This window comes from Protopterus annectens, chromosome 10.part0 (genome assembly GCF_019279795.1).
Source record: "Protopterus annectens isolate FY-2018-M chromosome 10.part0, PAN1.0, whole genome shotgun sequence".
Classification (NCBI taxonomy): Eukaryota; Metazoa; Chordata; order Ceratodontiformes; family Protopteridae; genus Protopterus; species Protopterus annectens.
Window position 1 is genome coordinate 207,078,507 of NC_056744.1, and position 72,089 is coordinate 207,150,595.

The following is a 72,089-nucleotide window of genomic DNA, read 5'->3' on the forward strand; positions in this document are numbered from 1 at the left end:
GTGACCCGTGATGTTCCGGGTCCCCACCAGGAGTTGCACAGATATCAGGCTTCTGCACACAACATACACCTTGGGATAGGAGAGCTTGCTGTTGGCCACTTCATCCTGTCTTTCCAGCTGTCCCTCGCAGAGGTTCACGCCCATTTCTTAGCAGAGGTTACCAGTGGCACATACAGATGCCCTGCCTCTCTACCATCAGGCAGAAATTTTTCTCAGTGAATTCTGAATGTAAAAGCAACAGTATCTGACACATGGTCATGTTATATGTAAAAAGACATTTAATCCTGCCAATACATATATATATATATATATATATATATATATATATATATATATATATATATATAATATAAACACACACACACACACACACACACACACACACACACAAAAAAACAATGATTCTGATTATATATTTGTTTTAAACCAAAATAAAGCAGTATGATGCATCCCCTATTTGCTTGTTTTTTTCTTTTCCTTGTCTCTGTTTTTAGGTGACAAGTATTGATGAAACAGCCTTTTAATAGGTATTGTACTACAAGATCACCTCTGTGTTCAGGGGATCTCCAGATTCCTTGATTTGCTAGTTGTGTATCTGTGCCGGAGTCTCATGTTTTATAGTTTTTAATGGTAATTATTATGGCTGATCTTATTTTTTTCACTTAGTAGAACATAATTTCATATTTGTTAGATATTAGCTTCCTAAGATAGCTTTTTTACAAATGTAGTGTAGGATGGATCTGCAGTGTCTGCCTGTAACCAATCTTGCCAGGTGTTTTTGCAGAGCAGAAGTCAGTCTTGGAATTGTACCCAGTGATATAAAATGAAGTGTGAAAGAGACCTTATTCCATAAACTGCGGCCTTCTATAGGGAAGGCATTACTACCTTTCTTGGTTACTTAAAAGTGAGGGATCTGGTAAGTGTAAGATAGTTTTGTATATTAAGCTGACTAAAAATGAATGCTTATAAGCTTGGTTAATTGGAACTTCATAGTTAACCAGCTTACTTTGGTGTAGAGTTCCATCTTAGGAGACTAAAGCAAGAACCTACAGGCTCTGAGGGCTGTTTGCTGTTTGCCAGTTTTAGAAGCTGAATTGCTGGTATCAATGGGCAGGGTATATTCAAAGGATTGTTAAGAAAACCATTTTGTCAATAACAAAACAATCTTCTACTGCAAGAAAAAAAGACTTCTACCCCACACTGGTCAACAAATAATGTTTGCTCAATATCTTATAAATTAGAGGCTTATATGTCATTAACATACCAGTGAATTGTGTTTTTTACTGCATAAAATGCTGAGTTGTTTCTCAGGATACCTGTTCTTTAATCAACCTGTATCAGGCTGACTAAGGTCTGTTATGAGGGCTATTTTCCTTTTTTCACTGTTAAGTGAACATAGGATTAATATATAGAAGTAAGGGGGTGTGGTTTACTTTACATACTACATATTTTATTGGATACATAATTATTCCTTCAACAGGATTCCATGTCACTACTTTGGAAGTAACACTGTGGAAGTTAATTATTTACATGTTATTTATTTAGTGGTGGAGAGAGACAGAGATAATTTGTTTTCTTATTTTTGTATCAAGTCTTTTTAATGGGTCTATAGATCACGCCCAGTGTAGATATTTTATTAGTAGCTGTGACACACCACCACTGGCCCAGTAATCAAGGAGCCTCAATCCTCACCACTGGCAATAGTGGAGAACATACACACTGGGAGGATGACAGGTACACACACACAGTATTTCCAGATGCAGCTCTCTGCACATCAAGTGCAAGTTCCCTTAATTGCACACAGAGACCACATCAGTCTGAGACTGGGTTCTCTCTCCTTCTCCAGATCCCCAATAAGACTCCCCACTGCCACAGCTATAGAGTTAAGATCTCAGCTGAGTGACCAAGCCAAGGCCTCCAGCACTCTCTCTGTCCAACTAGTGCTTTGTGTCCCTGTCCAAGTAGCTGACACACACACTCTTTGAAGTTTGATTTACACACACACACACACCCACACACACACACACACACACACACACACACACACACACACACACACACGCACACACGCACACACACACACACACACACACACACACACACACCTACCTTTGAAAGGCTGGCACAGGTTTACTAGTTATTCCCCCTTCTGCCCATACTATAAGGTAGTTACTGCTGCCACCAGTCACTCCTTATCAGCTACTTTAAAGCCCTTAAGAAAGGGTGTCCAATCTTACTGTGTAATGTTACTATCAATAAAAATGGTAGTTTGACCAAGAGCAGAGCTATTAGGAGTGGCCAAAGTGCCACCAAATAAATAAGCAAGTACTCGCAGAACTTAAATATGTCTCACAAATATCAACAACAATGAAAGGTTTAAACATATTTAATAATAAATAATAAATGAACAAGAAAATACTCAGTAAATAATCACAGTTACATCAGAGTTCGAAATAATTAAGAAATACTTAAAACAACATTGCAAGACATTGTCTCAGATAAATACAGAAAACATCTAAGCTATACTTCACTATATTCCTGACTGAATCTAAAATAATTACTATACCATAGTTAACTTACTTACAGAGCAAGTCAAGTGTGGTGAATGGGTCTTTTTTTCAGGTCAAAGGCAAAATACAGAATGTTCTGTCTTTCTCAGAGACTTCTTAAATTAATATCTCAAATATTACTGCTGGGTTAGCTTGCAGGGTAACATCACATCTTGTTATCTGACTTTAGTTCCCAAGCTAAACCCCATTGCTAGAAACAGCTAGCATTTCGTATCTCCCTGTGAAAATACATAGCCCTCAGATCTTTGCAGCTGCTGGAAGACATAAAACAATAAAACACTTACAAGACAATGCAGAAGGTTCCCTAGTTTTAGATATCCTGTCTCCTTGCTGCATTGAAACCATCTTTTATGGTGCAGTTATAAAATAATTTCATTTCAACTATTTTTCTGAAGTTTTGCAAGTTAACCATCTATGTTCCAGTTTGCACTGTTAAAATATATACATTTACACAGTTACAATAGTGCATATACATTTCTGTTCTTTTCCAATAGGGTACACTGTGGATACATCTTTAAGCTCAATACTTTGTAAACCCTTTCAACACACACTTCTGTATTAGCAGTTTGATATACAGACAGCATACAGTTCTAATGCATTTGTAACACAAGCATATGAATCATGTTGACATTCACAAATGACATATGATTATTTACAAAATTCCAGCTAGCTGGGCTGGCAGTACCTCCTTTTGTCACAGTAGCAAAAGTGTTTGCGTTTTCAAGAGTATGATGAGTCTGTCAGAGACTGGTGTTCATGTTTTAACAGTTTTTAATATAGTTTGCAAGGTGAATGTATATATTTTAGTGTATTTGGGCAAATGTTGTGATTTGCTGGAGTTTTGACAGTGCATTATGAATGTTGTGGTGTGGTTTTAGTAGATTTTAGGTTCTATTTATTTTTTTATTATGTGTGTGTGTGTATCTATATCTATATATCTATCTATATATCTAGCTGTCTCTCTCTCTCTCTCTCTTGTTCTCTCTCTACATATATATATATATATATATATATATATATATATATATATATATATATATATATATAGGTGTGTTTGTGTGTGTAGAATTTCAGGATTAGAGGAAAAACCCCTGATTCAAGAAATGCAGTCTTCATATTTTACAATACATGATGTTTCACGTATCTTTCCAAAATAGATCTCCACATATTTCATTTATTAATACTAAGATCCAGTTGAGACCCAGTGATTTTATTCCTTTCCCCTATGGCTCCTATCTGTGCATGATTTTTTGCAACTCAAAGGGTCAGCATGCAATGAGCATCTAAGAAAATGCATCTCCCACTTCCACAAGTGATGTCACAACAGTCAGTTGTGCCTCCCCAAAATGTATGCATATCTATTGATTTCTGATTCTAGCAATGATTTTAAGCAGTGTCTCATTTAGGTCATGCCTCAAACTCTCACCTTTTTGAGATACAGGTAAACAGGCTCTGTCTCATTATTCCCCTCTCACTACATTTAGCTCCCAACCCACTAATCAAACCTGGTGCATCCCAGTCATAGCCAAGACTTTGTCACTTTAACAAGGATTTCACATGCCTTAATAAAATGTTAGGACAAAACATATAATGCTTTGAAAACATTACTTATTTTTAGTCATTTGTTTTATTATCCAGGAAAACCTACTCGACACAAGTGCTTGTTTCAAAGGAGAACTGGTAACATTGTCCGGTAAATAGAACTGTTTGGTTTTGCAACAGTAAGCAAATGAAAACTGACAGGATCAAACACATGTCTATAGCATGAAGCCCATTAACAAGGCATCATTTTAATCTATTACACTACACTGACAGACTTTCACATAGAAGTAAACCAGAAATTAGAAAGACCTGTGTAATAGACATGCAAACTGCATAAATTCATTACCAGTCCAAAGTAATATAAAAGTACACAATATGCTGAATGATATGTATATTTTCTAGTGATGTTGGCTTCAGAGCAGTGACCACAACATCTCTCATTAATCATTATATAGGGTAGCTCAGACAACCTGATTTGTCAGACTTCATTTTTTTCTTTTCATATTATACAAACTAGCAGGTAGAAGATTATTAATAATACCAGGTCTGACAGTGTTTATTAGCCTCTGTCACATATTCTGATATGTACTTTTTCATATCAACTGCCCTGTATGTAAAAAATACTTTCTTTTACTAAAATTAAATTGTGTTTCATATACATGCTGGTCAGACTCATGCTTTCTTACTCTGTCCATCCTTTCCAGTATAAAGTAATCTTATCACATTTTCTCCTTAGAGTTTTTACATGCATCATATTGTTCCTGTAGAGCTAGCTTCTTTTCCAGTGGAAAAAGATAAAGCCTTCTGATCATTTTTTTCATGTCTTACCCTGAATCATACACCCTGTCCAACAATGTGACCTTGTGACCTCCCTTTCCCTAAAATCATCCAAAACAGCCCAGAGGGCTCCAGTTTCAGCCTACCACTGTGAAAAAAATGGGGCATTATCATCACCTCTGCAGCCGTGGTGGTGCAGCGGTAGCATTGTCGCCTCACAGCAAGAGGTTCTCCTGTTTGATTCTCAGCTGAAGCGCCTTCTGTGTGGAGTCTGCATGTCCTCCCCGCAGTTGAGTGGAGTTCAAAAGACATGCGTGAATGGGTGTGCCTTTGTTGAAGGTTGGGCATTGGGCTGGCACCTCGGCACTGTAAAAACCTACTGCCAATCATTAGTGGACCGGAGTTCTGCTGTGGTGACCCCTAACCGGGAAAAGCCGAAAGAAAACAACAACATTATCATCACTTTTGCATCTGCGTAATCAACATATTTATGGATATATATATATATATATATATATATATATATATATATATATATATATATATAGATATAGATATAGATATATATATATAGATATAGATACATATGGGTCCCTATCAAATGATAGAAAGCTCATTTGATAGAAACTCATTTCACTGACACCATAAGATAGAAAGCTCAAAACAACTAAAACTCATTTGACTGAAACCCAAAACACTGAAAATGCTATATGCCCTTTTTCCCATGGTAGTGCGATCCTGGAGTTAGTATATATAGCTGGGGGGGGGCACAGCCCCCCACATAGTTTATATAAATATTGTTTTCTCCAAACAGTTATTCATTGTAGTTATAAGTATCCATGTGTAGGGTTTAAAATGTATGAAGTATGTGGAGGGCTACACCCCCACACTCCCATTGTGGGGGGCTGTGCCCCCCACACACCCCCTAACTATATATCCAGGATCGCACTACCGTGGGGAAAAGGGCAAATAGCATTTTCACTGTTTTGAGTTTCAGTCAAATGAGTTTTCAGTGTTTTGATCTTTCTATGTTTTGGTTTCAGCCAAATGATTTTCCATCAAATGAGTTTTCTATCATTTGATAGGGACCCATCTATATATATATATATATATATATATATATATATGCCAGGTTTATATATATAAAAATCAGACCACAATAAATAATTTCAAAACTTTTTCCACCTTTAATATGACCTACAACCTGTAGAATTCAATTGAAAAACGAACAAATCTGTTAGGGGAAAAATATAAAACATAAAAAATGTACAATAAGCTGGTTGCATAACTGTGCACACCCTTAAACTGATACTTTGTTGTAGCACCTTTTAATTTAATTACAGCATTCAGTCTTTTTGAGTAGGAGTCTATCAGCATGGCACATGTTAACTTGGCAATATTTACCCACTCTTCCTTACACAAGTGCTCCAAGTCAGATTGCAAGGGTATCTCTTGTGCACAGGCCTCTTCAGGTCACCCCACAGATTTTCTATTGGATTTAGGTCTGGGCTCTGACTGGGCCATTCCAAAACTTTAATTTTCTTCTGGTGAAGCCATTCTTTTGTTGATTTGGATGTCTGCTTGGGGACATTGTCATGTTGAAAGGTGAAATTCCACTTCATCTTCAGCTTTCTAGCAGATGCCTGAAGGTTTTGGGCCAAAAGTGACTGATATTTGGAACTGTTCATAATTCCCTCCATCTTGACTAAAGCCCCAGTTCCAGCTGAAGAAAAGCAACCCAAAGCATGAGACTGCCACCACCATGCTTCACTGTGGGGATGGTGTTCTTTTGGTGATTCAAAGTGTTGCTTTTGTGCCAAACATACCTTTTGGAATTGTAGCCAGAAAGTTCAACCTTGGTCTCATCAAACCATAACACATTTTCCCACGTGCTTTTGGGAGACTTGATGTATTGTTTTGCAAATTTTAGCTGAGGCTGGATATTTTTCTGTGTAAGAAAAAGCTTCCATCTTGCAACCCTACCCCATAGGCCAAACATATGGAGAATATGGGAGACTGGTGTCACATGTAGTACACAACCAGTACTTGGCAGAAATTCCTGCAGCTCCTTCAGTGTTGCTGTAGGTCTCCTGGCAGCCACACTGACCAGTTTTCGTCTTGTCTTTTCATCAATTTTGGAGGGACGTCCAATTCTTTGCAACGTCACTGTTATCCCATATTTTCTCCACTTTTTGATGACTGTCTTCACTGTATTCCATGGTATATCCAATGCTGTGGAAATTTTTTTGTACCCTTCCCCTGATTAATACCTTTCAATAATGCAATCCCTTTGATGCTTTGTAAGCTCTCTGCGAACCATGGCTTTTGCTGTAGCAGGCAACTGAGTAAATGTCAGGAAAATCCTACTAGGACAGCTGATCTTTATTTTGGGTTAATCAGAGTCTTCTTAATTGATGGCAGGTATATATCCAAGAAGACTGAATGTTGTAATTAAAGCAAAAGGTGCTTCAACAAAGTATTAGTTTATGGGTGTGCACATTTGTGCAACCAGCTTATTGTATGTTTTTTATTTTTTATATTTTTTCCCCTAACAGATTTGTTTGTTTTTCAATTGAATTATACAGGTTATAGGTCAAATTAAAGGTGAGAAAAGTTTTGAAATTATTTATTGTTTTCTCATTAATATATATATATATATATATATATATATATATATATATATATATATATATATATATTTTTTTTTTTTTTTTTTTAACTAGACCATTTTTATTTTTGCCTTGGTAATTCTTTTTAACCTTTTTCTGTTCCTTTCCAGATTGCTATTTGATGTTTTCCAGTGCCCTTCTATTTCATTCTTCTTCCTCTTCTGTACCACTGTAAATGCCTGTTTCTGAATCCATCCTCATTCTGTCATAGTTGCCCCACCCCCAATCCCAAACCTTGGCCTTTGTGACCCTTTGTGTACCTTCTAAGTTACTGTTGCAATCATTGCTGTTTATTAGTCAGATATAGGTGGCCATTAGCCAGTGAAACCATGACTGGTTGATCCTGTACCTCCTTGTCCTACAGTGTGTGAAAATGAAGTTTCTTCCTTTCCTAGTTCCAATAAATATCTTTACTTGAACCATTACAAGTTAAATACTGAAAGCATCAGCAATGCTGATGATGGGTAAGATAATTCAATAAAAGCTCTGCAGCTGTCTACGGCAGTTTACTCAAGTATGATATACACACACACCTCTGGTGTATTAGCATTCAGTTCAGATTTAACATTAGTAAATGTGACGTTATAAGCAAAAAAAACCATAAATGATGGTGCTCTTTATGATGTTGTTGTTTATCTTTTGGCTTTTCCCGGTTAGGGGTCGCCACAGCGGAACTCCGGTCCGCTAATGATTGGCAGTTGGTTATTATAGTGTTGAGTTGCCAGCCCGATGCCCAACCTTCATCGAAGGCACACCCATTCAACGCATGTCTTTCGAACGCCCACTCAACCACAGGGAGGACATGCAGACTCCACACAGAAGGCACTCCCAACCCAAGCCGAGAATCGAACGGGAGAACCTCTTGCTGTGAGGCAACAACGCTACCGCTGCACCACTGCAGAAGTATATAATGGTGCTCTTTATGATATGACTATTTATTTTGTATTTATAATTTGAGTTTTAGTGACAGTGGTTTGTAACAAATTAAACTTTGATAAGTGGATCTTTACTAAATTTAGAAAATAATCTGCATCCCATCTAATGCTAAAGGACATGTGTAGTCACACAAGGGAGATCATTGCATCATGTTATGTCTCAGTGATCTGACCTGTTATTGAATTGTACTGTGTTCTTTAGCCTTTGAAGAAGCCCTCCAAAACAACTTGAAAATGTATGATTCTTTAGTAAAATACAAAATCATAGGGTTGGAGAACGTCACCTGTTCAGAAAGTTGTCGTCTTCTCTATCTTAAAGTTTTCTTACAGGGCACCTCTGGTCTGTGAGACAGTTATATTGAAAAATGTCTGCCAGGAACACACCAATGGAGAAGCTAATATCAGATGGGGAAAATTATATGAAAAATTAATTTTAATAACAGGAAAACATGACTGGCAAGTTGATTTCTTGTGACTTTAAGAGGAAACGTATTCCACAATCTTGAAAGCTGTTGTTCAGTCATTAATTTCCTTCATAAATAAAGCTGATCTGTCTGTAGTAAGTAGAAACTTTCAATACAAGGTTATAGCAGCCAAGCTTATAGAGTGCCCTTGGGTTGTAAACTTGGGAATTGAACCTGTCAGACTGTAATGCTTTAGTCAGTTTGTTTTCTGGCACTTCCTCTTGCTTGAGTTCCATTGGGTCTGCCTCCATTTCCTCACTTGTAACCTCCGTCTGCCCCTGTCTCTCACCTGTGATTCCTATTCTCCTGGTTGTTTCAGTCCTTCTCCTCCATACTTGTTTCATGGAAATTCCCAGTCTCCCTGTCTTCCTTCTTTGTCCTGTCTGCTTCCCCACTTGTCTGTACTACTCTTGCCATTTCTGCCTATATCCTACTTTGCATTGCCTGTTCATGTCCTGTTCTTCTTTACCTCACCCTGTCTAATGTTTCATTCTCATTCTGTTGTGTCTTCCAGGCTGGATTGACTGACCAACCATCTTCCCTTTCTAGCTTCCAGATATCGTGGGAGATCATCGATGTCATGAAAAAACCCACAACTTCATCCAGACCATATATTCCTGAACCACACCCATGCAGACATCTCACTTACATCTCTCCTCCTGTCTGCCATTCTTCACCCTCATCCTGCTCTGCCTGGACTACTGTTTAGACAATCCCCTTTGTGGTCTTATTTCTTTGCATGCTAAATCTCATACTTACTTGCTTCTCCCTTCCTGTAATTTTTCCTCTTCCTATTGCTCCCTTATGCTCATCCAAGTTATCCTACCATAGTCTGGCTTCCTATGCTCTGGCATGCTAACATGTTTAGAAGGATGGTATCCCCTGCTGTTGTCTAGCACTCTCAAGATTTGTTAGTGTTGTTGGAAAAGCACTGCTTATATCTGCTGCTTGCTGTGCGTCCAGATGCTGTGTTCCTATCGCTTTCTCCTGCAGTCTTTACTGGTTCAGGTTTCATTTACTACCTCCATCTGATTGCTCTTTTAGAGCTATTAGTCTGTAGGGAGTTTTATCCTAAGGTAAAGGGTGGCAACCAAAATGATAAGTAGACAATTTTGTTTTAAATTTCTTCATTAGCAAAGCAGTAAAAGAGACGCCGTGAGCAAATAACAGAATAGTGATGCATATTGTTTTAATAACAAAAAGTACATTTAGTGATGTACATATTAAAATTTTAATAATACTGATATTTTTTAACAGTAATGCCTCTAAACTTATTCATCATTTTAAACTGCCACAGATCCACTAAGAACAGCCAAAGAAACACATGCTGCTTTAGAGCCACAGCACAGAGCTATGGCTAAGGAGTATCTCAAAAGTTGGCTGCTTGCCACGTCTTCCCAAGCAAAGATCCTTTGTATTTCTGAGTGCAGCTTGCCCACAGTAATAAAATAAATGCAGCAAAGAAGAGTTGCGTCAAATTAATTTTACCCACATTCATATCTCTCATCTGCCCCTGATTTTCAATAACAGCCATGATTTTGTCTCAAACTTTTGCTCTATTCCTCCTAAAATTTCTAATTCTGTGGCAAAACAAAGATTACAGTAATAAGCAAATAGATGCAAGCATTACATACAAATACTGCTATTGTTTCAGAAAATGGATGTTAATGCAAATTCTCTTAGACTGTCAACTTTCTAAATGAATAGTAACAACATTGAAAACATGTCTCTGATTTAGGGCCTTTCTTTGATTACTGTTTAGTTTCATTCCTTATTCCTGAGGTAGCTAGTTGAGAGCTATGAACCACATTATCAACATTTTTATCATTGCAAATCATGTGTGCTTTGTTTATGGCTTAATTTGTGTTGATCAGTTTGGTGAATTGGTCACTAAGTAGGACCATTTTAAACATAACCTGGGTTATGAAGGCAGAAGTAAAAGTTAGATATATGAAAAGTGTAGGAGAACCAGTCAACCAGCATCTGTAAATATATAAACAAATAAACCCATTTAATCAAAATACATTTCACAATCTGAGATCAATATTCTTTAGAAGAAATGATTGATTTACTGCAGTTTACTGCACCAAACCCACTAAATCATATTTTTTCCAGAAAGCAATATTTCAAGAAAATGTGCAAAAAAAATAAAAAAATCTACTCTGTGCAATATTTTTTACTGCATCTCTGAGGACGTTTAAAATTCCAGAGATAAATCAGAGCCAAAGGGCTGCAGTTTTCATATAAAAGCATTTTCAATAACTTAAAGTATATCAGGACTCAGTGAACCCCAAAATGAATGGCACCTCTGAAAACAGGCATAATGGTTTGGAGAAAACTGCAAGAAAAAATCTTCACTTAGACAATAGCATAACACGTCTGTTGGATTATGAGTAGAGATGGGAAACATGAATTTCAGTCCCTGGGTGTTGTGAAGTCATGCCTGGATTATTCAACAACAAAATGATTGAAAAGTGATTGTTCAGACACAACGTGTTGAATATTGAAAAGCATTGTGCCTGAGAAGCTTGCAGAATACACTTGTATACAAGCATAAATACCTTTGAATACAAGGATTTATTAAGTTTTTTAACTGCATCAGTCTCTAAGTCACACAACATCACAGCTATCAGCTGTTAACCTTAGACAATAAGATAATACAGTATGATATATAAGATTTTGATTCTTCACTTTGAAATCTGTGTATGGTATACTTTTATAATATTAGGGTCATGTTTGTGAATATAGAATGCAAGCAACAAAAATAAGGATAATAGGTTTGCTATTTTGTGTGTGTCTAATGTTCAGAAGTGGTTTCTGTGATACTACAGTTGAATATATTGTGCATGTTTTAAACTGTTAACATATAATGAATATAACTCTTAAATTAGTAACTAAAACCATCACCACAGCACTTAAGGCATTCAAACACTAACATATATAAAATTAATGCTAAAGGTCAATCACATTCATTCTGCTCACTGAATTAGCTCTCTTTTTGTCATTTTTTTAAACTGTTCTCCAATGGCCTTCACATCCACTCCTCTATCTTGTGTTAAATCCTGGCACAATATCTTATTAAGTATTCATACAATCTTATGACTTTTTATTGCAGTATAGCATTGCTCTTTTAGCATAACACCAATTACCTTAACTTTCCCTACATTTATTTCTATAAAACAACTTTGCAGACTTGTAGAGATGTTCAGTATCTATTCTTTTGGGCACCTTCTCTGTCTTGCAACTGCTCTTTATATGTTTTCATTGTCATGTAGATAGTGTGTTATTATTGATGTTCATCTGATCACTTCTGCAGTAGCCTAAGCTATAATGGGTTATGTCTTGCCAAGGACATAACAGCCAACCAGCTTCCAGAGCGTCATGATACCTTCCATGTGCCCAAACCATTAGTCATCTTCAGCTGAGCTGACAAAAAGTCAGGTCTGGATGCCAAGCCCATCAGAGCATTCCTACCACTGAAGAGAGCATTCCTGTGAGGACTTTTGATTAATTGTCAGCTAACACTGTTCCATTGATAGGCAGAGAAGTTCCCCTCAGGGGAAAAAAAACTTCCACTTTATTGCTTGTGACAGAAAACTTACTTTTTCTGCAAAATGTTTAGCTAGTAAAACGTGTTTTCACTCCCTTGTGACTTTTAACTTTTCACCACAGTGAAAATGTGACACTGCTGTTTAAAAGTGAGGAAAAGTTATTTAAAACTACATTTTCTCTAAAGAAAATGATGTTATTTTATTTTTGGGGGCTGGATAGAAAGACTGGTGTTAATTTTACTTTTGGTGGCTGGATATGTATATAAAGTGCTTTTTATAGTTTTTTGGGAAAATTTACTTTTTTTACAATGTATCTGTTTTACCTTTTTGGCTTAACTATGGAACATCTTACCAATTCCCCAATTGCACCTTCTCTAGGCACAAAAAGGAAAAGATTGTTAGGCAGCCTTTGCCACCACAACAGTCTGATATTTTGCCTCGGCTAAGGGGGTGACTATGCTGTGACCAAAGCTGATTCCTTGGACCACTCATCTTTTTCATTGGGTCCCACCTGTGTAGTCCCTACAGCCAATATAAACCAGGGATTAGACACCTAATCTCCGACTGTTGATGTGCCTTTGTTTGGGAGGGGCAGCCATTTTTGTTGATCCTGAGACAAGGGGCACGGAATTCCTTTTTACTTGGCTAGAATGAATCAATTGTTTCAGTGAGAAAAGGTGGTGTTTTTCAGTCCCTCAGAAAATATTATAATTTGTTACAATTAGAATTTCTTGAACCTACACCTACTCCTAATGATCTTCCTACTGTGAAACAACCTCATGTTGATCTGAATGAATTGCAGGAATGGTTAAAAAGAGGTGAATTTAAACCAACAGAAAAAAGGTTAATATTATTGGGGCAAGATAGTGGACTACGAACACATTGGTTTACAAACTCCATGCACGTAGGAGAAACAGACACATGTAGGTTTTGTAAAACAGAATTGGAAACAGTCACACATCTTGTTGCTGGTTGTGATATGCTAATGGCAGAAGGACTGTATACTGAAAGGCATAATAATGTGGCAAGACTGTTGCACTGGGGATTGTGCAAACCTTATAATACTGAAGTAGCTGAAAAACACTGGAAACATGAATCACAAAGCATCATAGAAAATTATGAAGTTTATATCACATGGGATCACCCATTACTGACAGTTCAAAAAATACATGCAAGAAAACCAGATATATTAGTCCATGAAAAGAAGACAAAAGCAGCATTGATCATTGAAAGTGCCACACCCAGTGACTACAGTGTGTGATGTGCAGAGAGAAACAAAGTCATAAAATACCAGGATTTGCAGGCAGAAATGAGGGCAATGTGGAAGGAGGATACCCAGACGGTTCCAGCAGTAGATGCAATGGGTCTTATAAAAAAGGATTTATAATTGTACTTAGAAATGTTCCTGATACACGTAACTCTGTATGAATTGCAAAAGGAGCCAATACTGAGCACATTGTGAGTGTTGTGAAGAGCACTTCTGGCTAACATCAAATATTAAAACAATACTAATTTCATGAACTTTAATCATTGATTATTAATGGGTCCATTCCTGTCATAGTATTAGAAACCCAAAAGACTTGGAGAAATTAAAAAAGGAGAAACAGTATAATATATCACTTTGCTCATTGTTAATCCCCATTATCAAGCTCTGCCTCTTTACCTGACACACCAACAGCTTTATTTCAGTTTCACCTTTTCTCAAAAATTATGCTGCCCTTATGCCATATTCCACCTGCAATTCTTATTGTTCATCTTTAAAGATAATGTTTCAGTTTTGGAGTTTGCCACCCCCACCCCCTTTTCAGCCCTAGCCTTTCTGTTGTTTGTCAGTGCATCTTCTGCCACTGTCCTTTTGAGCTGCATCTTTCCTCTGCCTATAATTTAGCCCTACTTCCACCATCAATCTTCCTCTACAGGCCACCTTAATACTACCCCTCACTGTAATCCCCACTGTTCTCTAATCATTCCTCTCTTCATCCTGTATCAATTGTATTATTTTTCAACCGAAGAAGGTTCCTCAGATCTATCCATTGTTAAGGTTCCATTACCACCCCCTCACCTGTCATTTCCTCCTATCACACTGTCACCAACATAGCATTGTTGGAGATGCTTCTTTCCAGATTGTTCATTTTACCAATCTATTGCCCCACCTTTGTGTATACCAAAAGTCTGCCTGGCTAGCTGACTTGCCCACAAACATCTCTCATTAAAAAAAAATGTCTTCCTATTTCCCCATTTTCCCTCCAACTATCCACTAGTTTCATCTCTGCAGTGCTCATTCAAAATGCCCGCTGGCTTTCCTATGTCTTCCCTATGAAATTCCATTAACACATATAATCAGCCTTCCTCTCTGTCCAAGATTAAATTGAAATTCCTCTTGTAATTATCATGCTATCCTCATGTTTCTGCTTCTTAATAAGTTTCATGTATTCTTCAGACATATTCTCCCTATCTTCACTTAGCTCATTGCTGGACATTAGAGTGATTCCCAACCCTTCTATAAGTATTTAACATCCCTTCAGTTTCCCATCTTTTTGCATATGCTATCTCCAACTAGCAGTAGCCCCTCCATTATAACTTCCCCGCCTCCATTATCCTCATTTTATAACTCTTACAGGAAGCCCATGTCCTTCTTTTGTTGCAATAATTTCAGCAGCTTTGTCTCATTTAGTAGAATGATTAAACCCCAGTGCAGTGCAAGTCACTTTTATAATCACTACCTTCCCCCACCTTCCTTATCTAAGGACTTCATTGCTCCCCTCTTAGAGCTAGACTAGAACCATTTTTGGGGTGCGTACAAAAGGTTGACTCACCCTAGAAATGAAAGTCCCTGGTCTCCACAGTTGATTCCTACAGCGATAGTTAGCCTAGTATACCTGCAAAACACCTCACCAATCCATCATCTTCCTTCCCCACTTCTTCCTGGACACCTTCTAACTGAAAAGCCTCTCAGTCCCTCACATTCTTAATGTCATAAGCCATCACTATTCTGAAGTCTACATCCTACCATGGTCTTGTTTTCCAAAAGTCTGCTTTACAGTCCAGGCAGCTAGCTCTGCAATTGATACTATTTTTGTAATATAATTAACTGAGTACACAATATTTTTCCACCGGTTCCCCCTAAGCAACAGTCCTGTCCGTCTTCATTACTCTCACTTTACACAAATCTAACACTCTACAAAATATAAATCAAAATGCTTTCCAGCCTCAGTACTGCTCTCCTTGCTTAACCACACTCTAAAAGGCAATGCAGTCTAGCAAAACACTGCCTTACAACTAAAATAAACAGCTTAAAATATGCAATATAATCATAAATTCTCATACTGTCAGCCTCTTTTCTTCTCAATCATCATCAGGACAAAACAAGATCCTGCTGTCCCTGAGTAATAACACTTCAGAATAACAACAATTATAAAATAAAAGCATTAAAGGAAGTATAACATAAGCATTAATACTACATTATGGCCTTTTTTCCACAATAATCAGATTTCCAGGAAAGAGCAGGGAACAAGCTTGATCAGTTCTGCTCGCAGTATGCAAACACAATATATGAGGTAGGAGTGGTTTTATGGTGATGGTGAGATTATCTGAAAAAGGAGAAAGTATTGAATCTGAGGAGACTTTACGGTAAGGGCAACTATACAGTCTATGAATTAGGAGGTTCATAGGCACGTACAAGGCTAATGGTGACTAGGGCCTTTATAAGCCTAACCATGCAGCCCACATTTGACCCACAGATTCAATTTATATAGGGCCTGATTTACTGACCGCCTTTGTTCATCAGAGACATAGGAGCCAGACCAGGGGTAAATTTCCATTTGCCCATCCAATGATCCATGCTGTACTTAAAGAGGGATAGGGAGGAACTCTGCTTCACATGGATGGGGAGCCTGTTCCAGAGAATGAGCATTCTCTGAGAAATATTCTGTCTCTCCAGCATGTCATATTTATGTTGTAAGCAAAATTTAGTTCTTTTAATCTAGCAGTTCTGATGCTGTTTGTTTTACAGATGTGCAAAAGGTTCATAAAAAATAGGGCCCAGGTATGCCTTGTATGCCAGGGAAAGATTTCCTCTCAGAAGTCTGTATGATATTAAGTAAAGAAACTGTTCTTTGAGGCAGTTGGAGTAGGACATTGTGTTTACTCCCTGTATTCTTTTTAGAAGAAACCTCTCTGGACCTTCCAGTTGTTGAATGCATCTGGTCAGGTAAATACCAAAGGAGGGATTATACTCTATGATAGGTATGATGAAGACCAAGTACAGTGGTATGATGACCTCTCTGGACCTAAATGCCATGCTCTTGCTTATAGTTTGAACAACACAGAATGACTTCTTACTAACTTGAACACCTGTTGGTCGAAGGCTGGGTTACTATCTTCATGAATTCCCAGGTCCCTGACTAGTCAATCAACTTTTTAGGGGTGTTATATTAATGACATAGTTACCCATGAGTGGTAGACTTCCCAAAAGGTACTATAGAGCATTTCCTGTTATTGAGTTTTAAGACGTGGCTTTGGCGGGTGTAAATTATCTAATCAAAAAGTGAATTCTGCGAACTGCATCTACATCGAAAATGCAGTTCAGCGAAATGATAATAGTAAGATCATGGTGCAGTGAAGATCAGAAAATGTGCCCATTCCTCACTGTAGTGCAATCTCGGAATTGGTATATATAATTAGTGGAAGGTGTGGGGGGGTGCAGCCCACTACAAGAGTGAATTCGCTGAACTGCATTTTCGATGTAGATGCAGTTCGCAGAATTCACTTTTCGATTAGATAATATAGACCCGGCTTTGGCACTAAGCATTTGTCAGTGTTAGACCATCCTGAAAGGTGTTCTCATCTTGGGGGGATTCACTGACTGCTCCCAGTTTGCAGTCATCTACGAACTTGATTAACCAAAGGCCTTTGACATTGGCTTTGACATCTGGAAAGTATAAGCCAAAGAGGACTGGACCTAGCACAGAACCCTGGAGGACTCCACTAGTGATTGGTCTCTTTTGTTGAGGTAGCCTCAGTGATTCTAACCTCCTGGGTCCTATCAGTGACCCAGCTAGTTATCCAGTATATTATAAATAGGTTTATATATAGTTCCATAAATTTATAAATTTGTTCACAATGCCCAAGTGGGATATTTTATCAAATACTTTAGCCATATATAGGTAGGCAGTATGCACCATTTTCCCCTCATCCATTGCCTTATTGACCTTTTCAAAGAAGTCCACTATTTTCAGTAAGCATGACCTTCCTTTGGCAAAGCCAGACTGGGAGGGATCCACTGTCTAAAGGTCTCTTATGTCCTTATTGATAATTTCCATGATAAATCTTTCCATGGCTTTGCATGTAACACTAGTCAGACTAATGGATATTTGGTTTGCAGGATTTGTTGAATGTCCTCCCTTATGAAGGGGGAATGACCATTGCAGTCCTCTCTGCAGGTAACAGAAAGCCTATTTTAAGACTATAGTTAGATAATGACTCCAGGAGTCCTGATATCTCATAATCTGGACTGTTCAGGAGGCATCCTGGGATGTTATCTGGGCGTATTGAGGCCATGTTCTCGGCTTTCGTGAGTGGTGCTCCCTAGTCATAGTTGTGTTTGAGGGTGTTTTTGGCGGGATGTGTGGGGCTGAGGGTAGGGTAAAGTTGGAACTGAATCCACTAACAGGTTCATTATATCACCAGGCAGAGTGAATGTGGCATCATTAGCCACCAGTTCAGCACATTGCATTGTGCTGCCCTTGAGTTTTTTTACATAGCTGTAGAAGGCATTATGGTTATCTTTTACGCAGGAGGCTATTTTAACCTCAAAGATAACTTTGTTTGACCTAATTAGCCCTTTTAGTTGCCTATTTACTTTGATGAGAGAGTTTTTATATTTGTGGGAATTATCCTTCCTGATTTTTGCCATATTTTGTTTTCAATTTGTTGTATATCCTATTTAATTTGGGATGCAGCAGAGCAGTTTGTTTTGGGGTATAGTCTTGGGCTTGTTTCTGTTAGGTACGGCAGCCCCTGTGCAGCCATTGACATGGCTGTACAGAGTTTCTGAGAGCAAGTCAGCATAGGTTGCTGTGTTCTTGGGATTTGGAGGGGCATTGAATTTTGTCAAATAATCATTTAATAAAAGGTAATTTGCCTTACAATAGTTCCTGTTACTGGTTTTAATGGGATCATGCAGCTCATTTTGATTTCAAAGGAGACAGCTTTTTTAGTTGGACCTTACCACAGGAGGGAGGGGGTACAGCATTCTTTCATATTTATGTGCATGAGGTCCAGTATACTAGAGCCTTTAGTGAACATATTCACTGTTTAATCCATGCCCTGACCTCTCCCATGTAGACGCTGCTACTAAACTTGAGACATTTGAATATACACAAAAGAAATGACTTGCTCAAAAAAATCCCACAGAATCACCAATAAGTGTCCGATCACATCTGTATAAAAATGATGATTATTCCACAAACGGAAAACGAACAATATATTTGTGTTAAAGATAATAAACGGTTAAGAGCTTTCACTCATCTAAAATGGGCTTCATCAGAACACTGTTGTCTGTGGTAAAACACTTTATATTTCAAAGTTGGCACCAAAAAACAGCTTAATTTGAACATTTCATTTTAACTTCTTAAAGCTGTATCACCCTACGATACCATTTGTCTGAGCTCGTTCTTTACTATCTAAAAATATACATGTAAATATATATACTAATTATACTACCTACGAACTGTAATATAGCCTGATCTGGATCTTCATATTCCGCCATTAAAAATTATATAAAAATGCAAATATAAATATAAATATGCAAAGTGTTAAAATACAAACTACTCGTCCTGCTTATTTCATACTACGTGTAGTGTATTGTGAATATAGCAACATCCTGCAATGTTCACTTGATCTTGAAAATAATTATGTGTATTGCTGCACACAATCAGAAAATTGTAAAATGTGTGAAAAGATGTATATCTGCATCGAGTGCATATACTGAGGACATGTGTCTGTCAAAATCCTTTGACAACTAACGCTATCCTTAAAAAAGGCATATGCAAAAATGTATCAGCAAAAAATTAATCTAACTAACCCGTACCAAAACTACTACATAATACAGATAACATTGTATAAAATATAAACCAATACCCATTGCTAAAAATGTTGTCTCTCGCTATAAAGACTAGTTTGATGCATACTATTAATAACTGAATGTATACACAAAGCTGATGATGTATATGTAAATATGCTTGTTCCTTCCTATGTATATCCATGAACAAAAACATTTGTAAAAACTAATGAACACTTTAAAAACACTTTAAAATAACATTATCCCAAGCATGTGTTTAATACTAATTCATTTCTAATATAGGCTTACTAGAAATGTAATCGTTAAGCCCGGGTGGGGTTGTCGCATCCAAATATAACTGCCACCAAATTTCCCTGTAGCTTAATGCTATCTTGTAATCTCCCTCCCCTGGGATCCTTCCTAATGGTGTCCAAAATGGCAAATTTAAATGTGTGCATATTTCCTTTCTTTTCAATGTGTCTATATAAAGCATTAGTGGGATCCTTCCTTCTGATGTTATACATATGTTCATATATCCGTTTCTTAAGACATCTCTCTGTCTTACCCACATAATAACTAGCACATTCATTGCACATATACCACCATTTTTGTATTACAATTTCCTTTAATAAATTTAACTGTTGGCTTAAATGTATTCTGTATGACCACTTGTTCTTTTTCAAATATATATCTACACTGATTACATGATCCACATTTTGTAGTATGGTGAACCATTCCATTGTTCCTTTCAGTCATACCTGCATTATGTTGCTCCAGGTAACCTTTAATATTTTTTCCCATCTTAAAAACTATTCCTGGTTTGGTGCCTATTATTTCTGATAGATGGGAATCTCCCGACATCAAATACCAATATTTATTTATTATATTAATCAATTCACTGGCTATTGGGCTGTATAAAATAATGAGAGATCTCTGATGTTGGACTGTCTCATTATAATTCCTATTCTGATTCTTGGTAAACTTTTGTACCTGATTGTTAACCATACCAGATCCTAATAATGGTTTGTATTTTCTCCCCCATTCTTGTATAGCATATTGTCCCACGTCATGCATCATATCTGATGGTTACCCCCTCTCCTGAAACATGCCAGTTATGAATTTAATTTCATCTACTAATGTGTTATAATCTGAAGTCATATGTACAGCTCTTATGCATTGCCCTTTGAAAATGTTGTATTTAAGCTTTTCTGGATAAAAACTACCATATTCAAGGTAGTCGTTGGAAAAAGTGTTTTTCCGATATATCTTGGATTTCAAACCACCTTCATGTTTGTAAATGTAAGTATCCAGATAAGCGATTCCTTCATGACTATGGGAATATGTGAATTTAAGAAAATTACTACTAGTATTTAAGAATTGGATGAATTCATCAAACTTATCCATACTATCCTTCCATAATATGTATATATCGTCCAAAAATCTGGAATAGTGTTTGATACTTGTGAAGTGTGCACTAGGGAATAAGATGTTGTCTTCCCAGTCTAGCATGACCAGGTTGGCAAATATGGGAGCACAAGCTGCTCCCATAGCTACCCCCCCCCAGTCTGCCTGAAGTGCTCACCCTCAAAGTATATAAACTTGTTATATAACACTATATTTATACATTCCATGACTAGACACATTTCCTCCCAATTTAAATCCGAATGTTTCACAATACTGTTACAGAAAACTTTGAGTCCTGCCTGTTTGGGGATACAAGAAAAAAGGTCTATAACGTCAATGGTGACAAATACCAGTCTGTCCTCCAAGTTTGAGTGGGATACTTACTTAGAAACTCCCACGAGTCTTTTACCATATGTGGTATTTTGTAATATATATGTTTTAACCTCTTATCAGTAAGTTTACCCATAGGAAATGTTTTCAACTTGCTGCCTGATATAATAGGTCGAAATGGTGGGTCTAGAGTATTCTTGTGTACTTTTGGTATGCCCAATAAGGTAGCTAGTCTAGGGTATTTTACCTTCAAAAATGTATATATATCATTGGTTATTCTACCATCAATGTAGAATTCCTCAATATATGAATCTATTCTTTGGTATGCAATATTAATCTCATTGATAGAGATTGTTTCATAATTGCCTGAACCATATAGAATATCATACATTCTCTTGGTATATTCTATGTCGTCATATATAACTACGCCACCACCTTTATCGGGTTTCATTACCCTGATACTAGTGTCAAGTTGGAGTTCATTTCATGTTTTCCTTTCTTCTTTAGTCAAATTACTAATAAATTTTGTTTTCTTACTTTCATTATATAAATTATATATCTCCCTAGTCAGTATTGTTTCATAAGTGTCTACCATAGGGTGACTGGGTGGAATATAGGTACTTTTTTAACTTATCCCTATATCAATAATAGATGATTCATTATTAGTGTTTCTTTGAATGTTTGTCCTGTCCTTATACATTATTGCTAGATTCATCTTTCTAGTAATTTTTTTGACTTCACATAGACAGTCCACTACATCAAAATGGGGGGTTGGTATATATTTCATCCCCTTTGCCAATAGATTGAAATGTGTATCATGTATTAATGTGTTAGAATAATTGTAGATATTAAAACTGTTGTATGTATACGTCCTATCTTTTACTTTGATGTTATTATCAAGGGTGGTGTTGTCATTGGTATTATTTTCTACCACCACTTGTTGTCCCCCCATTGCTTCTGTTTGTCCTTCACTCGTGTGTACTGTTGTTGCTGGAAATTGTTTCTGTAAGGTTGCCCTTGTGATACTTCGTCCCTCCAAAAATATGGTTTGTTGTGGTAGTACACCTTATCTTGAGTTTTACCCGCTCCTTGTTCTTTATAATGTGTCATGTTCCCTGATTTCCACTTCCCTTTGTCATTATGCCAGTTGTAAGCCATCCCCTTCGTATAGTGTTCCACATCTCTAAAAATCTTTTTTTGTTTATTTTCACAAATGTTAGAGATCCATCTCTCTGCTATTTTAAATTGTTTAAAATATAGTCTTTCCCATTCCGAAAATAATAAATCATTGGTAATTTTTGTATTTAAATTCTCTGTTTCTTGTACCAATTTGCACAGTTTCTCATTGTTGTATATTATGAGCTTTTTCATAAAATTAAAACCACAATCATCAAAAAATTGATTAAATTCCACAACTACATTATCTGTCAACACTATTCCCATAGGCATTTTGAAAAATCTCATACCTTTAGGAACTATTTTTATGTTAATACATTTCTGTAAATATGCATTGTCAGCTTTAAGGCCATTAACACTGTTTAACTTTTTCCCCATTAAATAGATCATATCCTTCAAACTTCCCATAGATTCAGAGTTGGTGTTATTTCTATCAGAGTCTTGTAATATTTTGTCAAAATTACAGTTTATGTTCAAAAATTTGTTGAATTGTATCTCTTTGTTATTACCAACTTTTCCTGATTGAATATCAGGATTAGTTTGGGAAGAAACAGTACCTTTGTGATGATGCACAGTGCTGCCAATGACCATAGAATATGTTTTTGTAGGAAATGCTCTCTTGGGCTTGGTGCCAGCATGTTTATCTTCATCGTCGACATCGTAAATGGAGAAGTCGAACGTGAAGTCAGAAATATTGATATTGCTGCTGTTTAATGGCTCAGTGTTGTCTAAAACCTGCTCGATGTCTATGGGACAGCATCTAGCCCCTGTACTCTGTCCATTTGGGATGGAGAAGCTATCATCTACCTGGTCAGTTCTCTTTAATTGATCATTAACATCCCTTCTATCCAAACAAGTTATACTGTTTGCTGGTATACTCCGCTCCACAGTTATTGTCTCCGCTGGATTTCCCACCACTTGAATGAACAGCATTGCAGTTAGTTTTAACCTTCTCATTAGTGTTGCGCTCCTTAGGTGTACAAGCAGAACCAGAAGATACATTTCTGAAAAGTTCAAACAACCTGCTGACTTCACCTTTGAGCACAACTATTTCCTCTCGAAGCTGCAATAAATTCTCCTTTTCCTCCACAGTTCGTTTGGGTGAAATTGCACCGGTGACTTCCATAGCTCCACAAAGACAGCTGAATATACACAAAAGAAACGGCTTGCTCCAAAAAATGCCACAGAATCACCAATAAGTGTCCGATCACCTCTGTATAAAAATGATGTTTATTCCACAAATGAAAACGAACAATATATTTGTGATAAAGATAATAAACGGTTAAACCAATAAGATGACGGAGGAAATGCCCTTCTCCAGTTTATAAATAAAGGACATTGTTCTGTATTAATGACACTACTATTCAGCATTTTTATTCTACTGAATGCAAACTTTGAACTAAGCAAGGTAGTTTCAGTCAATTCATGACAAAAAGAAAAATACTGAATTTTTGTATGCAAGGCAGTTTCAATCATTTAAAGGAAAAGGTTGCTTTTCCTTCCCACAATATGATTCCAGTACTGTGTAGGCATCAGAAATCTGCTTGTACTTTATAAAACTGTCATTTCCTCACTGTCACTTTGGTTTCGAAGGAAGGGAAAGACCCCCCATTTTTAAGCTTAACTTCTCACATAAGTTGCAGAGAAATTTGTATACACCTGTGTGACATACCACAGACACAGAAATTTGTAGTCAAGAGTTCAGGCTGCTGTAAACAAGACTGAGAGGTGTGAAACTGTTTTCCATTATTTTTATTGTAGAGAGGAAGAGAAACTAAACTGATTCACAGCTGCTTCCAATGTAGCCAGGCCATTTATAGCAAAACAGAACAATTAGATCAGTCAGTGGTTCAAAAATTGTCCCCACTTTTGAGAAATTTACATAAGCAGCATCATAGTAATGAAATGCTAAGCTTTAAAATTTTAAATGTTTGTTGTTTATACTACTTTGCATTTTAAGATGACTTGAATGTAGTATCAAAGACATCTGTGGCATTCAAACAAAAGTCAGAAAATGTTTTTTTTCTTGTAATTCTTGCAAAGTATCAGCACATTTACCAAAGTATAGGGGGGAGGGGCTGCCAATTCTTCTTGGACTATGAAAAGATACTTTGAACAAAGGTCTGCAATTTAGCAACTGTTTTATTTGCAGCTGTATAATTCTTTAGTATACTGTAAAACAAGCCCAGAGACACAAACAAATCAGGGCAATTCAATAAATGAAACAAGCTGTTACAGACAGTATACAAGATGACAGTGACTGACACTAATCCCATTATATGTTAATGGAATGGGAAATACACCACAACTGGACACAAGCTGATTTAAGTATATTTTTTCTGCACTTATTTAAGATTTGAGTCAGTAAATATTGTGTGTCTTTGATTCACTAAATATTGTGTCTCTGTCTCTCTGCAGTTATCTGAGCTCACTGAAAGTTGTTAGACTGCTTTGAAATTCCTTTGTTAGTGTTACTTAGCTTGGGGGTTTCTGCTAGCATTAAAATCTGTGCTGGTTACATTTCTAGTAATCATTTTAAATTGAGTTGCTGCCTACTGAGACTTGTCTGCATATATCAACTGGACACAAGCTGATTTAAGTATCTTTTTTCTGCACTTATTTAAGATTTGAGTCAGTAAATATTGTGTGTCTCTGATTCACTAAATATTGTGTTTCTGTCTCTCTGCAGTTATCTGAGCTCACTGAAAGTTGTTAGACTGCTTTGAAATTCCTTTGTTAGTGTTACTTAGCTTGGGGGTTTCTGCTAGCATTAAAATCTGTGTTGGTTACATTTCTAGAAATAATTTTAAATCAAGTTGCTGCCTACTGAGACTTGTCTGCATATATCAACTGGACACACGCTGATTTAAGTATCTTTTTTCTGCACTTATTTAAGATTTGAGTCAATAAATATTGTGTGTCTTTGATTCACTAAATATTGTGTTTCTGTCTCTCTGCAGTTATCTGAGCTCACTGAAAGTTGTTAGACTGCTTTGAAATTCCTTTGTTAGTGTTACTTAGCTTGGGGGTTTCTGCTAGCATTAAAATCTGTGTTGGTTACATTTCTAGTAATCATTTTAAATCAAGTTACTGCCTATTGAGACTTGTCTGTATATATCAACTGGACACACGCTGATTTAAGTAACTTTTTTCTGCACTTATTTAAGATTTGAGTCAGTAAATATTGTATGTCTTTGATTCACTAAATATTGTGTCTCTGTCTCTCTGCAGTTAGTTCCCCAACCCCCCTCCCTGTTTCTAGTTGTGGTGTTACTCTTGGTGGCTTTGGAATTGCCCGCCCCTGTTGTAAATCTCTTTTCGCACAATCCTCCTGGACCCATCTCATTTGCTCACTCAACTGAGTACAGTGAGATCATATTTTGATTTTGGATACTCCTACCAGTCCCATCTCCTCTGTGGTATACAGAGAGAGCACTTGGGAAGGGCATTCCCTTATAGTATCTTAATCTGCTCTGTTTCCTCCGTCTCAAAAAAAAAAGAAAAATTTGCACTTCATCTGCCTTACTGTATTTTTGTTTCTTCCTACTTTATTACCTTATTTTGCTTTTGCCTCTTCTTAAAAGTACTCAATTGAATTTATTCTGCTGCCTTTATTACTGCTTGTTAGTAGCCTGATTAAATTGTAACTGTTATTCTAAGGCCCTTGGTTTAAGCACTTAGGCTACAAACCAGTTGTTTTACATTAAGAAGGTTTGTGGTCTGTACTGTTGTGGCAGGACAGGTAGCGTACATCCTTCTAAGTTGGGAACTGCTGATTGAAGGCTCAGTGTCTGTTATTCTAAAAGTGTATTAGTTCTGGGTTAAGAACTTGGGCTTCAGGCCAGTTATTTTACATTAAGAAGGTTTGTGGTCTGCACTCTTGTGGGAGGAGAGGCTAGATTCTGCCCTTCTGAGCTGGGAATTTCTGGTTAAAGGCTTATTGCACATGCTTACTTGAACTGTTTCTTTCTTGAATCGGTACGCCTTGTTTGCTGTAGCATAGACTAGATTCAGGCCGGCTGGATCTAGCTTTGTTTGTATAACTTGTGCACTGATACAGGCCGTCTTTTTTGGAAAAGGTTTCTCTGTACCCCGGTGGCAGGACTGTGCAGTTAGAACTTGTCTGATTGAAGACTGCTGGAACAGGGCTCAGTTTTAAGCTTTTTAACTGGTTAATTGGGTAAAGTGTTGTTTTGATTGTATCTGCTCTATTCTTTGGAAATATATATATATATATATATATATATATATATATATATATATATATATACTTGTTTCTCGCCTTTCTGAACTAGTATGGTCCAGTTTTCATGTTATTGCTGAATCCAGGGTTGTGTTACAAGTTTCTGTGTTGCTATACCTTACTTGGATAGAAGGAAGTTTCTCTGTTCACCTGTGAGAGAGGGGAGCTTTGAGCAGGCTATCTGTCCCTGGAGGAGTGGTTTCAGCCCAGAAGTTAGTAGTTTATTGGCCTTTTTGGGCTAATTTTGATTGTATCTGCTCTATTTTCTGAAAAATATATATATATATACTTGTTTCCTACCTTTCTGAACTAGTATAGTCCAGTTTTCAGGTTATTGCTGAATCCAGGGCTGTGTTACAAGTTACTGTGTTGCCATTACCTTACTTGGATAGAAGGAAGTTTCTCTGTTCACCTGTGAGAGAGGGGAGCTTTGAGCAGCCTATCTGTCCCTGGAGGAGTGGTTTCAGTCCAGAAGTTAGTAGTTTATTGGCCATTTTGGGCTAATTTCTATCTCTTTCACTTCCCTGCTATAAAAACCTCATTTGCACAGTTTTTACGCTTGTATTCTGCTCAGCAAGTGCCTTCCAGGTGTTCTGCAGAGTCTACATCAGCAGAGAGACAAAAGAGTGACTTTGGAGTGATTACGTATCACTTTTCTGCTTTTCTTGCTGTCTTAACTAATTCCACCTAAAACGCCGTTTTTTTTAGCGAATCTGTGATTTAAAAAGTTTGTTATTGTATACAACTCCGCACAGCTCCTCGTGGTGTCCTGCAGAGTGATACAGGCAACAGAGAGACCCAAGAGAGACTTTTCCAGATTTAAGTATTTTTTCCTCTGTTTTTTTTTGCTAAAAAGTGAATTTCTAACTGATCTGTGCTTTAAAAAGTTTAAATTGCATTTGCCTTCTGCTTTTTACAGTTTTTGTACTTGTTTTATATCAGTTTAAGTCGTTTTTGTATTGTATAAGTGTTGTAGGCTACACACTAAAGTGCGCTAGCCTGTTTATAGCATTTATAGTGTTTTCTGTGTGTTTTTCTGCTGTTTCCTGAAAAAAACAAAAAAAGACAAAAGAAAATTCTCTTTTCCCGCCTTTGCTGAAATAGATTAGTCCGTATTTCAGGTTTTGCTGAATTCCGGACTGTGGTATAGTTTCCTGTGTTGCCCATATCCTTACTTGGATAGGAGGAAGCTTCTCTGTTCACCAGTGAGAGTGGGGAGCTTTGAGCAGCCTATCTGTACCTGGAGGAGTGGTCTCAGCCCTGAAACTAGTAGCTTATTGGCCGTTTTGGGTCAATTCCTATCTCTTTCAGTTTCCCCTGCTTTAAAACCCTCATTTGCGCAGTTTTGCATGACTTTGCGTATAGCGCAGCATCGGGCAGCGCTGCTTAAATGGGTTTAAACTATTCTTGGTTCCACAAAGTCTGCTCTTCACTTTTTCCCTTAGAACTGTTCTGAATCTCAAAGTAAGCACTCTATTTTCATTCTAAAGCCCTGCAGTTGCTCGTGTAAGTAATCTTATAAGTAAGCACTAATAAACTAAAGCACTACACCCTCTTATACTCCCTTTAAGTACTTGGCTCCCTATTGGTCCTTTTTGATCAGTCAAAAAGTAGTTCTTTATACTATTCTGGCATGTCCAAAAGTCAGTTTCGGGTTTACTCTCCAGTCCAGCTGGTGAATCTGGGAATCTTGAGGCAATGTTACAACTGCCTTATGTACACAGACCACCCTCTCCTCCTCCCAACAAGCTCAAATATATGTGAGAGATGCAACTATATAGCCAAACTGGAGGATGAGCTCTCTCAACCCAGTACTGGCGCAGTCAGTCAGGAGGAGAAGGTAACCACACACACCACAAATCCAGTCTCACATAGACCTATTGCAACAGCAAACCAAAGACATAAACACACAAAAACATACTCAGAGGCTCTAAATAAAAATCTGCCCAAGCAGCAGAGACCTCCAAAGCAGACATCCAAGCAACCACTACCCCACAACAATACCCACGTATCACATGGTTCACAAAGTCAGTGTGCCACACAGTCACAGCCCTTAAGGCTAAACAACACACCTAATACACTTGTAATAGGTGACTCTATTGTCAGACACACTGACGTCCCACTCACCAGGCTGAACAAGGAGAAGGTCACTGTAAGCTGCCTGTCGGGTGCCAGGATCTGCCACATAACACAAGCACTCCAAAGCAAGTGCAAATATGACTCCGTCATTGTCCATGCTGGTGTGAATGACCTAAGACGTACCTCTCTGGATTACATGAAAAGAGACATAGAGGAGCTCTCTGATCATGTAGCCCAGGCCGGTATGACCCTGATCTTGAGTAGCATCTTACACTCACCAAGAATGATGCCACAGTATAAAGACAAAATGATCAATTTTAACAACTGGCAAAAGTATTGGTGTCATTCAAAGGGGATCCAGTGTCTGTCAGCCTGGGATGACATGCTTGACAAGCCATGTTGCTTCGCTAGGGACGGCTTGCACCTGTCACCCCTGGGCTTTCGAATATTGGCTAAGGCTCTTGCCAACCCCATAGTGCCTTTTTTAGGCAACGCTCAAAAGACAAACACACCTCCATAGACAACACAAGGAAAAAGAAACTAAGGGTAATGCTGCTGAACGCCAGAAGTCTAAACCTCAAGATGCATGCACTTGAGGCTTTCCTCAGTATGGAGAATATCGATATCTGTGCAGTAACAGAAACCTGGTTCAAGGCTCCCGAGAGCACCCTAGCACTACCAGGTTATACCTCATACCATGCTTTTCAGCCCCAAAACTCAGACCAAACCACAAAAGGAGGGGGAGTATCCATATTCATCAAAGATACCCACACCTCCAGGTTAGTGGCACTGCACGAAGCATCGGAGACCATCCATGTGCAACTAACAGTGGGCAAAACTGCCTTTCAGTTTGTAGCCTGCTACAGACCACCCTCCCAAACTCAGGAACCCCACTCAGCTTTCCTGAGAACACTGGAGAATATGAAGGTCTCTCCAAACACCATCATATTGGGTGACTTCAACTACCCAAACATAGACTGGGAGCACTACTCAAGCCCCAACACCCTTGCCCAACGGTTCCTAGAATCTATAAACTTAAATGCTATGGAACAACTGGTCACCACTCCCACAAGAGGGGAAAACATATTGGACCTGATCATCACCAACATGGGGACTCTATGTTCCATACCAGAGGTATACCCCTCATTGGTAAGATGTGACCATAAATTAATCTCACTGGACATCCATATCCTGTCCCCACTCCCAGCCAAGGAAACCACGGTGAAGAACTTCTCAAAAGCAAACTTCACACTTCTCAGAACCGAGGTGGAATCCTTCAAAGCCCCCGGGCCAGTGGAAAATACGGCCCAAACTGCAGAGTCCTTTACAAATGCATTCTATGGACACCTACAGGAATGCATGGATCATGCTATCCCAAATAAAACCAAGACTCACTCCTCCATAGGCAGGAGACCTGTCTGGTGGACCCCAGCCATAAATACGCTATACAACAGAAGGAGGAAGCTACTACATGATAGAGCAAAATCCCAAAAAGGGAAGGCATCTCTGATCAGTACTAGAAAGAAACTACGATCCCTCATAAAATTATCTAAGGCCAGCTTCGAAAGAAAAATTGCACAAGACGCTAAAGATAATCACAAGGCCTTCTTTAGTTATGTCAGGAACCTGGGTGGCAACTCCCAGATATGCTCTGAGTTAGTGCAAAATGACAAAAAATACACTGAACCCACAGACATTGCCAACATCCTGGCAGACAGGTTCAGTGCAAACTCCCCCCACTTCCCCCGCAAAAGAGCAAATGTCTATCCTAACAGAGTGTGGCCTCCCAGACATCACAGATGCACAGGAGAGAGCTTCCCACTCCAAAGCAAAAAACACAGCATCAATGGGACCGGACGGTGTCCCGGGCTGCTTCTTACACGACCTCCAAGAAGAACTGAACCCTCACATAAAGTCACTGTTCAATCTCAGCCTTACTACAGGATATGTACCCAAAGAATGGCATACAGCAACAGTGGTCCCACTCCACAAAGGTGATGCCACAACAGACCCCGTAAACTATCGCCCTATAAGCCTGACTAGCTTGGTCTGCAAAGCTATGGAGCATATCATCATGGAACTCATAAACAAAGACATTGGGAACCTCCAAACACTGGATCCTACCCAATTCTGCTTTGTTAAGGGCAGATCTTGCCTCTTGAACCTGGTTGACTTCTTTGAAACAGTCATCAAGGCCATAGATGAAGGGAAGGTAGTCCACACTGCCTACCTGGACCCCGCAAAAACCTTCGACACAATACCCCACTTGGGCATCATAAATAAGCTTGTCAGCTTAAATATCAACCCCTATGTCACAAGATGGGTTGCAAACTGGCTCAGGGATAGAACCCACATGGTCAGAATTGCAGATACCATGTTAGACTCTAAACCAGTTAGTTACAAGTGGCGTCCCACAAGGCTTTGTCCTGGGACCTCTCTTGTTCGGTATATATTTCTCTGAGGTACAGGCTAACATGGGAGGACTATGGCTGACCAAGTTCGCAGATGACTGCAAACTGGGTGCCATAATTGACTCGCCGACTGACACAAGCATCCTCCAAAAGGGTCTCACAGAGACGGATAACTGGTGCCAGAGTCATGGCCTAAAGCTAAATGCCAAAAAGTGCATAGTCATCCCCTTTGGGAAAAACAAAGTGCCCACAAATTACCACATAGGTGGTAATCCATTAAGTACGGAAGAAGTAATTAGGGATTTGGGGACCCAATAGATAGCAATCTCTCCTTTGACAATCACATTGCCAAAGTGGTTAGAAAGACCTTCTATATAGCCCACCTTATCATGAAAGGGTTCACATCTAGATCAAGAGAGGTCATTGTGCCCTTCTACTCATCACTCATCAGGCCCATAATTGAATCCAATGCCCTATTTGGGATGTACCTTACCCGACATCTGCAGCAACTGGAAAGACCCCAAAAGTACCTCACCAAGAGGATCAAGGGACTCAAAAAGATGCCCTATGCAGTTAGGCTAAAGAAACTCCAGCTCTACTCAGTTGCTTACCACCTACTCAGAGGCGATCTGTGCCTGACGTATAAAGCCATGTCCAAACCAAAATTAATAGACGTGCTCCACCTCAGGAAATCCAAATCCCTTAGAGCTACACACTCCAGGGACTTAAACCTCAGCACAGAAATAAATAGGACATGCTGGAGGGACAGATTCATATCCCAGAGGCTCCCCTCACTCTGGAACAAAATCCCAATCCATGTTAGGCAGAGCCCCTCAATGACCCTCTTCAAGAGAAATCTTGACGAGTGGATGGGAGATTGTAGGTTTACCCCTGGGATCTCTTCTGTGTCCCTACTAGATAGAGGCACAGTAAACTAACCTTAAAAGGGCTATCTTCTGTGACCTACTATACAGAGGCACAGTCAACTAATCTAAAAGGGTGGCGAAAGCCAAACACACTCTGTCTAGTCTTATAAATGCCCTAGGGCAGATAGCCTAGTATCAACCTATGAACCTATGAACCTATGAACTTCCTTATGTCTAGCATGACTCATTAAAAGCAGACTTGAAATGGATTGTGGGAAAGAGAAAAGCATAATGGAAAATAAGATCAAGCTGATATGTCAAGCCCCATTGACAGCCTTTTTTGTAGAAAACATATTAAAATTCTATAAGAAGCCATCAGAGTGATTTTGAGATGTTAAAACAACTCAGAAAACAGAGACAGAGTGAAAAGAGTGAAAAAAAATAGATTTTGTTTTAGTTCTAAGGTGAAGTTTTCCTTTAATGAACAAAAACATTTAATGCATATAAGCCAATACATTAATTCAACATATTTAATTTGTATACCATTTTTGTTTTTTAAAACAGGCAGTAGCTATAGTATGAACTCCATGTAAAATTGCTAACATAATTCATGCAATCCATAAGACTCCATTTTGTGTGAGAAAGTTTAGTAAGCATGCTTATGAAAGCACAGATTACACTCATATGACCAAGCAGTCAGACAGAAAGGAAGTCTTACGCAACAAAGGAAACCATAGACAGCAATATATACAGCTATTTCAAATAATTATGTTCTTGCAATATAAAGTGCGTTTACTGCTTACATTCACTGCAACTCATGTTACTTGTGATATTTCCATTAGCAAAAGCAGTTGGCATTGAAATGCAGCATAATGTAACAGTTTCCCCTCATTACACTTACAAAAATACATTTAGCAAGCCATGCTAAACAGTGCATTGCCACTAGAATTACAGTGAATGAGTTCCAAATGTTGGTGGGTGATCTTATTTAGAATATGTAATGTTTCCTGTTTAAATATGTCAAAAAACACAATCACCTACTATACAAAGAAAAAAAGGGATTGGGAGATTGCTGAAATGCAGTAGTATGGTTAGACAATATCAGGTTTCATCTACACCCAGAAGAAAAATGTGAGCATTCAAAAACTGTATTGGAAGAAGTTCCTAGCTGGTAAGTCTCAAGGCCAAATGGGTATAATGAATACACAGCTATCTATCAAAACACTTAAAGCACAACAAAATACTTCTAGTTACCTGGCCACTGTCTCTCTCTGTTTAATATGCTCAAACTGTAGCATTACTGGTTCATTTGAATAATAAAACATGCTAGGATTCAAAATGAAGCACAAATAATACAGCACATAGCTGTGACTTTTCTTGAAGTCTTAAAACTTGTTGGCTAGGGTCAGTTAGCAAGCATTCATTTGGCATTTGTTGACTGAATAGGAATTAGATGTAGCTAGGGTGCCTTCTGTGCAGAGTCTGCATGTCCTCCCTGAGGTCACGTGGGTTTCCTCCGGGTGCTCCGGTTTCCTCCCACATCCCAAAGACATGCTGTAGGTGGATTGGACACTTTAAATTGGCCCTAGGTGTGAGTGCGTGCATGTGTGTGCCTTCTGTGGAAGGTTAGGTGCCGGGCTGGCAACTCGACACTGTAAAACTCCACTGCCAATCATGAGCAGACAGGTGATCCACTGTGGCAACCTCTAACCAGGAAAAGTCGAAAGAAGAAGAAGATTTAAGTTACTCATATACACTCCTCTTCAGCAACAAGAGCTCAGAGTTTAAAACGGTTGTTTGACTGCATTGATTTTTGGATTTTTCCCATCCACCTGCCCACTCTTGTACTATTAAATTTGATGCCATTTTAGCTGCCCACTCCTACTGTAAATCAGAGTTTGCAAAGCCCTCCAAGTGCTATTTCTACTGGGCACTAATAGCTCAAACTGATAAGGCACTCCCATTAGACTCCTAAAGTGACTCCGCTTCTGTTTCAGATAATCCAGTTTCAGCTAGTTCACACTGCAATATTGTGTTAATCTGAAGTGTGGGTTTTTTCAGCATTTTACTTGTTTTAACTAAAAGTCAGTTGTTTGTATTTTTACCTTGGTCTGGGACCTTAGTCTTGTAGTACCTCTCACAGTACTGGGAGAATTGTGAGTGGTTGCAGGATCTGATTCTCATTTAAGTAATTTCTACTGCTTTTTACTGTTTGTATTTGACTTAGTCTGAGGTCATTAGTCTTGTGTATTGCTCACAATAGTAAGAGAATTGTGAATTGCTGCAGGATCTGAGCCTCATTTATTACATTTCTACTGCATTTTTCTGCTTATATTTTACTTGGTCTGGGACCTTAGTCTTGTAGTATAACTTACAACGGTGACAGCATTGTGAATTGCTGCAGAATCTGAACCTCATTTTATTACATTCCTACTGCCTTTTATTTTCTGTTTGCATTTTAGTCTGGGAATCTTAGTCTTACAGTATAACTGACAACAGTGAGAGAATTGTGAGTTACTGCAGAATCTGAACCATATATATATATATATATATATATATATATAAAATATAATATATATATATATATATATATATATATATATATATATATATATATATATATATATATATATATATATATATATATATCTATTTATATATTTATATGTATATACACATGCACACACACAATTATACTAAAATGATTCCTGTCTAATTGATCTCTAAAAACTTCTGCTGAGCTGTGCAGCAGTGGTTTGCAGTGCCATGTAGAAAAGCAGGCACCTAGAGTTGTAATTGTCCATATAAAGCTTCCTCTGCTATTTTTCAAGTATATTGCTGGGTGTAAAGCAGCTAGTTTGCCCCATGAGAAACATTACCCCCAAAAGTGCTGTTTTACATCAGTCATATGACTCCTCCTAGCTGAACAACGTCTTCTTTTTATTCTTTCAGATTTTCCCTTTTAGCGGTCGCCACAGCGGATCACCTGTTTCCATTTCCTCCTGACTTCTGCATCTTGCTCTGTCACACCAACCACCTGCATGTCCTGTCTAACCACATCCTAGCTGAACAACTATAAACCCCAATTGCACCACTTCTCATAGATCACAAAAAAGTGGAATCCATGGCCATGGATGTGCACTTACATACTGTCTCTGTAGCCACCCTGCTGGAAATGGGGATCTTGAGACAATGTAGAAATTGTCTCATGTCTACTAACAACCACATTATTATTTTTTATTTTTTTTAAGCAGACTGAAAGTAGGCAAGATGTGTAATCACACTGTGTCTGTGGAGGCAAAGCTTTCACATACAGACACTGGTATCTCCAAACAGGCTGCCAGTAGCATACACATCAGACACATAAACTGATATATGCTGAGGCTGTTAAATAGAATCTAGTCGCACCTCAAATGCCTTTCTTGCACTGCTCTCAGCAACCTCTGAATCACTCTACAAAGACAACACACCCCAGGACACATACAGCCACATCTCACAATGTCTCAAATTCTAGGTCCTTTAGGCAAACTGCCCACAACCCAATATGTTGGTCATTGGAGACTCTATTGTGAGACACACTGATGCTCCCCTCACCAGGCTGAGCAAAGAGACAGTCAAGTTAGTTGCCTATCAGGGTCAAAGATCTGCCAGATCACACATGCACTCAGGACATTGAACCACAAGTACCAGTATGACTCTGTCATAGTCCATCTGAGTGTTAATGATCTGAGACATACCTCCTTGTACTCAGGGGTGTAGCCAGGATTTTAACATTTGTACTCACAGCTCGCAGTCTGCTGCCCCCCACCAAACCACACCCACATCAACACATTGATTTCCGCCCAGAGCCCCTTACAAATCGCTCTTCAAGCCACATCCCCTTCACAGTGCTGCTTTCTCTCCCATCCCTGAAAAATATATGATGAAACAATAAAACAAAAATGGATATTTCAGTTCAAGTGTGGAAAAGCACATAAAGTAGCTTACCACGTTTAAATTATGGCTAACTTTACCACAGTGCAACTGAATCCAGATGACCCCTCATGAGTGCAATCCATTTTAGTGGATACTGAGAGAAGCAAACCCTTCTTGCTCCTTCCTGGATCAGTTATTGCTAGCTGGCTTGCATTTGCATAAGAATCTGTCAAGCTAATTGTTCTTTTCTTTCCTGATTGTCCCAACTAGATTAAAGGGTCTAGCTGTAGTAAAACTTCAGAAATCTTCAAAGTTCCAAAAGAACAAAAAATAAATAAATAAATAAAATCACAAAAATGCTAATGGGAAAAATACTCTTTTTTTTCTTGATTTTGGAGAAGAGTAAGCACCCCTTTACACCCTTATATGTACCAACTCTATGTGTGCACCAATGTGAAGAAAGGAGAAATCTCCCTAAAGAAGTGAATCATTGCTGGACCACAATTAGAAATTGCACTGGGAATTATTTCCTATAGGAAAAGCATCATCTTTTTTTTTTCTGAAAGCTACCAATGCTCCAGCCATTTCACTTTGACCATGTATAGGGAAGCCAAATCTAAATAATTATTATGCAATCAGTGTTACACTTACAAACAATGATAATGTTAATGATTGTGTTGCAGGTATAGCTATGGTTGTATAATACTATAAAACAGCTGATATCTCATAGAAGTTTAGGGTATAATGAAGTATGAGCAGAAGATGAGACTACATCTGACCTGAAGGTGCTAACTCAGAGATGGAATATGAAAAGGGAAGACAAACTTACAATGCCTTGAAATTAAAGTTAAGTAATATTAATTTATCAGATCTTTTTTCTTGCAAGAAGCACACATATACAGAAATGAACTCACACATATACTCCAGTACTTAAATATTTGTAAGTTTGCTGACAGAGACTGTTATATAATAGATATTACAAGTGCAGTTAGAATCCTGCACTATCTTTCAGCATGCCAGTTTACAGACAGAGAAAGAAAACTCAGAAAATTAAAAAAAAATGTAGTGCTTCTCCAGTAGAGTTATTATCCCTGTAGTCTAAAAACAATCCTATGCTTTCCCCTTACATAAATGTGGTAAATCAGATCAATTGGCAAACTACAAACCTATAGCCATCTTGTCCTATCTATCTAAAACACTTAAAAATATGATCACATACATCTGATCAACCACCTTGCAAAGAACAAGTTACTTTTCACAACACGTCATAATTTTAGGCCAGGCCATAGCACAGGAACAGCATTACTTACTTCCATAAAGTATGTTTGTTACAGAAAAAAAATCAAGGTAAAATGGTAGCATTCATATTTTTAGACTTGTCCAAAGCATATGAAAGAGTTTTATACCCCTGCTCTTTCTTAAACTTAAGGAACTATGCCTAGCAAACAGTACAATCAATTGATTTACAAGTTACCTCGGTGTGTATGTTGAGCCGAGGAGCTGTCAGCATCATAATAAATAACATTAGAACCTTTACCCTTTAGTATATTTATAACTAAAATGCATACAGCCCCTCACCCAGCAAAACTACTCTGATCTGCAAATGACTCAACAACATACCTCTCAACCTGGAAACATCAAAAATCTGGATAAAGGCCCATGAAAAATAGGTACAAATCGGTACACTGATTAACATAAAATTTGCATACATAATTATGCAACCCCACCCAATCTGATGGAATTGTGGGATGCCAACATTCAAAAGCAAACTGAAGAACAGACAAAATATTAAACACGAAATATCACCATAACAATAGTGTTTTATTTATATTAGCATATGAAACTGCATCAAACTTTGAACTTGTGTAAAAAACTAAAATACAATTATTAATTATGATGATTGCTTATTAAACACAATTGCTTATTAACTAAGCATTTTTCCCATTTGGGACTTGGCACTTTAACAGAGTCAGTGGTTCTGCAGAGTATAAGAAACACCATCCCCACCACATAACCTAAAATAATCCAGTGGTATAGTTATAATATCGTATACATCTCTTTGAGTACTTCACTTTCTTACACTTACAAAAGTGAGCATGCTAAAACGTTGCACTCACAGCTCCTGAAAAGAACTGAGGCTGTATTTAGTTTTCACATAGATTCTGATGTTTTCTTTAATCTTCCTCAAAACAAGCAACATTCACCAAAAACATCTGAATTTCATCTCACATGTTTGCAAAACAAAAACATCAAAGTGTATGCTACATCAATGAAATTCACACACTTGTCTCACTTTGGAAAATGGTGCATTTCTCCACAGGATTCCATTATTAACCATAATTCCCAGTCCACCTTGTTTATAAAAAGACCACTTGTGAAAGCATGATGATAACTTATCATTGTAAAAGTTATCTTAAGATGTCCCTCACATTACTTACATTTAGCATATTTAAAATCTCAACCAAATGTTCCATCCAATGCAGCTGATAAAAATCATTCACAAAAAAGCATAGCCCCTTGTGTTGTGCCAGGTCAGGGTTCAAGTGACAGCCTCGCTTTGTGTTTTGAACATATAAATCCATCAAAGAATGGAGACCACGTGAAATATACACCTAATCGCCTTACATAAAAACGGTCAAGTGCTGACATACTCTGAATCCGTATGTAGCAACCTGCTACTCCTCCTTAGAAAGTGGATAGAACAACGTGTTTTGCATTAGCATGTATTTTCTGAAAGATATGAAGTCTAAAGCTGAAATGTCTGCCATTATTTTTTGACTTCGGTCCTCAATGATTTGCCAGAAATAAACAATTTTATGAGAAACAAACTGAAAATATGAGGCAAAAATCTGGATAATTGCCCCTGCCTGCAGGCACCCTTGATTCAGCCACTTCACTGGATGTATCATTAAAATGGCTGGTGGTCAGCATTAACCTTTCCCCTTCCTGTCTCAGTTAAAGCTAAATAGACATAACTGCATAGTCCTTAAATGAGCAACACATACTGAATAAATTAAACTATGTAAATTCACTTGTTAGCAGTTTTCTGGACATTTTTACATAAAACTAGCTGGTTCAAACAATAATACTCGTTCCTGATGTCTTCAACAGTGACATAACAACCATCAACTCAGTAAGTTGCAAACATGCTATAGAGAACTGTATGTATGCCAGATGACCTGCTGTGACTAAATCTGTCTGTCCACTAGACTCAATGCCCAGACTGCTAATTACATTATGTTACCTCTTTTAATATTTTTGTGTCAGGATTCTGATCCAGCTTAAACCAGACAATGTTTTAATGTTTTTACTGCATAGCCAAAAGCCTTTAGAACACATTATGTATTTCTAAATTGTTGCTTAATTTAAAATGCACCCAGTCATATAGACACAAATAAATTACTGCAAACTGTTTCAGCATATGATCTTCCATGTTTTACAGCTTTAATCCTAAATAGTGCACAAGCCTGTACAGAATATTTTCTTAAAACACAATTTATAACTTTTTCTAGAATTATTTTCCATAAATAAATGAGCAACTTCTTAAAAGACAAAGAGTCATGTCTCCCAGTCTTGTAAATGAGTTTTAAACATACTCTTCTTTCACTGACCTCACCAGTATTCATTTTTTTATCCAAAGACAACACAGATCTAGGCTTTTTGTCTAATCAAGCAACCACATAGGAAAACATATAAACAAAAAACATTTTCTTAATTAACTGCATTACCAAAATTATTATTGTTTTACAATTTACAAATTTCTAAGCCATTGAACTGCCTAGATGCTTAATTTCAAAGTGTGAAAGCAGTGCAATATTATTTATTTTAATTTAAGTTAAAAACTAAGCCATTTCCTCCTAATACTCAGAAACTGAAGGTGATTCAGTGCTGTCTCGTATCTGTACTCAGAAACAGAATTGTGTTGTCCTACCTGCGACACATGGGTTCGTCTGCACTGACCTTGCTTATTTGCAGTCTAAAGTGTGTTACGTTACTCTAGCTGATTTTTTACTTGCTGTTTCCCTAATTCATGAGATCAATGCTTGTGTGACTTTCCCACAAAATTCCCTCAGCAGCATATATCCAGAGAAACATGATCCCAACATACACAGAGGGGAAACAAAACAAAATCCCTCAGCAGCATATATCCAGAGAAACACGATCCCGATTCCCAGCATAAGCAGAGCGGAAACAAAATCCCCCAGCAACATATATCAGCATCTCCTTACCTGCAAGAAAGTCTGTTTGCATGGGTCAGGCAACAGAAGTTTTAAAATTTCGCACTTTCAGTTTTAGTGCGACACAAGCAAACATTGGTCCTCCTTAAAGACGTCAGAGGTTTGTTTTGGTTTTTTTTTTTTCAATTTTTTTAATTACAAGAAATTTAATGTCCTGGTCAGCCGATTATGGGGGGGGGGTGCAAGAGCACCCCTTTGAGCATGCCTGAGGGCACCCTTGCATGGCACCCCATTAGTTTGCCTCAAAATACGTAAAAAAACGAGTATGGTTGAGAGGTATGCCCTGCGTCCTAGTGCCTGTTTTCTACCCCTCCATTACAAAAACTGTACTGAAGTGCATACAGTCAGTACACTTCCCCTATGTCCCTGCTTGTACTGTATAAAGAGAGACATGGTAAAGCTTTCAAATTCTGTCCCCCACCTAGCATTAAGCAGCATTCTACCTTCTCCAAGGATGGTATCACAATACAAACAGAAGATGATTGACTTTAACAATTGGCTTAGTTACTGGTGTCATTCTAATGGGGTCCATTATTTGTCAGCTTGGGAGAACATATCAATAGATCACTCTGCTTTGCCAGGGATGATCTGCACCTATCTCCACCAGTTTTTTTGGATATTGGCCAAAACATTGTCCATTCCTATAGTGCCTTTCTAAGGCAATGCCAATCTGATAAATCTTCAAAACATAATTAATTTTTCTCAACAAGAAGCTCCAGTCCCTGCGGCACTCCTCACCCTGCAGCACTTTGACATCTGTGCAGTTACTGAGAACTGGTTTAAAACCATGAAGGGCAACCCGGCTGCACAAGGCCAGAGCTGTTGGACATGCTACACTTAAAGAAATCCCAATCCCTCAGAGCTACACTCTCCAGGGATCTAAACCTTGTCATCACAATAAACAAAACATGCTGGAGGGATAGGTTCCTGACCCAGAGACTCCCCAGACTCTGGAATAGATTGCCCATACATGTCAAGCAGAGTGCCTCTTTGGACCTCTTCAAGAGGAACCTTGACGACTGGATGGGAGAAAGGAAATTCACCCCAGGGATCACGTCAGTCGCCCTGCTAGACAGGGGTCCAGGAAAGTATATAATGTGGGAAGAAATAGCCAGGGAATTGTTATGGCTAGGCTTGTATAGGCCCTAGGGCTGATAGCCTAGTACCAACCTATGAACCTATGAATAATGTCTTCCACACATTTAGACTAGCTACAGAGCAAAAAAAAGGTCAGGAGGTGGAGGTGTATCGATGTACATAAAAAGTAAGCACACCTTATAACTGGTCAAACAATATGACATGCTTGAGCTACTTTGTGTCCATCTAACCTTGGGTAAAGTCCAATACCATATCCTTCCTAGCTGTAGGTTCCTGTCTATGACCCAGGATAACCATACCACATACCTGAATGTACTGAAGTCACTCACAGTTCAGTCCAACATCATATTCATATCCCTCCATAAACCTGGGTGTGTAAACAACTAATAACATGCAGGCTCTACCTGTAACAGCCAGTCTGCACATCTACTCTGAGTGCACATATCCTGGATCTGGTACTCACAATTATAAGGGAACATTGCACCCCCCTTGTAATGTCCTCTTTGTTCAGATCAGATAAACCGATAACTCCATATATAAATATTAAGACTGACTGCCTAGCTAACACAAGACCTTTTAAGAATGTTCCCCAAGGCTGACTACCTTTAAGTGAAGGCATAAGTAAATTCTAAGACCCCTCACCCAAATTCAGAGAACGTGGTGGCCTATGCAGAAGTGTTTTCAGAAACGCTGTGCAAACATGTAAATAACTGCATAAAAACAGCAGCTCCAAATCAAAATAAACTTAGAACAAACTCCAAAAATAAGTCCCCTTGGTGGGCCACCAATATAAATAGGTTGGACAAGAAAAAAAGAAAATCCTCTCCAGAAATAGGAAGAGCTATGCCCAAAAGATAAAAATCTCTCTCATCAGTCTCATCAAGCAACTCAGGAGACTAATCACATCCACCAAACCTGATTTTGAGGCAAAAATAGCCTCCCAGGCTAAGGATAGCCTTAAAGCATTTTGCAGTTATGTATGCAACCTTAACCACAAAATACAATAAGCGAACTGTTCGTAAAAACTAAGCGCTTTCACCCATACAATAAAACAGGCTTCATCAGAGTTAATTAATAACTGTTCTAAGATGACTTTTAAAACCCATAGACATCGTGCACACACCTCTTTATCAACCAGTCATAACCAACTACTTCATGTGTAGTGAGAACTAAATTGCTAAAATTTTGAAAAGGCTGTTATAAACTTAACAATATTCCTAAAACTAAACATAATCAACATTAAATAAAATAAACACCATTGTAAAACCAAAATGATAATATTTAACATACCTAAAATGAATCTAACATACGTTGAAGTACATACAATATATTACTGTTCTAAACCCTGTATGTTTCCTGTATGTTTAGATACAATAAGACTTCAATTTCAACATACTCAAGATAGAAATATGATCATTAATTCCGGGAGGTTTTGAGGCATCAAGTCTAAGTTGCCATAAACTTCCCTTTACCTCCAAGAATGTCTTAGCATCACCCCCTCTATCGCTATGTGAAACCCTATCTATCACAAAAAATATAAACTTGTTAAAGTTTGGGCAGACCTGACTATGCATATATAGGGCACTGGAACTTTTTTTTTATTTTTGATGTCTCTTATATGCTCGTTTATTCTCAATCTCAGTTTTCTAATAGTTTTCCCTATATAAAATGTTGGACAGCTTAAATATGTAGCAATATAGATCTCCATTTTAGTGTTACAATTAACATAACCTGGACATTTTATAGCCCTGTTAAAATTGTGAACTGCTACATATGGTCCATTGTTTATGAACTTGCGGGCTGCACAGGCCCCACATTTGCTCATTTTGGAATTTTTGTACACATCAACACTATTGTCCATTTCCATTATTTCATTTAAATTTTTACCCCAGCTATAAATAATAATAGGTTTGTTTCCCAATATACTGATGTTGTCGTTATTAAGCACGCTATTTTATGTGTCTGTTATAATTGACCTTATCTCACCCGCCATGGGATTGTACGGAAGAATCATGGCCCTTTTGTTGGAATCATTTGTAAATTCTATCTTGGAAGTAATACCTTTACCTGTATTAAGCAACCCTCCTTTTAGTATAGGTTTAATTTCCTTTTAACCATAATTTCTGAATGAATGTTCTGCAAAATGTCACCCGGGTATCCCCGCTCACTAAACATACTGACTAACTTAGCAAGCTCCATCTCAAACAAATTATCGTCACTTACCAATCTTGAGAGTCTCACCATTTGTCCCTTAACAATATTCTTTTGTTGGTGAAAAGGGTGACAACTCTCGAAATGCAAAAAAAGAGTTTGAATAAGTTTTTTTCCTAAACAAATTAGATTCTATCAAGTTGTTCTCTTTGTCTTATATCAAAAGGACATCTAGATAATTACAAGTGTCGCCATGTAATTTGTAGGTGAACTTTAAAAATGTGGTGGAGTTGTTGATGTATTCAATAAATTTGATGATGTCTTCCTCTAACCCACTCCAAAAAATTAGTATATCATCTAGGAAGCACAAATATAATTTCACATTTATCATGAATTTTGCAGTGAAAATATGCTGTGTTTCCCAAAACCAAGCTGGCATATACTGGTGCACATTTTGCTCCCATCGCTACTCCTGTTGTTTGCTTAAACAGTTCACCTTCAAATGAAAGAAAATTGTTTTTTAAAACCATTTCAACAAGATCAACTATCATGTTAACTTTACTTTCACTGAGGTTACTAAACTTATTCAAACTATTATTGAACATTTCTAGCCCCTGATCATGCAGTATGATAGAAAACTAGTTGATCACATCAATGGTTAACATTACAAATCTTTCACCCATGTCTACATTGTTGATTAGTTCTAAGCAATGCCACAAATCTCTCAATATATGAGGAAGTTTATTCAAAACTTGTTTGCTGTGGAAATCCACAAAGGAAGCAATAGATTCTGTTTTTGAGCCTCTGGCAGACACTATAGGTCGAAATGGTGGATGTCTGGGATTTTTATGTATTTTTGGGATCCCAAATATTGATGATAGTAATGGAAAGTCCACACACAAATATTCGTACTCCCTTTTGTCAATAATTCCCTCCATCCACCACTCGTATAGTTGCCAGTCAATTTTTGCATAGGCTCTGTTAACCTCATTCATAGATACTCTAGTATACGTGGAGTTGTCATTTAACAGTTCTAACATAATGTTGGTATAATCAGTATTTAACATCACAACAACTCCTCCCCCTTTATCGGGTTTCATTACTCTATAGTTCTGTTCAAAAAATTCTGCCAGACAAAATCTTTCACCCGTAGTAAGGTTGTTTTCAAAATTAACCTTTTTCTTAAATATCCTCCTAAGTTGAGATTCACACATTTGTTCCAATAAGTGAATATTGGGATTTGTTGGGGGAAATAAAAATACTAGACCTCTTGAGTGTTGTAGTTCTATCGACCCGTGGACCAACATTTTTGGAAAAAAATATTCTAAGGTTCAGCTGTCTGGTATATAGTTTAAGACTCATTAATACTTTTGCCACCTCGTGTTTAAAAGTCGGGACGAATTTAAAACCTTTTTTAAAAAGGGCCAAATGTTCCTTTTTCGACTGTAAATCAGTAAAATTATAAATGCACATGTTATCATACTTAATGCAAAAACTATTCAAACCTGTGTCTAATCCTTGATTACCACAATTCACATTAGAAACCAGATTTGTACCTAAGGCATGGTCATAACTATCAGATACAAAATCATTACAGTCAATTTCTTCATGCAAATTGTACAAATCAACATCAGAAAATGGACATGTACTGAAACTGTCAGATTCTGTATATTTTGACGAAAAATTAATAACATCAACTACTAATTCAGTAGGATCTTGGTCTCCGTTTGAAACAAAACTGTCACTTTCTGTCTTCTCCAATTTCCCACTGGTACTGGGGTTGTAGAAGCCAGTCAATAATTCCTCTGTGACCACCTTCGGTGTACAGGCGGTCTCTGCCCTCTCCCCCTGAATTGTTCCTGCTGTATTATGGCTGGGTTGCGCTTGCGTATTCTCTCTGAGTGCCGTACCTGTGGATTCTCTAAAAAACCTTCTTCCCCATTGTCACTAAAATTTTCAATATTTTCAACCAAAACTACATCGTTCATCATAGCTGTTACACCAAAGGAACTGAATTGGCCAACACCTTTGTTTGCCACTTCAAGTCTAGCTATACTGTTTTTATATTCTTTGAAGTGGACAAACACTCGGTTGTTGGCATAGTCATAACTGTCCCTATTGAGTTTGTTAGATTTAATGGCCAAACCCTTGTTGACGAAAGAGTCTGTGTCAGAAAGTATTTTATCGAATTTAGTCTTGCTGTTTTCAAACAGTAAATCTTTAGTAATGCTGCTGTTAATTGTATCAAGTTCTTTTTTTAAAATATCAATTGATCGGTTGTTGTTACGAATAATAATATTGACTAAATCCATACCTGTACGGTTGAAAAGTGCAGTAAGCTCCTGATATCCCTCAGAACCGACCTCAAATCCCATCGGAAGTTTGAATAGCCTTAGTCCTTTCGGAACTTGCTGTAATTCTAGCGACCTTTCTAAATATACATTGTCCATTTGTAACAACTTGAATTTCCTCAATTTAGACTCAAAAGTTAATAGCTGAGCTTTAAATGAGCCGTTACTAAAAGTCGAGGTAGGTTTGGATGACCCTGGCACCCAATTTAAACTTGGGGTAACCAACATTCTATCAAAACCGCTCAAAATGTTCCCTTAAGCTGCATTAGTGTTTATAGTCTTGTGCAAACCAGTAGGTAGATTGTTTAAATGTGACAGTAATGACAACCCTAGAATTTATAGCAATTAATGGACCGTGTAGACCACCAAAGTCAAGTGATGATGACCTAGAGAAATTCATATGTTTCTTGTATGAAACACCGGAGGGAAATTAATAGTGGCTGTGGACTTACATTTACCAGAAATAAAATGGAATAATAATGATTCTACAATATTAGTAAGGGATTTATTTATAACTTATGTTCAAGAACAACAGTTGCTTCATATTGCTAAAATTCCTCCCAGAGAATAGAGCATACCAGACATTGTTTGTTTTCCTAAGGGAATGACTGTTACTTCATGTCAAGATTTACCACCATTGATGTGCAGTGTTCATGGGGTTATAAAGGTTAAAGTACTACTGGATAATTCTGCCACACTGAAATCTTGACCAGTGCATCAAAGATTAATAGACTACATGGAAGCAAAGTAGTCAGTATATGAAATTAATTGTAATGATGCATTCAATGTAAAAAAACTGGAGAAGGAATGTGGTAAGTTTTGAAAGAAAAATTGTTTCAGTGCAAATAATAAAAAATATATATTTAACATCTAGATCTAGGTACACAAGGTCAGGCAGATATATTTCAATAAGAAAAATATACTTGATTAAGGAGAGAGACAAAAATATATAAGAAATGAAAATAGTTTGAACTATAACTTTGAAAACTGAAATAGCAAGCTGGATAGACAAATTTAACACAGTGTGAGACAAAAATCAAGAAAATGTTAAAGATAATTTATACAAAGATACTGAGCATAATTGGAAACCATTTTAAGATATGGTAGGAGTAAAGGCATACAAATTGATAAACTGTGTAGATTCTAAAATTTATTCTCAAACACAACATATTATAGATATATTTACAAAACCTTATGCAAAGTAATTTGGTTCCACAAAGGAGATCATAAATTGTCCTAACAGCATCCTGGTAACTTCATACATTGAAACTGAATTAGATTATATTGAAAAAGAACTATGCAAACTGGACCCAATCAAAGCACAGGGAGGAGACAGAATTAGTAATAATGATCTAAGAACACTTTGGCTTTCACTTACAGTGCCATTATATTTATTATTCACTAAGTCATTTAAATATAGGGAGATTCCTCAAGATCAGAGACATGCCCTTGTTAAACCTATCTTTAAGGGAAAATGGAATAGAACAAACTCAGAGTCATTCAGGCCCATACATTTACTTTCTTTTGTGTAAAAATAATAGAGAAAGTTATTTTGGATAAATTATTATAAGAAGTGGAATTGTTGGGAATTGAAACCATACATAAGTATGTATATGTTAAAAATAAATGTTTAACTCCCTGTCACATGATGTTCTGTAACAATATCATAGATATAAATGGAAATGATGCTGTGCTTCAGCATTTGATAGGGTCATACACAAAACACTGATCGGTAAATTAGAAAAGCTAGGTACTGATGTCATCATCAAAGGATGAATAGCTGCATGGCTTACATGGCAAGTAAAATACAACAATTAGAGAAGAGAAATTCTAGATTACAGTCATGGTGTGCTGCAGGGTTCTCTCCTAGGTGCATATTTGTTTAGGTTTTATCTTACCACTCTTATCTTTTTCATATGAGCTGTTCTACAGTTTATGCAGATGACTTTAAATGGGTAAGCTGATTACATGTGTTACAGATAGGGCATGTCTTCAAAAGAACTTGACTAAATTGACCATTTGGGCAAAAGAGAACACTATACCAATCAATACATCAAAAACAAAACATATCAGATTTAAGAAACATAGATTGAAGAGTGAATATTTAATACAGCACACAATGATTAAAACTATAGATTCATTTAAGAACCTTGATATATGGATAGATCTTGCTTTAAGTTTTTCTAATCATATCTACCAACTGGTTAATGATACTTATAGAACTTTAGGCTGTATAAAAAGATTTATAAAGTCTAGCAAAGTAGAAATGATAAAATCACTGTTTGTTAATTACAGTAGATCCAAACTAGAGTCATCATCATCTTCTTTCTGCTGTTCCCGTTAGGGGTCGCCACAGCAGATCATCTGTTCCATTTCTTCCTGTCCTCCATCTTGCTCTGTCACACCAACCACCTGCATGTCCTCTCTCACCACATCCATAAACCTTATCTTAGGCCTTCCTCTTTTCCTGTTATCTGGTAGCTTCATCCTTAGCATCTTTTTCCCAATATACTCAGCATCTCTCCTCAGCACATGTCCAAACCAATGTAATCTTGCCTCTCTGGCTTTGTTTCCAAACCTTCCAACCTGGGTTGACCCTCTAATATACTTATTCCTAATCCTGTCCACCCTCGTCACACCCAGTGCAAATCTTAACATCTTTAACTCTGCCACATCCAGCTCTAACTCCTGCCTTTTTGACAATGCCACTGTCTCCAACCCATACTACATAGCTGGTCTCACTACCCTCTTGTAGACCTTCGCTCTCACTCTTACTGGTACTCGTCTGTCACAAATCACTCCTGACACTCTTCTCCACCCACTCCATCCTGCCTGTACTCTCTTCTTCACCTCTCGTCCACACTCACCATTACTCTGAACTATTGATCCTAAGTATTTAAACTCAGCCACCTTTGCCACCTCTACTCCTTGCATCCTCACCATTCCTCTAGCCTCCCTCTCATTCACACCCATATATTCTGTCTTAGTCCTGCTGACCTTCATTCCTCTTCTCTCTAGAGCATATCTCCATGTTTCCAGGGTCTCCTCCACCTGTTCCCTACTCACTACAGATCACAATGTCATCTGCAAACATCATAGTCCACAGGGACTCCTGTCTGAACTCATCTGTCAACCTGTCCATCACCATTGCAAATAAAAAAGGGCTCAGAGCTGATCCTTGATGTAATCCAACCTTCACCTTAAAAACATCCGTCACTCCCACCACAGACCTCACCGCTGTCACACTACCCTCATTCATATCCTGTACCACTCTTACATACTTCTCTGACACTCTCGACTTCCTCATAGAATACCACAACTCCTCTCTAGGCACCCTGTCATATGCTTTCTCTAAGTCTACAAAAACACAATGCAACTCCTTCTGACCTTCACTGTACTTCTCCATCAACACTCTCAGAGCAAACATCACATCTGTAGTGCTCTTTCCTGGCATGAAACCACACTGCTGATCGCTAATCGTCACGTTCCTTAGATCCAAACTAGAGTAAGGAATAAAAATATGGCAACCTTATAAGAAAACAAGCATGAGTAAGTTAGAAAGAGCACAGAGGAAATAAACTAATGACATCAGTGCATATGAAAATTTAAATTATTATGAAAGATCAAAATACCACCAAATACTCAACCACCCAGAAAAAACTCCAGCTCTTCAAAACCTGCTTAGCCTTTACTCAAACAGTAGGACACTTCGCTCCAGCAATAAATCACTACTTAACATTACTAAAACTAAGACTGCAGCTCCCTGTACTCTAACTGCATAGCCAAGATCTGGAACTACCTGCCTCAGAAAACTTAAGATCCATTACCAACTCTAAAAATGTTAAAAGAGAATTGAAGACTCACCTAACATCCATATGGATTTGCCCATTTACTGACCACGGTTAGTAAAATACTTTTATATTAAACCTTTAATCTAACTCTAAAACCTCTACATTTTGCCTCTACCTATATTTCTTCACATTGCATGTAACATACTATATAAACATTAATTCCAAGTGTTATACCTATTGACTTGAAACTGTTATACACATTGAGGGCCTTTTGACATGTAAAACAATGTATATGTACTACCAAAGTGTTATAACTATTGCCTTGAAACTGTACCATTCAAATATTAGTGTTCTTTGTCATGTAAAACACTGTATATTGATTGTACTTCAAATCTTTGACTCTGTACTTCCAAACTGTATTTTTGATTTATGTGGAGCTTTTCTCCCCAGGTCTGCAGTGAAAATGGACTAATTGTCCAGTCAGAACTTCCCGGTAAACAAATGTAAAAATAAATAAATAAAATAAACAAATAAATGAAAGATTAGGATATCTGAACTTTTAGATATCTATATGAAACACTGTATGAGGATATATTTATTCAGGGACAGAAGGCATTTAGAGCTACTACTACAAGAATGTTTGGGGTTATTAAAAAGTACTAGAGAATCATCAGATAACCTATGCAGAAGATTCTGTAGGAATGAGAGATGTACTAATTCTCTGACAGAGTAGCTGATGCATGGTATAGACTATCAAATTACATTAAAGAAAGCATCAGTGTAGATATTTGTAAGAACACTGTGGACACTTATTATGGGAGTAACTGTTCTGGCATATTGTAAGGCTAGAAAGGCATAGTTACCTGTGCATAAGATCTTTGTATGTATTTGTGTATCCGTGTATGCATACACTAGAATTTGTGTCCTTATCCATAGGAGATTAGGGTGTGCTGCTTTTGCATGTGCATGCCCATAGATGCTAAGAGAAGACATACGGTGGGCATTGGCAAATGATATAATCTGATTAGATGACTAGTGTAACACTCTAAAGAGCTAATGACATTACTAACTTTAAACCTATAGCAATCCTAACCCCCCTCCAAAATCCTTGAAAAATGTATTCAAAAACAATTGCTAAACTCGCTCCCACAGGATGAGCTCCTATCTCCCACACAAAATGGCTTCCTTCCTTCACATAGTACTAACAGTGCATTTCTAACTTATATAGATACTGTCAATAAAGCTAGGGATAACAGCAAACTAGTCTCCTTCTTATTTCCAGAGTAGTCTAAAGTCTCAAACACAGTTTGTCACAGCTAAATTCTACTTCAAATGACCTCATTATGTCTATCTCAGCCCACCCTTCTAGACTTCAAAAGCTACCTATCCAGTAGGTATCACTCAGTAAATTGGCACTGCACTATCTTCCTCCAGATCTCCCAGTCACCACCAGTGTACCACAAGGCTCTATTCCTGGTCCCCTCCTGTTTAACATTCTCACCAACACCATCCACATAACAACACAACAGGCTAATAGGATGACTACACATTAATTTGTACATTTGACAACATGGCACACTTCCAAAAATTACCAGGAAGCTTTAGCAACCATTCAAACATGGCTTTGAAACTCATAAGTCATGCTCAATCCTAAAAAAAAAACAATTACTGCTTCTTCCTCAAATCCTTCTCTCATGAAAAAAAAATACACTCTCTCTTTGAAGTCAGTCCTCATAGCAAATTATTAGGAATGATAGTGGATGACAATCTTAAATTCGACCTGTATATACTAAATTGCATAAGAAAAACTCATCAAAAAACGAGGGATGCTTTACAGAGCCACCAACTTTCTCACCAATGTAAGTAAAACTACAATTGCAATTACTTATCTCCAACCCATACTTCTTTATGGTACTTCCATCCTTACTAAACTTCAGGCATAAAAAAATCAAAACTTGAACAACGCTATAATAAAGTCACTAAATTTCCAGAAAATACCTCTTTCAGAACCCACCACTGTATATCACTGAAATGCCTAAACTGGTTAAAACTACCCTATCAACTATTCACAGCTTCATACCTCATATAAAATTGTTCAGTATCCATCAGCACTAAATATCATTTTCCACATTTGTGTTCTCAGTCAGTCATTATGATCCAGTGACCAAAAACTCCTGCCTGTCCACAAACCCATCATATCTGCTGAGCATTATCTATACTCATACCATGCTGTTAAAGCCAGGAACTCCTTACCTGTATGCATCAGGTCAATACTCACCCTCATATACTTCAAAAACATTCTAAAAGACTTTCTTGCAAAAAGCTGTCTCTGTTCTTGCTCAACACCAGGATAAACTATATCCTTAAATGTGAGCAAATACCAATTCATACCGTACATCTCCTTACTCTCTCTTCTTCACCCACTTCTTTACTTCTATCAATTTCTCACCATAAATATACCATAAGCCTTGATTTTTTCTCGCTTCATACTGTAGTTCCTGTTTGTATTATACTAACTTATCTCTAATTTCTTTATAAACTCCCTAAAATTTCTATAAATATTAAAAAATTGTTATATAACTTGTATCTTTTCATAACCATTATTATTATGTCCAGTTTGGTATAATTATTTAAATTGTAGATTTGCTTTTGTATTATTTTTGAAGATTGTAAAATGATTGTTCTTAACATGTTTTGTAATACTTTGGACTTTTTTACCCCAGGCATTCTCTGAAAATGGGCTGCTAACCAGTCGGAATTTCCCAGTAATCGAATGTCAATAAATAAATTAAAAGATGTACCCATTTGCATTGAGCAACTTTGACTGATCTCTCTTCTTTGCCAGGATTCAGGGATAGAGTATATACCCAAGGCAGATAAGCAAACTCTCTTCTACCCTGTGAGAGGTGAGCAGGTTACTGCCCCCCCCCCATCTCCTTTAGTGCATAGGCTGTTAATTGAAGCATGGATGTTTGGGACATAGTTAGGCCTTTATCAGACAGCAGGTTTACGCATACTATATTGCTGTATATTACTGTAGCTCAGTGTAGTAATGCACACTGTTCATCTTTAGTTAATTATTTACCTCTCACTGCTGTACCATAAGCACAATGTCAGAAACACAAAAATACTTAGCTAATTCATTATTTAGGGATTTTCAGCCATGTTTTGGTATATTACTTGTGAGATCATCTGAGATGCCTGTATTTGACAATATGCATATTGAGCCTTTTTTCTGGTGCCCTGACATTTGATATTCAGAAATTCAGCTGTATACCTGGTACCTAGAGAACACACACCACACTGTATCCCAGCATTCACACACTGTAAACCTGTTAATGTGCCTGGATCATCGTTTCAGACAGATTTGCATTATTTCCACCATTGAAACGTATGTAAATCACTCCTTCTCCACAGAATCTTCAGCATGAGTTTCATCTGCCTAAGCACTGTGATTGTGACAAGTTCATTTATTCTATAAAACATGATGTTACATTGCAACATCTATCTAGATATTCAGAAAATCCACTCACAGTGTCGTAATTCCATCGATTTATACCAAAGAGCTGAGATTATAGACTAAGTTTTAGAATGTTTCACATTTGTGAGTACTTAAGAGTATGACATATTCCAAATGATCCCTTTCTGCTTATACAACCATACTACCTGTTAACATGACTGCCATTGTTACTATGAGATGCCATAGAGCTGACTAATTCTTCAGTTAAAGTAGCAACTACATTTTATGCATTAATATTCGTGGAGAAGCAATATGTTTCTACCTTAATAACAAATAGCACTCTTCAGCATTATTTTGACTACCTTCTCCTATGAGTATAAATCATAGTGTTGCAAATAAAATTTTATTTTTAACTTTTCCTCCCTTGTATGCTGTCCCTCTCATTTCCTCTTTCAACTACGTAGGAAGCACAAGGGTACAAATAATAAAAAAAATCACACCTGATCCTTCCAGACCAATCCAGAACTCTCTCATTGCCTGAATGGAGATCAGAGTGTTCTTCCAGAGTGTTGTACTCATATCCATAGGGATCTTTTATTTATTTATATGCACAACCTGCATCCTTGCCCCACTGCCCAGTGCAGTCAGACTAGGGCTTCAAAGCCAGGAACATCTAATACATGTCCCTGGTATTTGTAAGCATAGAATGCATATTCCAGTATTACCACAATGACTGCTGTCCTTGCTTATGAACCTTGTCACCCCCCCACCCCCTCGGATAGACAAGCTGGTAAAATATCACTGCCTTTCCTATCCCCGGTCAGCTTACTAAGTTCTGGGTTGTCTAGATGATCATAGACAACCTGGGTCATAGTCAAGGATCCCTTACTTTGTGTCACAAATCTGACTCCGTGCATTGCAGTGCCTCACTTTCATAGTTAAATGGAAAATGGTCAAGAAATCAAGCAATTGGCCACAGGACTCTAAATGGTGTGCTAATGAATTAACTCCTTCAGGAAACATCGGGAGAAATATTAATATTAAGGCAGATTAAAGTATAAATTCATTGCTTATATCATGATAAGGAAGGACATATGGGGACTTTAACATGGTGTGATATATCAGCTGAGGAACATAGTGCCTAAGGATGTGAATAGCATGTAAAACTGCAAGACATTGTAGCCGACCCACAGAGAGGCAGAAAACCAGAAAATGACAATGAATTGCAGAAAATGTAAAGGTGGTAATAGCTTTGTGGAAAGAATGCTAATGAAAACAATAAATATGGCTAAAACTTGGACTAGCTGCTACCAGTATATCAGTGAGAGGGGGAGAATGTAGAAAACTGAAACTTGTGCACATAAAGCAGAATATGAAAAAAGTGCTTGCTAGATTTCAGTCTGTGCCACAAAGCATATGCATTTTCAGTGCTCAGAAAGCATAGTGTGAGAAAAGCCTCACTGCTTCAAACAGTGCGAGGAGGGACAAGAAAGAGAAAACTTCACATGATGATGTCTAGCACGATCCAGTACAGTGAATACATCATGAAAGCAATTAGTAAGGAGTGTGTATTGATTGTTATTCACCTGACCCAGAGTAAGACTTCTGAGTTGGCTTATATTTGGGGGTGGAGCTTGAGAGCATGTTGTGAACATGCATTTTTGAGTAACTCAGTCAAGTCAGTAAATTCTTCAGCTAGTATCCCCAAACAGCATAGTTGTGGATGTAAGATAAGATATCCTACAGATGTAAGAATTGGCAAGTCATTTTTTTTTCTGGCGGACAAAAATGGCTTTGTATGTTATTTCATTGTCCCTTCTTGGCCATTGGTGCTATTCTGGCATGGATGCAAAGTTTAATCATCTGGCGACACTGATGACCCAGTTGCTGCAGGACATTGTTTCTCATAAACTCCTAATAAGTTTAATGCAAGTGTTCAAGCCTGAGGGCCATCTAAGAACACTACCTCATTAAATTCTTCATAATAAATGTCATCTCCCATCCAAGAGTCAAAGTACTTTTTGAATGAGATACGATTACGAGATAGTTTAATCCCAGCTGGTATTTGAATCCATAGCCTATGAAAAGCTTCTGCTAAAAATTTTCTTCTTAATGATTTTCTATTAGTAGTAATAGCAAAGGTTAAACTATCATACCTGTGACCCCTTATGTTAATAGAAAAAGAAACATTATAAATAACCTGTGTCATTTCATCATGAAATATTCTGTAGGTGCAAATTGTCTCACCCCTTGTGCATCTGTAGTGTAAAAAAATAAAGTTGGAATACTTGGCATCTCCAGCTTTATGACAGGTGTTTCATAGTTGGTATTCTAATAATTTAAGCTCTTTCCTGTTATATGCACCAGACATATTGTTGTATTCCAATATTGGTCTAATATAAGTTTTGTATAATTAAGCTATTTTCATCTGTTAAAGATAGTTTTCTAAACATAATGGCCATTAAATGAAATGCACATTTTCTTATACTTTTAACATGATAAGTAAATGTGAAAACAGGGGAAATAAAAATATCTTAAGTCCTTGTAATTGGTTGCCTTATGTAAGGCAACACCACTTAAATATAAGTAAGGTAATTGTGTAGATTTGCCAAAATATATTACCTCACACTTGTTAGTGCTAGAATTCAGATTATTGCTCTTTGCCTAAGAAGAAAATTGTTAATGGAGATGAGATATTTGTCTCCATTACTGTTAATGATAAATCTTACTTTACAATCATCAGCATATTCAGCATGACAGCCATATGTGTTTCAAGGAGATTAAACAAAAATGGGCCCAAAACTGAGCCGTGAGGAACACCAGTTAATATAGTCAGATATTCTGATTGGTGACCTTTTAAGTGGACACAGTGAGTGTGTCCAGTCAACCACTTGTTAATCCAGGTAATTAAAATTGGATTAAAACTACAACACTTCAGTGTTGCCAGAACAGAATTGTGAGAAATAGTGTTGAAGGCCTTGGCAAGATCTATATAAATAACCCCCATGTAAGTGATAGAGCAAGTGCCATAGTATCTCGATAATAAAATTGTATGAGGTTATTTAGGTAGTGTAGCTCTACCCTGACCAAAGCTAAGTAGATGTGGTCAAAGTTCTCAAGCCTATTGTCCTCATTCAACAGTAACACAAGCAAAGCTCTCTGAAAACATTTAGATGTTGCACTAATCCATCTGTAATTTCTCAGTTCCATCTTATCCTTTTTTTGTTTATAAATTGGTGTAATTATAGATTTTTCCTCAGAGAATGAATTAAACAGTTATATAATAACGAATTATAAATCAAGTATAACACAGGTATAAGAACATCATGTAAACCACTTACCAAAACTGCTGGGATATCTACTCAGGGACCATAGAGGTCTTGTTCCCAGTTTTTTTTTAATTGCCTGTCAGATTATTTTATTGCAAAATGTAGGACAAACAGCTTGCAAACTCGGTTCGGTTCCTGATTCAAGACTAATAACTGATTTGTATTTTAAATTAGAAAAAAAACTTATTTAACTTGTCTGCCATAACCTGTGTTGTGTGTCAAATACTACTTGTCCACTAACTAACTGTCCAGAAATAAAATCTTTATTAGTGGATATTGAATTAATGTTCTTGTAAAAGTTTTTCTTATTACTTGTTTGTAATAGATGTGTTTCGTACTTAGATTTCTTATGTTTCAGCTCCAATTTACATCTTTTAGTTGTTAATTCAGTTTTTGCATAATGGCAGAACAAGTTTGACTCCTAAATTTATAAAATAATCTTTTTCCCTTTCTGTAGAGTTTACACAATATGATGTCCCACAAGTATGGTAACTTAGTTGTTATGCGTGTCAGATTTTATTTCAACAACTAATTATTACCCATAAAACCCTTTATTATCCAGGTTAAACACCAATTCTCACAAAGCATATCAGCCCATGTAACAATCTTACAAATCTACGCTTAGCCAACAAACTACTGGTATCTATACATAAACCCTACAATAAAGCAGGTGATTCCCTCTTCTCTAATGTAGTGGGTAAAAGCTGGAACCTACTGCCCTCTGAACTTACCTCTCTCTCCTCTACTACACTTTTCAAAAATAAACTTAAATTATATCTAACTAGCCACTGGTTATGTGCCTGTACTAACCCAGACTAAGATGTTCTCATCCTGTTATCATTATCATCTATCTCATCCTGTTATCATTATCATCTATTTCATCCTGTTATCATTATCATCTATCTCATCCTGTTATCATTATCATCTATTTCATCCTGTTATCATTATCATCTATCTCATCCTGTTATCATTATCATCTATTTCATCCTATCATTATCATCTATCTCATCCTGTTATCATTATCATCTATTTCATCCTGTTATCATTATCATCTATTTCTTCCTTCGCTATTCCACCTCTACTCAGTTGTCACTTTAAAGTCCACTACCTCTGTGTTGGACTTATTCTACCCAAGACAGACAAAATGAACTTCTCCCCTGTCGCTCTGAGTTACTACCCCTCAACTCATTTTCTCCCAACTCTGTTCTCTTTAAACTAGTCTCTCCTGCTGCTCCTTACTTAAAACTTTGTTCTGGAATCTCCTCATCCTTCCTTCCCACAGTGATTGGAGGGGGGGACAAAAAAATAAAAAATTAAGGGGTGTCTTATTTTGTTCTACTTTCTTATATCACATATGCTTATTTACCTTGTAGCACATGTTTTGTATGACCAGTATCTTTAATTGAAGTTTAATGTCTTGAAACTGAATTTTTAATGTGCTGTTTGTTTTATGTGGAGCTTTTATCCCCGGGCCTCTACTGAAAATGGACATATATCCAGTTAGACTAGCCCGGTCGACAAAAGTAAAATAAATAAATAAATTATTTTGCAGTACTTTTTCCATATAACCTGGCAGAATACTTTCTAGATATAAATATCGGGTCTATATCACCATATCAAACATTAAAATAGCCGAATACAAAAAGGCGCAGACACAGAAATCCTGAACTACAACTTGTTCAAATGCGTAAATGTTCTAAAGTAAATACACCGAAAAGTTATAGTTGACTAACTTACGTTTCTGATGTGAAATGCAACGACATGAACATGCTAATCCATGAAACAACAAAGTAAGAAATTTATTGATAAATAGCTTGCTACGTGGCAATAAATATAGTGAGTAACATGTAGTTTGAGTGCGTTCTACGTGTCAATTTGACAATGGCCGGCACCCCTCCAGTAGCGCCAGGTACACTAGGTTATGTTTATCCGAGTGTCACATCACAGAAAAACAAACCGATGTTACATGTGGATGGGTATATGTATAGTCTAGAAAAGAAAATCAAAGATAGGCAGTACTGGTGTTGCAAGCTGAAACAGTCAAGTAAGTGCAACGGTAGAGCTATTACTATAGCGCAGGTAGAAGGAGAACTGTTATTAAAGTCTGTATGTCATACACATGCACCACATGCAACAGAAGTGGAACGGTATGTAGCTTGTCATGACCTAAAGGAAACAGCTCGGGTAACTAGAACAACCCCAGCATTAGTGGTGGATGATATAATTGCTAGTACGTCAGTGGAGAGCACTGTACATTTGCCATCTAGGTAGTCAATGTTACAATGAGTGAATCGTGTGTGACGTAGGAAAATGCTCACCTATAAAATTATGTCAACCCCTTTAACGGACATAAATGTCACAGACTGTGAGTTAAGAGAAGGATGTTTTATCCAGAAACGGAAGGTGGATTTAAACAGCATTATTCATGTACTTGTATTTAGTACAAAGGAAAATCTGCAGGATCTGTGTTCATGTAAACTGTGGTTAATGGATGGTGTTTTCTTGCCAAAGGGTTGGCTATGCCGACAACTGTATAGTGTCCATGGATTAATGTCATATGGTGAAAATACCAAGTGTTTGCCCCTTGTATATTGCCTGATGTCTAAAAAGTCATACAAGGCATATAATTATTTATGGGAGTGTGTATTTGAACTACTGTCATCACTCGATCTAGAACCTACAGTGGAATATATGTTGTGTGACTTTGAAATGGCAGCCATAAAAAGTGTCAGGCATAGTTTCTATAATGTAACTCCTAAGGGGTGTCTATTCCATTTTTCACAAGCCATACGGCGAAAGGTACAGGCTCTCGGTTTCTCCACACTGTATGGTAAGAGTGTACAATTCCAACTATCTGTGAAGAAGTTGGTAGCAGTGTCATTTCTGCATGAGAATGAGGTTGTTAGTGCATTTCATACTGTGTCAGAGACCTTTCCGGTGGAAGGGAAGGATTTGTTATTATACTTTGAAGAAGTGTACATTCTGGGACGTATCCACAAATGGCAGACTAGGTCTGCACATTTAGCTAGATTTCCACCAGCCTTCCCTATTTCTTTCTGGAATATTTCTTGTCTGAATGAGTTATCGCTTCCACGTACCCAGAACTACGTGGAGGGCTGGCATCGCCGTGTGCAATGTCTGTTAGGTAGGAGGATTTCAGATATACCAGCTGTTTTAAATGTGCTGGTGCATGAACAGAACAGGATCAATGAAGTGCGACTATAATTGCAGTCTGGCTGTGCACCATCCCATAAAAAATGCAAGAATGTTGATAAGTAATGCCGTATGCAGGCAGTGTTGAGTAGTAGGAAAAAACAGTCTGCATGTGAATTCCTTAGGATGATATCTCTACTACTTAAGGTTTGAAGTGAGTTGACATTTCGGCCGTACTATTCGAAATACATTCTTTTGTATTTTGGAGACGTGAATTTTGTTCTACACATCTGAGTAATGTTTGCAACATTTATTTGGCACACTGCTGACATGGGTCTCTTATACTTTACTTTTTTTACATTGTTGTGCTTTAAGGAGTGGGAGGTGGGATTGGCCAACTATGGCAATTTGATATTTTTACTTTCGGCATTTTCATTGTTCGGCCATGTTGTAGTTCGAGATTTCTCTGTCGGTCTTTTCATATTTGGCTATTTTAACGTTTGATATGGTGATGTTGTTGTGTCTTTCGGCTTTTCCCAGTCAGGGGTCGCCACAGCAGAACTCCGGTCCGCTAATTATTGGTAGTTGATTTTTACATGCCGAGTTACCGGCCCTGATGCAAAACCTTCAACGAAGGTATGCCCATTCACGCATGTCTCCATGCAGAAGATGCTCTAGCTGAGAATCGAACCGGACAGCGTCTTACTGTGAGGTGACAATGCTACCGCAGCACCACCACTGTGGGTAACGTTTGATATGGTGATATAGACCCATGAATATCCACCATCAATAGTGGTGCAAGACAAGTCTTTCCAATTAACTTAGTTAATTGTCTTTCTTATAGTTTTGTAATCTAAGTTATTAAAACTATATGTTTATTCAATCTAGAATGTTGATAGTGATTTATAAAAATAGACAAAGTGATAGAACAGTATCTGAATTACTCAAAAGTGGTCCAAATGAAGATGACTAATCTTTGAAGGGATGTTGATAATTAATTTATCCAAAATATTTTCCCCTTTAGTGGGTGAATCTATAAGTTGGAATAAGCTAAAAGGTAATATACAATATAAAAACTCTTATTTCTAACTTACTAGTTGATGAATAATATGACCAGTTCATTTTAGGATAGTTGATGTCACCAATTAAGATAATTTATGTGAGAAATAAGACTCAAGAAACTCAAGAAATTCACTATACGGTGTAACATAAGAAAGTGTCCTACAGAGACAAATCAGCCTCATAGCATTGGAACCAGATAATGAGTAGATATCTACTACTACCATTTCAAGTTTTCAATTAAGCACTAATGTTCTATAAGCCAGTTCATTTTTTAACAGTACTAAAACTCACCCCGACATTCTTATCTGATTGCATTCTAATTTTATGTAACCAATGAAATTGATACAAATGAATTCCAAACTTCCATAATTATTACAATATTAAATTCTTTGTGTCACAAAAGAAAATAACTCGAGAAGTTTGTTCCCAGTGCTTCTAGCATTGCAGTAATATAAACTGATACTATTATTAAATCTGTCATGTCTAGGAGTGAAACTTCGGGATGTAATAGCTGGCCTAAAAAACTCAGCTCAATTTTCAGTTTACTGTAAATGAAATTTGTCCCATAATGACTTAGAAGTAAATTTTCATTTGCAAACATTCAATAATCCCATAAAGTCCTCCCAGTATTTAACTACAGGTATATTATAAATGGTGCCAAAACACCTCAACCAATAGTTAAACAGTAAAGCTTTAGTGTACAAGTAGTCCTTCCATCTTGAGCTTGGAGTTATTTTACTAAGAAGAAGAAAAATAGTTGTGTTTTTTACAAAAGTTCAATGATATCAAATATTGAACTTTTCATCTTGTTTATAGGAGTAATCTCTAAATCATTGGTACAATGGTGAAAAAACATAACTGTGCATTGGACCCTTCCCAAAAAAGTTGCTTTAACAGCATTGGTATGCCAAGGAGTGCTAAACCAGAAAGAGAGGAATTAGTAATACAACTGGGGTTAATATTTCTTAACTGTCTTCTGATTAAGTAATGAATCAGTCAAAGAAAATAATTTCTTCACTCTCTGAGTTATAACTAATTTTAAGTACATTATTTTCATTAACTGAAGTTTTGCCAGACTCAGGCAAGGTGTTACAGTTAAAAGAAGAGCCCTTGGGGGCAAAGTGGTTTCTGATTCCTGCTCTTCAGATACTTTTTTTTACATAGAGCACCATCATGTTGTTGTTTATTGTAAATTTTCTTTTTGACTATAATATCAGGATATAAAACTGGAAGAGGAGAAATATTTGAATCATAAGGATCATCTTCTACTAGTCCATCCAATGCATCAGTGTCCATGGTGCAAACTGGTAACTGAGGGACATCTAAAGCTGAAGTAAATACACTCTTAGCTTATTCAATAACTAAGACAGGAGTAGTCCTTTTGTCATCCTTTATACAATCTATGGAATTTTAAGTTATAAGTGATCTATGAATGTTATTGTTTTTTAAAATCTGGTTTCCTACAAAAAGAGGCAATTGAAAACACATTGCTGTAGCTAGAGCATGTGGATTAACTTATAATGTAACAAGGCATGTATGTGCAGAAGTGCAAGGCTGTATCCATTGAACACTGTGCTGAGATACAAGCCCTATACAGCAAGCTTGAGGATCTGGAAAACGAGCAATAGTAATGCAATTTAAGAATATAGGTTTACAAGAAGATGCAGAATTATTTGAACTAAATTTATTACTGCACCAAAAATTACCAGACCCATTATGTCTAAGCATGGACAGCTGCCTGCAGAACAAACAGACCCACAGGATCTTGTGTACAGCTTGGCCAGGAATAAATCCAAGGATTCTGCTATGCCCCTCTTAAAATCAATATTGCTAAAAGAAGTGGGAGGTTTGACAGAGTGGTTAAATTCTTTGCTAAACAGGCAAAAGGTACAGGGCTTGATTCTCACCTTGGGTTATTGGCCAGGCTTAAAATGGCCCTTCAGAGCTGTTAGCCTAGTATTCACCTATGAAACTACGAAACTATGAAGTGGTGGCAAACATGACCGCACTATCAATCAAGGGAAAAAATCATCAGCATAATGCAGGGGAAAGATATTAATGTTAAACTCAGCTGGAGAACCATGTAGCCATTTCAATACTGAGCATCAATGCAGCATCACCAACCATCCAAGGTAGATAAGAAGTGGAATCCAAGCTCTTCACAACAACCCAGATGTCACTATAAGCATCTATCAAAGCAACTGCTCCCACCATTTTTGCCGAAGTCCAACAGATTTGACCCTTTGTCCCAAGATGAACCCTTCAGATATGGATACTCAGACAAAGCAAAGTAAAGCAATCATGAGTACCCCCAAAATAATTCTTCATAAGCTGGTATACAAAAGTATATGGGTCAGTTTACCAGACGTGGCACAAAAGATGGAAAAGGTTAAAAAAAGTAAATATCCTATCTCATTCCTTCCAGTGGAGGTTTTTCAAGTTTGTAGTCTAACTTCAAATGGATGTTGCCTAAGCCATTAATAAATGAAGTTCTCCCCCACCCAAGCCAAAGACGAGTCCATATCTAGTAAACCAAACTAAGTGTAGAGCAGACCATTGATCACCATGTGTAATATGCAGTGTTAAGTTTTACTGCACACATAACACATTCAAATTAAGCATCTTTGTCCACCAAAATTATAACAAATGCTTTGTTCTGGTTGATGGTCTGCTCTACACTGTATACATTTACACTTAGCTTGGTTTACTAATTTGTTTTTTCTTGCACATTTGCCTTCATTACAGTTCTAAATGTTCATATCTCTGGAATTATAAATGTTGCTAGAAAATTGTAAATGACAAACTATTCAGCACAAAGTAATCTTTACAATAGTTGCATTCATTCAGTTCTAAGTCTTAAATTGGGCTTTATAAGCCACAATAAATGCAGTACATATTTATTTTTGTAATGATGCATGAACTGCTTAATATATGTCAATAACCATTTAGGCAATACACATTCTGCCAGCAGCATTTTCTTCATACAGCTGTGAGCTTTCATATGACACTGAGAGTTCTGTTTTACTTAATTGCTGAGATATGTAGAGAAATGTGAACAATATTACAATAGAAATAGTGGAACAAGTCACTCGTGTGGAACAACACTGTAAACCAAACTGCAAAATCCTCACGAGCAAATTCACTCAAGTTGTAATCAGCAAAATAAATCCACCGGAAAGTAAAACCAAGATAAATTTAATTGTACAGAAAATGTTAAGCGCTTTCACTAGACAATGCTAGCTTCATCAGAACAAATTACAAAATGAACATTCTCCATTTTAAAAAAGAATTGGCGCCAAACAAATTTGGCTACTCTTAAAGCTATATACTATAAAATAGTAGCGAAAACTACTTTATATAAAATAGTGCATTGATTTATAGTCATATTACAAATGTGAAACTTTAAAATAATATAGACTGTGGACAGTCAAAAAAGAAGAATTAATAAGTGGCATATTAATACTGTATATCTTCTGTTAACTATTTAACATTAATAAAGGTTTAACTGTGATATAATCATTTAATCCAGGTGAACTGGTAGCATCAGTCAATATTTGCCAGAACAATTCTCTGTAAGCTAAATAATTTTTTGTATTCCCACCTCTGGGGTCACTTTTGATTAGCTCTATAATAGTGAAACTAAATTTATGTTCACCACCCTTTTGTATAGTGTGTCTGGCTAATGCATTTTTCATGTCCTTCTTTCTTATACAGTATAAATGCGAATATATACGTTGTCTTAACTTTCTCTCGGTCTTCCCAATGTAAAATGATGGGCAGACCGAGCAAGTGGCAACATATACCAACATATTGGAATTACAGCTACCTCTAGGGGGATAGATGGTAGTTTTGTTCTTGTTTCCCAAAATTATTACATTACTTACGTTAATATTAGAACACTGCTTGCAGCTCCCACATTTGTATGTATGTGTCTGTGTAGTCAACTTCTTATTTGAACCCTGCTCTAAATGTTTTTTGATGTTCTTCCCATTTTATGGACAAATCTGGGTGCTGTTCCTAATTTTTCAGCTATGTCCATGTCATTTATTAAGAACCGCCAGTTTTTTATAATAATATTTTTAATAATATAACTAAAGGGACTGAATTCCAGTGTACACACTCTGTTGTAATTATTGGAAATTACATTGTTGTCTGCTTTACATAGTAAATTATTTGAACTTTCCACTTCTATCAGTCCATTGTTTGTACCTAGTAGGGGTTGATATTTTATTCCCCATTGACTGATAACATATCCAGATACTTCATTCATAAGTTCCAGCTCATATCCCCTATCCAAAAATAGGGAAATAATAATCTTAATCTCTTTCATCATATCTGTGTACTTGGAACACATTCTTACAGCTCTTATGCATTGGCCCTTAAAAATGTTCGCTTTATATTTCTGGGATGAAAACTGTTATAGTCTACATAGGAATTGGTGAACGTGTCCTTCCTATAGATTGTAGATTTTAAACAACCCTCGTCAACAGAAACTAATGTGTCTAGATATGGTACCCCATCATCTTGTACTATAGATGTAAATTTAAGGTATTCACTACTAGAGTTAATATACTCTATAAATTCCAAATATTTAGTGTGTTCACCATTCCATAATATATAGATGTCATCAAGGTATCTGGAATAGTACACAATGGAATCCATATATGTACTGTCAAATATGAATTGATCTTCCCAATCAAGCATAACCAGGTTCGCAAAGATGGGGGCACAAGCTGCTCCCATCACTACGCCCCTGGTTTGCTTGAAAATCTCACCATCATGATAAATGAAATTGTTGTCTAATACTATACTCATAAGATCGGAAATGAGTGAGATTTTGTCCCATGTAAATTTCGTATATTTTTTTATACTATTGGTAAATGCAACTAACCCTTCTTCTTTAGGAATAGAGCTGAACAGATCAATGACATCGACAGTACCAAAAAGAATCCCTTTCTGGTATTTGTCAACCGGGTAATTTTTTAAAAATTCCCAGGAATCCTTCACCAAATGTTTGATGTCTTCATATATAGGTTTTAGAATAGTATCAATAACCACTCCTATAGGAAAAGTCTTAGACTTGCTCCCTGATATAATCGGACGAAACGGGGGTTCTGTTACATCCTTGTGTACCTTGGGTATCCCTATAATCGTGGCTAAGATGGGGTAATCAACTACCATAAATCTGTACATTTCTTCAGTAATCCTGCACTCCAAAAAATATTCCTCAAGGTACATGTCAATACGCCTATATGCTGTGTTCACTTCATTAAGGGAGATGGGGGAATAATTGCCTGACTCATATAATATGTTGTGAATGATAGCACTGTATGCTAAGGTGTCAAAAATGACAATGCCCCCTCCCTTGTCCGGTTTCATAATACGTATACTAGTGTCAGTTTGCAGCTCACATAATGTTCCTTGTTCTGCTTTAGTCAAATTGCATCTAGTTTTACTTTTGTTTATCTGTTGATAAGTTTGATATATTTCCCTGGTGACATGTTCATCAAATGTTTGGACTTTGGGGTTGCAAATAGGCATGTACGTACTTTTTTTCTTTAATTTAATTAAATTGCCTTTATTGTTGTTCAAATTGGTATTATTATTATTCCCAAACATTAACGCTAAATTTAATTTTCTAACATACTTCTTAAATTCCAAAATGTTGTCTACACACTATACAAAAGGGTGGTGAACATAAATTTAGTTTCACTATTATAGAGCTAATCAAAAGTGACCCCAGAGGTGGGAATACAAAAAATTATTTAGCTTACAGAGAATTGTTCTGGCAAATATTGACTGATGCTACCAGTTCACCTGGATTAAATGATTATATCACAGTTAAACCTTTATTAATGTTAAATAGTTAACAGAAGATATACAGTATTAATATGCCACTTATTAATTCTTCTTTTTTGACTGTCCACAGTCTATATTATTTTAAAGTTTCACATTTGTAATATGACTATAAATCAATGCACTATTTTATATAAAGTAGTTTTCGCTACTATTTTATAGTATATAGCTTTAAGAGTAGCCAAATTTGTTTGGCGCCAATTCTTTTTTAAAATGGAGAATGTTCATTTTGTAATTTGTTCTGATGAAGCTAGCATTGTCTAGTGAAAGCGCTTAACATTTTCTGTACAATTAAATTTATCTTGGTTTTACTTTCCGGTGGATTTATTTTGCTGATTACAACTTGGGTGAATTTGCTCGTGAGGATTTTGCAGTTTGGTTTACAATAGAAATAGTATGAAATAATATTCAGTATTTCTTTAGCATTACTAGACATAGGTCAAATATCAATAAAATTATGTTTGTTATCATGTAAGCTTTAATATGAAGCCGTCTAATACCTTGTATATATCATGGTTTTGGAATTATTAATGCAAATATGAACAAGTAATATTTGATGGCAAAGGAGACCATAGAATACATCTGTAGAAATGCTGGGAGACATCACTAGCCTGTAAGGAGTTAAAGCAAAAAGCAGTGAATGGCTTGTAGGGGGAAACTAAATCCCTAAATCTTTTTTTAGTGCAATATCAAACAGTTGCCTACTGGGGATCGTGTTTTCAATTTTCTCAAAGTAAATGAGTCTGATGGAAAGGTCAGTTTCTTTGCACATGTCAATAAGCATGGGTTGGTTAAAGGTGAAATTTGGTGGAAACTATTATAAGAAACATTTTTAATATCTTAAGGATTTTATTTTCATCACCCAGGAGCTGGAGATGATTTCTAAGACATCTTATTTGTTACATTTCTAGAGTAATAATTTTGGAAAAAAAGGTTATTGTAACTTGGAAGAAAGAGCACCAGATGGTAATTGCAACTTAAAAAAGAATCATTAGGCTGGTTCACTGGTGCAATGTAACATACTGCTGCATTTTTGTACTTGGGAATACAGTTGTTATTCATTGATGGCTGCATTCAATATTAACTGGATAAATCACTTCATTTGAGAAGCAGTTTAGGTCAAAAGACAGAACTTGACAAACACCTGGCAAATACTAGGAGCCTAGTTATTTATAACAGAAACATGGAGACTTAATTATCATGACATAAAAATGCATGGTAGGTAATAAATTTCATGGCATCTACAAACTTTGTGAAGGATTAAAAAAAAAACATTGCCCAATCATCACTGTCCCAGAAATCAGATGTTAATCCTACTAATTCACTGCAATTTGGTATTTCTGAGAGTTTCAAGAGAGTTGGCTTTATTACCTGATTGAAATAAATGTTTCTGGAAGGTAACTATCCATACAGAGAAGAGAACTATTCAGCTATGTAAATAAGTAAATAGCCAGTGACACTGTGGGGTTATTTCATGTATTTAGAGATTGTAGTATAAGGTAATAATCAAGGTCTGGGTGAAGCCCAGTGTATTTTATACGAGTCTGGATAAATTAAATTAAAATATGATTTATGATTCTGACAATAATGGTGGCAGTAAGCCCCTTCTGCACCTGTGCCTAGTGGGTGACTAAAAACTAAACCACTTATTTGATCACTCCATAAGTTTTTACTAATTGAAATGGATATTGTTATCTGTCGATGTGTGTCTGTAGCATCCACTTCTGAGATGAAGGCTGCTTAGCAGTTCACTTAAACTACCCTAAACTTGTTTTTTTATTTCAGTTATCTCCTGTTTAAGAGTAGAACAGTAACAGGAGTTTTCTAGTCACAATATGGATTATTGGCATGAAGAATTAGGAAGAGTAGAAGGGAGACTTCAGTACTGGGTACATTACTGTCCTTCCCTGGAAATCATTCTGCTTGCGTGTATGAATGCAATGGTTTGTTTAAATTACAATAACTGAAAATAAGCAAGCACTATAACACATTGCTCTGAGTATGATGGAGGACAGACTGGGAAGCTACTACCTGCAACTCTGATCTGTGATTATTCATGTGCAGCCTATTTGGGAGAGGATAGTATAAGCCTGTAGTAGCCTATGGCAGCAGTATATATTTTCCACATGCTGAGCTTCATTTATTAATTTATGCTAATTTATATTTGCATGGATTTAATATTTTAGTTTGTTTGGTGCTGTCATTTATCAGTATTCAGTGGTCACTAGTATGGACTGTAAGACCATAACCTTTCTGGTCCCTCACATTTATTGGTACAGTGGTATGGATTTAAAACCTATAGCTTGGATCATCACTTTTTGGTAGAACTGGGTAGGACTTTAAACCCATGTGGTCATCACATCTTGGTTTCCAGTGGTGTTGATATTGTCATTGTACTTATTTAATCTTCCAAAACAATTATATCACCAGATGTGTGTGCCTTTGCAGAGGTATGTATTGCACAGAAAGTTTATTTCTTTTACTCTGAGCAGTTAGAAAATGGGAAAAAAGAATAATCTGAAGAATATGCCAATATATTAATGTCATTGCTGATTAAAACAGTGTGAAGCAGAGTGAAGTGACTTCCACATGCTAGCATAAACATGAATTTAATAATCACATTGTTTTCAGATGAAGAACCTGGAGTCAGCTTTGCAAGGACTAAATAAAGCTGTGCAGTATGCAGAAAAAGTGCAAGTCAGTCCAGCCAAACCCAGATGACCACAGAATACATTTTAAATTGAGGAAACTAGAGCTGCAGATGGAGGCAAAATGCCTTGAAACAGCCAAGGAAATAAAAAAGCATGTAGCACAGAGAGTGTTACTGCAGGTAAAGGCTGATGCTACAGAAAGGGAGGAATTAAAAAAAGAAAAGGGTGATATACAAAAATAAAGATAAAATTGTGAGAGGAAAGTCATGGTTCATTACTAGATGTATGTAAGTAGCAGATGTTAAAAGTCCAGCCCTAGAAATAATGTTAGTACTAAACATGGTTCTCAATATAAAGATAATGGTAATTCTTATAGTTCTATACATGTATTTCAATGCATATTTAATCTGCACCAAACTGGCCAGGGTGTTGGGAAAGGTTTTTAATCTCACTCATGAGCATGGCTTTGTATGCTGTAAGTAAGCTAAGTAATGAAGATTGTTTAAGTTGTGTGAAAATAAAATATGCTACATGTGAGTGTTATAAATTAATACCTGAAGATTATTGAAAAGAAGTTTAGACCACACACAAGAAAAGAAGTAGGCATTGTCAGTGAATTATTTGCAGAGTTAAATATTTACTTTCATAACCACTTAGCCACAACAGTTAGAAAATCCTTCTGCGTGGCACACCTCATCACTAAGGCCTTTTCATCCAGAAAAAGGAGGTCATCGTCCCTCTGTACTCATCCCTCATTAGACCCATTATAGAATACAATGCCCCATTTGGTATGTACATCACAAGACATCTGCAACAACCAGAAAGGCAGCAGAAATACCTCACAAAAAGAATCACAGGCCTAAATAAGATGCCTTATGCTGACCATTTAAAGAAACTCCAGGTATACTCTGTCACATATCATCTACTCAGAGGCGATCTCTGCCTAACATACAAGGCCATGTCAAACCCAGAGTTGCTGGACATGCTACACTTAAAGAAATCCCAATCCCTCTGAGCCACACGCTCCAGGGATCATAACCTTGTCATCACGATGAATAGAACATGCTGGAGGGGATAGGTTCCTGATCCAGAGACTCACCATACTCTGGAATAGGCTACCCATACATCTCAGGCAGAGTACCTCAATGCCCCTTTTCAAGAGGAACCTTGACAATTGGATGGAAGATAGGAAATTCACCCTGGGATCACATCAGTAGCCCTGCTAGACAGGGGTTCAGGAAAGTAAATATTTGTTGGAAACAAGAGCCAGGGAATCATTACAGCTAGGCTTGTATAGGGCCTAGGGCCAATAGCCTAGTACCAACCTATGAACCTAATAAATGAGTGAGAGGATATCAAGTTTCTACTTTTGAAATCTAAGGAAACCTTATGGTAAAGGTGCAACATTCAGTAAGCCACCCAAGGACACAAGAATCTGGTTTGTATGCCAGGAATCTACTCTTGCTGTGGAGATGGAAAGAAAGGGTAGCCTTTATCTAGCAGGTCACAACTGCACAAGTCAATGATGCCTAGCTCTATACATCAGTAAAAGGGAATCCATGGGTGTAATCCAAACCAACATAGCAAGTTCTACAGGCAAACGGGGAAACCACTGGTACATGTTTAAGTCTTGGTGTTAAATGTTTTCTGTGTAACCAAATGTGGCACATATAGTACAAATATCCATACTGATAAGGTGGGAAACAAGTGCTTGTTAAACCTCCTGCCAGGGGAGGCAGCAAGCAGAGGTTACATCACAGCAGTCATGAGTTGTCTGGAGGCAAGTTCTATTCCAAACTACCCCATACATTAGTGCTCTGTCCTCATATAGTGGGAAATATGCCATTGTTAATAAGAACAAAGTATCAGTCATAACTATTAAGACTGCAGTGGTTCAAAAAGGAGAAGTATATATCTGGGAAGACCACTACATTTAAGTTGTTAGGACAGACACCTTTTCAGGTATCATTGCCCAGAGTTAACTTGGATTGGAAAGATGGGACAGATCATGAAGGTCAGCAGTGTTTGATTATATTACAGCAGATGTTTTAATAGAAGGTGATTCTGCTGATGTTGTACCATGTGCATCTGTGGTTGCATGCAGTCATACATGGAGACAAGCATATGGGGATGTCAGTAGGGTGAGTCCAGCTATTGTCCATACCTCCAATAGAGGTTGTTGATGTGGCTATTTCAAGGGGAAGGGCTAGTTAGTAGCACAAAGCTTGAATCTCAGCCACCGCTCTTGAAATGTACTGGGCTTTACTCAGAAGGAGCTACATTAAGGAGAGAGTTAAGTGACAGTAACAGGCCTGAATCTGATCCATGTCTGTTAAAAGACACCGGACTTTCCTGTTCCAGTGGTATACAAGAATAAACTTCTCACTACAGCTCAGATGACAGATGGATCACTAGCGGCTAAGGTGGTTGCATGATATAGGTAGAGAGGAAGGACATGCCTGTCTTGGGGTCGGAGAGGGAATGCCCCCACCTCCAGTCACACCATTGTTCTAAAGACAGACACTTTGCTGGAGAACAGTGGCTCATCATGGTGCTGAGATCTGGTGCAACAAAGATGTGGGCATGACCACACAAGCCAAGCCACTGATGATAGCTTTTGTCAGCACATGTGGGAATGTTTGCATGGACAGAGGAGCAGTTGTATGCCTTGCAGTGATGGAAGTGCTAATCTCATGACAAGGAGTGGAGCTTAGGCCATAAATGAAAAAAATATGCTGTCATTGCCAGGACAAAGCACCCCCATGGCTGCCTAAATGACAGGCCCCCTCCCATCCCCACCTCGAACAATGTAATGTCTAATCAAGGGGGGAGACTGATGGCAGCAAACATGAGGGCCCAAAACATGCAAAAGAAATACCAGATTTCCTTTGAAAGTGGAATTGGTGAGGGCAAAAAAAAAAAAAGAGTTAAGACAGGCTCAGGTCTAAGACTGTACT